General features: G+C 45.9%; 8 protein-coding genes across 10 annotated transcripts in view; 2 read left to right on the top strand and 6 right to left on the bottom strand.

Annotated features, from left to right (window-relative positions):
- Positions 1-7,925, bottom strand: part of LOC128731185 (uncharacterized) — an 8,319-nt gene extending 394 nt beyond the window's left edge. Inside the window, exons 1-6 of one of the 3 annotated variants that reach the window (XM_053824288.1) lie at positions 7,876-7,925; positions 6,201-6,363; positions 1,558-1,757; positions 1,210-1,487; positions 521-699; positions 1-440 (exon numbers count right to left, since the gene is read on the bottom strand). The exon at positions 1-440 is cut by the window's left edge and continues 394 nt beyond it. In XM_053824288.1, the coding sequence (XP_053680263.1) occupies positions 349-440; positions 521-699; positions 1,210-1,487; positions 1,558-1,757; positions 6,201-6,258 (807 nt within the window). In that variant the 5' untranslated portion in view covers positions 6,259-6,363; positions 7,876-7,925 and the 3' untranslated portion in view covers positions 1-348. Of the gene's footprint in view, positions 441-520; positions 700-1,209; positions 1,488-1,557; positions 1,758-6,200; positions 6,364-6,555; positions 6,688-7,295; positions 7,331-7,875 lie in introns of those variants that run through there. The other 2 variants (XM_053824290.1, XM_053824289.1) reach the window with 2 other exon arrangements.
- A 5,336-nt stretch (positions 7,926-13,261) lies between these two features.
- Positions 13,262-16,373, top strand: LOC128730567 (cytochrome P450 6g1-like). The gene is made up of 6 exons (XM_053823636.1): positions 13,262-13,602; positions 13,689-13,836; positions 15,004-15,424; positions 15,501-15,607; positions 15,726-16,001; positions 16,086-16,373. The coding sequence occupies exons 1-6, from the start codon at positions 13,262-13,264 to the stop codon at positions 16,371-16,373; spliced, it is 1,581 nt and encodes a 526-aa protein (XP_053679611.1).
- A 48-nt stretch (positions 16,374-16,421) lies between these two features.
- Positions 16,422-17,962, bottom strand: LOC128730568 (probable methyltransferase-like protein 25). Its single transcript, XM_053823637.1, has 2 exons — positions 17,333-17,962; positions 16,422-17,270 (listed from the first exon to the last, which is right to left on the bottom strand). Exons 1-2 carry the CDS (start codon positions 17,960-17,962, stop codon positions 16,422-16,424), a joined length of 1,479 nt encoding a protein of 492 aa, XP_053679612.1.
- A 1,129-nt stretch (positions 17,963-19,091) lies between these two features.
- LOC128731223 (protein preli-like) lies at positions 19,092-21,228 on the top strand. Its single transcript, XM_053824329.1, has 3 exons — positions 19,092-19,415; positions 19,903-20,116; positions 20,180-21,228. Exons 1-3 carry the CDS (start codon positions 19,324-19,326, stop codon positions 20,525-20,527), a joined length of 654 nt encoding a protein of 217 aa, XP_053680304.1. The 5' UTR covers positions 19,092-19,323; the 3' UTR covers positions 20,528-21,228.
- A 1,037-nt stretch (positions 21,229-22,265) lies between these two features.
- On the bottom strand, positions 22,266-23,622 carry LOC128721723 (uncharacterized). The gene is made up of 3 exons (XM_053815501.1): positions 23,368-23,622; positions 22,840-23,277; positions 22,266-22,690 (listed from the first exon to the last, which is right to left on the bottom strand). The coding sequence occupies exons 1-3, from the start codon at positions 23,620-23,622 to the stop codon at positions 22,415-22,417; spliced, it is 969 nt and encodes a 322-aa protein (XP_053671476.1). The 3' UTR covers positions 22,266-22,414.
- A 107-nt stretch (positions 23,623-23,729) lies between these two features.
- Positions 23,730-26,048, bottom strand: LOC128725758 (uncharacterized). Its single transcript, XM_053819530.1, has 2 exons — positions 25,349-26,048; positions 23,730-23,833 (listed from the first exon to the last, which is right to left on the bottom strand). Exons 1-2 carry the CDS (start codon positions 26,046-26,048, stop codon positions 23,730-23,732), a joined length of 804 nt encoding a protein of 267 aa, XP_053675505.1.
- Positions 26,049-27,885: 1,837 nt separating this feature from the next.
- LOC128720830 (helicase POLQ-like) lies at positions 27,886-31,739 on the bottom strand. Its single transcript, XM_053814527.1, has 4 exons — positions 31,340-31,739; positions 28,241-31,236; positions 28,034-28,168; positions 27,886-27,957 (listed from the first exon to the last, which is right to left on the bottom strand). Exons 1-4 carry the CDS (start codon positions 31,737-31,739, stop codon positions 27,886-27,888), a joined length of 3,603 nt encoding a protein of 1,200 aa, XP_053670502.1.
- A 4,506-nt stretch (positions 31,740-36,245) lies between these two features.
- Positions 36,246-67,089, bottom strand: LOC128730422 (G1/S-specific cyclin-D2). Its single transcript, XM_053823469.1, has 4 exons — positions 66,173-67,089; positions 65,049-65,264; positions 53,170-53,326; positions 36,246-37,078 (listed from the first exon to the last, which is right to left on the bottom strand). The coding sequence occupies exons 1-4, from the start codon at positions 66,521-66,523 to the stop codon at positions 36,702-36,704; spliced, it is 1,101 nt and encodes a 366-aa protein (XP_053679444.1). The 5' UTR covers positions 66,524-67,089; the 3' UTR covers positions 36,246-36,701.
- Between the last annotated feature and the right edge of the window lie 1,906 nt (positions 67,090-68,995).

Raw genomic sequence — 68,995 nt, 5'->3', positions numbered from 1 at the left:
TTACAACATGTCCCATTCCTTAACGTTAACTGAATGAGACGATAGATAAAAAAAATCAATTGCACATGATTCACGTTATGTACGGTAAACAGATAAATAAAACGATGATAGACTCGCTCACGTGGGAAACAAACATTTTCTGATTTTGGATGAAATGTACCTGAGCAATGAATATTCAATCATCGTACAATTCATTGTCACTCAGTAGAAAACCTTAGGAAGACCATAATTCAATAGCGGTATGTTGAGAAGAATTCTAGTGCCAAGGAAACGAATACACGCCATTCGTTCGAGTTTTAAGGCATTTGCTTAGCTATGTCTATAACTGCGTCCGTATAGCCTCAAATTTTAGAATATGGTCAACATTTTTGCAAAAGTTGCAGTTACAATAGTACACATAAACACTTGCAAAGCAACTGGATTCATACGGAATGCCGCACCTATAAGAATACAAAATGAAAAAAAAAATAATTATAAAGCATATTCTTTCAGGCTGAACTCCATTTATAACTAAACTTACCGACGTAGGACATGCTGGTTTGTAATTTAAAATCGGTCGCTGGTATCGTCACTTCACAATCAATCTTCATGTCCTTGTTCTGATCAGGAAGGATGTATTGTGCAGTAACATTATAGTATCCTGTGTATTCCTGTGTTTGATCGGTAACAACGACATCTGACACCCTTTGATCGTCGATCCTGCAAAATATAAAGGGATTATTAATGATTTTATTTTTACAAAACAGATTGGCGTTTAGCCAATCGAACAATTGCGACATTTTTTATCAATGCAGCATATATCACAAAACCCGTCATCTACAGTTAAACAAACTACTTTCAGGAGCTTCTGAACAGATAATCTGAATTATAAACAACAAGAATGCATGTACAAAAATAAAGTCTTTGAGTAGAGTTTTGTTACGAAAAAATTAATTTGCTAATGCTAACGCTGAAATTTAAATTACAGTGCAGCAGTTAGTAATAAGCTACATTACATTTGTTGAAATTCATAAAAATGTTCATTATTATTTTAGTACCATTACCATTTTGTTACGTTAATTTGATCTCTTGCACTGTTAAAAATTTGTTACAATTGAGAAGCTTCAACGGTAAGTAAACGATAAAATTAAAATTCCAATAATAATTCCCTCTGTCTTATAAAACATAGCACAAAAAATAAATCATCTCTTGATATGACAATGTACTCACAATATGGACACCTCGGGTAACGGATAGATCTCACCAACTGTGCAAAACACTACCGTGCTGCCGTTAGTTTCACGTTGATAACCGAGCGAAAAGTCAGTTTCAGGAACAATGATCTGCATGTGAGCCGATTTCGACAACGTGTTGTGATACGTTTGGACCTGGCAGGTGTAGTTTCCGGTGTAATTTGCCATGGGATTGATAAACTTTAAGGCACTGTGTTTGTGCAAACGATCGTCCGACTCAGAGTAGCTGGCATCGATATGTCCCTTAAAAGTGCTCTGCAAAAAACAAGCAGATTATTATTAATTGATTCCAATGAGGTAATACTATTACGGATAGATCACGTACAAAAACAACTGGATTTTTTGAAGGGATCCACTGGTAGATCTGAAGACCATTGTGTTTCCATTTCAGCACAAATCCTTTTGAATCATTCTCCTCCACCTCGTAGTCGCATCCTAAAACGAGAGGACTCTGTTTGTCTTCCTCACGTGATATACTGTAGGACGATGGCACCCGAATTTCGTTGATTTTGAGACAGATAGCGACTGAAAATTAGAAAATAATTACTATCAATAATTTGATTACTGGTATGACCATAAATATAATTATAAATTATTCAACGTTCAGTGTCAAAATGCGTCTACGAGTCCGTTATGGCTTGTGATTTGTGTGCTTATTTATTTGCGTTTGTTTACTTTAAATCATGTTTGTTATGCGTTATTTTGTTAAGCCTAGTTTGCTTGTTCTGTCTTGTAGGCCACTCGAGCCAGAAGACTCAATAGTAATAAATGAATAGATTTAAAGAATACTTATTTGCTTATAAAATTATATGTCTTATTTGGAAACCATGTTATGAAATTTTCACAACACCTTGGGTCAAGTGTACTTGATATCACCGAATTTCTAATTGATTTTATATCTTTCCACAATGGAGGGCTCTCATATAAACCTTCTCTAACCTTGTAAACACTTAATATTTTTCAAAGCTGACTTGTATGTTACACTATAAATTGAGCCTAAGAAATTCAGCGTCTTCATGCGTATGAGATTGGTCTATCGATGGGTTAACATAGTTTCTATAGGTTGGTGGAATGCAATTTTTTTCCAAAAGCTTAAGCCAACGTCATTCGTTCCAATGGACTTTGAAACGTGATGTTCTTTATTCTCATCAAAAAGTAAATCGATTGAAGTCCCGGAATTCGAAATAGGAATAGGAGTTTGATAAATGATAAATTTGTTGGTTCAATGAACGATGAAGAACAATATATAGGAAAAATTATATTGGGAATAGGAGACTCTTGGAAAGCGAAGAGGCGTACTGATTGGGTGGATAGTAAATAAAGTGTACGGAGACATTTTCATTAGTAGAGAGTAAGAAAATAGAGAAGTTATACGTGGAAAACCGATTGAAGCGAGTATCTTTAGGAATGATAGCTGATAGGATAAAGAAATTGATAGATAGTAGGTTGTAAGTTATAGTTGGCGAGAAGGAATAAAAAGCAAATAGCATAGCATAGGTTGTAAGTTATAGGTAGTAAAGAGGTAGAACATAATCGTTAAAGACACGTTTAACGAAAGCGGGGAAGAGTATTCAGGCGAATGGTAGATAAGAATTTTAAAATTTTATCAACACGAAGTTTAAACTAAGAAATTATGATAAGACAACATATATGAGGCAGCTACGAGAACTAGGTGGATAATTAATGGTGTGGTGTATAATTAAAACAATTGTTTGTAAACAAAACAATTTGTATTTCATAAAGGACAATAAAATCATAAATAAAATATAACCTACGACAACGTAGTTATTCTTAACCGATCTTGTCACGATGAGCTCATTGGTCTATTGTTAATAGAGTAGTCAAATGGACATATACTGGATGACATGATCAGTATCAGTATAATTTTCATGCGAACACTACTATCTGAGCTTACGAAAACCACTCCTTTCGCTTCTGGTCGCCAAAAGACCTAACAATCCGATAGAAAGCGTTGACCGGTCCAACAACATCCGGTTCGGGTCCGCTAATGGATGGGTAAATAACTCACAGAACGAAATGAGCAAGACATAAATCAAACGTCATAAGCCTTCGTACAAAGCAGTAAGCCAAACGTACAAGCAGCGTCGGAAAATGTGAGTGTAGGGGTAGAATCATAAAACACTGAAATAAATAATACATTTTTACGAGCTCATACCGATCTAGGCCAACACAAATTCTAAATTTTTGAAATAATCGAAATTTATTTTCGGTTGAAAAAAAAATTGTTCGATATAACGCATAACTTCATTTCATAAGTGACCATTGCAGAATTTATTTTACAGTTTGCTTACCAAATTACAAAACATGTCTTTCTCTTATATGCTTGTACTAATTCAACTGCTTCCAACTACTAGAACAAGCGTTTCCAACTATTCATTTTTCGAGCAGTTTTTCAAGCACCCGAAAATAACGGGCATTCGTTTGTGCCTAGGTGAACAACCAGGCTGCTCCATCAGTCAACGATATCTGCTGAAATTGCAAGACAACATGTAAAACAACATCACTTTCTTCCAAATGTATCATCTTATCTGCAATTTCTATTAATCGATCAACTCTATGACATTGTTCTTGAAACAACTCTGCTTTGCTATTTCTTACTTATTCACATACCTCCACATAATCAGCTTTTATATCGTCGGTACACGAACCTTGGTACTTCGAAGGAATTACTGTACCACACGCACAGATGCACCAGTCGACAAAAATATCGGCCAACACCCACAAAACGCCACTGAAAGGTTGCTTCCGTACCCCGGAAGCAATTCTCCCGCGGAAAACCAGAACAACCCTAAGGGCAGGCAGTAAATTAAGGCCACGCAAACGCGCCTCAAGCACACCCTGTTTTACTTCCGTTTCCCTATTCCTCCACCTAACTCGATTGCCAATGGCCATCCCCTTTAAAATGTGCATTTCAAACCAGCTGGTCGAGAAGAGCTATAAATCTAATTCTAACAAAAAAAACGTGATTGACGCAGTAGGCGTTGTCTATGATGAGCGCTCGCAATTTGCCAATGGTTTAAACGTGAAATATTGAACGTCATAGAGCGCCTTAAAGGTTCTCTTCATAGACCTTCCTAAGTAATTCGCTCTCTGTCGCTGCCTGGTGTCTAATGGTGCTTTATCATTGCCATTTTTTCACCCTCATTGGTTCCAGGGTCTTTTACGAAAGGAACTGTTGCTCCCGGGCAAAAATTAACCTGCTTAGACATGAGGATCCAGTAACGCCAAGTTGATGATATATTTTTTATTGCCAAGCCCAGGGCGTCATGGTACGCCCCCAAGCGAACGACCTACTGTACTTTTCAACTAACTGGGAACGGCTCGTTAGGATCATGCAACCATAACGAAACGCTGACAACAGTGTTATTGCATCGTTTCGATGTATTTACGGTGCGATTACGTTCTACTCAAGTACATCGGCTGCATATTGCGATGCAACTAAAATAGGTTTGAATTTAGATCAAAATACGAAGGCGGGAGTAGCGTAACCAGATCAGGAGCAACGATGAACAATAATATCGAATGCAAATGCGAAATAGAGCAACGCATTCACAGAGTATTAATATTCGAAAAGCGTCTTGCTTTAGATATTATAATAGATAATGATCAAACAGTAGCAGTTCGAAATTATTCTAACGGCCAACGTGACCGTGCACCAGGGCCAGCGAGTAGATCGAACCGAGGGATGTATGCAATGTAGGCAGTTCTAAAAATACGTCGCTTAAAACACGGTGGACTGCTCCAAAGCATGTTCCGGCCAAAGACACTTGAACACAACCTCTTCGAAAGGGGCCGGTTCGGCTTGTTGTAACAAAAAAAATCTGTGCCAAAATTCGGGTCCTGCTTTCCAGATCACATTCCCCTTGGTTCCGTTGGACGGCGCGAATTCGCTCGCGGGCGACGTTCGCGTTTATTTTACTAGCGGGCAATTTACGCTTGACGGTGGAAATAAAGCGGCTCGGAACGGACTTTTAAAAATAGTGTACCGCATACATTCAACATGGTGTATTTTCAATGGTGTTCATCGTGTGCACGAAAACTGTATTATTTAAGACCTGCGAAAAATGTATGAACTAATATTGGCAATATCTTCTGTTTTACATCACATTAATGACATCATTTCCAGTGCAATTCTAAACGGAATTTCAATTGTTCTTCCTTCTAAGATGCCTAACGCTTACCCCCGTATGTATTGCAGAATAATTTACAATCGTATTTAACACGTGTATGTTTATCGCCACACCTTTGCAATGCCATTTCATTTATTGCTTGGCTAATCTTTTAAATCACATGTTATAGGATTTTTTCGAAGTTTTGTTTCATATTCTAGCCTTAAACAAATATTGCATAAATTGACTCATGTTCTATTTATCATTATACTTTCTATCATATGTGTAGTTTATTTCTGTTTCTTGTTTTAATATCGACATTACCTCAAATAATATTGTAAATGAGCAGTTTGACCAATATTTTGAAATATATTGGATATATTTGTTTTTTTTTTCTTCAGAAGATATTTTTCTTAAAAGAAGAATCGAGAATTTCTTTTGTTTTAAAAGTGCAACCTTTCCAAAAATACTTCCATACTACTGCACTGTCACATGGTTCTGTTTAGCTTGTAAAAATGCATGAGTATTAGTTAGATGAAAATTGTTCTGTACGATTCAGCGAGAGCGACACATGCTTAACCTTGCAATGAACCTTAAGCTCACCCCCTTCAACCGATGGGCGAAAAAAATGTCCTTACTCCATCCAAAATCGAATTAGTATATCTAACCTTCAAGCAGATCAATGAACTTGAAAAAAGTGAACCTGTTCCGAGGGCCACATTGAATTCACCCTTCGAATCTATTCTCGTACCACGTTTTAAGGGAGTACCGTTTTAAGGGCAACCAAGATCCGTTTTTACATGAAAATACCCCCCAGCTTACGGGCAAGTTGAATTACCTTGTATAAGTATAAGTATTAATCCAGTTTTAAAAATAAGTCCACACTGCTTATCCATTCTTGTGACGGTCCGGTTTACACTGCGTCTGGCAAACGATACGTCGGATTAACCGCTTCCGTACGGTTGGACCTAACCCAAAAGATTATACGCCGGGTCCTGCAGCTGTCGTGGGTGGTAGAAACAAAAAAAACACACATACACTAACTCATACACAGGCACACGGTCTAATGGATGCAGCACACACACGCAGCACGTCCGTTAATCTGTACAAAATGTCAAATTTCCTTCTTGCCCTGCAAGCAGGAGCACAGTAAGGAGCGCGATTTTCACTGTTTTTATATGTTTTTTGTTTACCTTAACCACAAACCAACGTTCATTAGCGTCACAAGGCCACACTGTGTACACACTCGCGCTCGGTGTGCTGGCGTTTGATGGGTTTATTGTTTTACCCGGTTTTTGTTTTCGTCCCCGAGATATATGTTTTTCTTTTCCTAAACGTTTCGTTGTACTTTTCCCACTTCCACTTGTCACCACCGACTTGCGTATGTGCGACGAGGGCAAAAGAATGTATGCGAATGTACCCTGCCCCGAACCGGCCACGTGCTTCAAGGCGAACGGTTTTTCCGATGCTGGCAGTAGATGATGCCACGCCAGATCGGTCGTTTATTGAATTCGCGTCCGGTTCGGTCCCGTGCCCGAAATAAACCATCAATAAAACATCATGCCTGGCATTATGATCCGTCCTGCTACGTGTCCTGCTACGGCATGTAACGTGAGTCGGTTATTTACTATACGTTCAATCTTCGTCCTGGGTTATTTTTTTCTCTCTACTGGAGTAATGTACGGTTCACCGACTAGTCGCTTGAGCAAACACTATCAAGGCCACGAAGGTATGGGTGGACAGTTTAAGGTTTCAGGAACGGTGCAGAAGAGTCCCTTCGGCTCCAGGAAACTGAAACTCAAACAATTTCACATTGCTTGCGATGGCACTCCCCACAATTCGCTTTCGAGCTCGAGCAGTTAGCGTAAGTAATAGAAGGTAGTTCAAAATCTCTTGGCGAAACTACCCAAAGTGCCGACGACGGTTGATTTACTTCACAATCTTTACACCAAAATGCTCTGGCTGGCTGCTGGTGTAAAGAGGAAGCAAGGACAAACCCATAATCACAATATTTAAGAACAAAAAAAAAAGCACAATTTTAAAATCACCGGATGATAACGGAGGTCCCGAGTGCAACGTTCAACAGTCAAGCAAAGATCGCGAGCACGCTCGCTGATCTTTGTTATTTTTAGTACAAATCCCCAACACTGCCCACTGCGTCCCGCATTTGGCGTTCATCTCGCGATAGGAATGTAACGCACAAACACACACACACACACGCTACCAGCTCGCGAGGACGGTACCACTGCTTTGCGTTAGCATCACAACAGTTGCTGAGCTGCAAAATTGCAAAATTTGCACCTTCTTCACTCCACAGCACACCCACGACGTCGATGCAACGCGGGAATATATAGCAAGATCGAGTGATCGCGGCTGCGGCACGGCCTGTGGGTTATCGGTGTTCAGTAGTGCGTGTGTGTGTGTGCGGGGGTGACGAATAAGCTGAATAAGCCACACAAAATAAGGGAAAACAAATAAATCCTGTGTTAAAATAAGCCAGAAAACGCACGGACCTAAATCGCTACGCGCGCGCTCGTTAACGGCTGATGCGATCTGTTTGAACTCCGCCAAGAAACTGGCTGGCGCAGGAGCCTGCCACCGAAACGGCCGCCCAAGCCATCTCGCTCGCTCTCACACATCGGCGTCTCACTCGCACCGGGTGAAGTATGGGATTTTCGCTCGGTTCTGGCCACGGCCGGTGCGGAAATCAACCGTCTCCACCAGCTCCACCAACACTGGCGTCGCATGAGCTCATCCGTGAAGGCAGCGTCAGACAACGCCTCCCCTCATCCCAACAGGCCGGGGTCGGGAGGAGGCGCTCGTACACTTGAATTTTCCGACCTTACCTTCTTCTTTCCCATCGCTTCCTTCCGGGCGGGTGGCCTGCGCTTCCGTCCGCTCCCGGTTACGGTGGTTGCCGACGGAACTAATCATACGCGGGGTTCGACTTTTTCGCTATTTTCTACTCATCATAAAACGTGCGGTGACGCGAAGGGGGGGAAAATGGGGTAGAGTGGGAGGTCGGAAAATTTACCACCACCACTAGCCGGCTAGCGGCTGGTGGCTGGCTCGGTGCCGCCTCGTAGAGGAACGGGAAAATCATAGAAAATCAGCAAATTAAAGATGACACACATCCGCGAAGGGCGACTCGGGCAGGTGTATTTTTCGCGAAAGAGAAAGGAACCATATTGATTGGGAAAACTCGAGAGGAGTAAAGTGCACAAAAACACACACACACACACACACCTACAATGAAAGAAATGGTTTTTTTTTTCTTGCAATACATTGCTTGTAATGTTTATAGTCGTGTGTGGCTGTTTTTGTCCCACTCGTTCTTGTTTTTTTTTTGTAGATGGAAAACCTCTCTATCCTTTTTATACTTACCTGTGCAAGACGTCATCGACTTAGCTCGTTGTGTGTATTTTTTAACCGTAGGCTGTTTGCTTAAGCTAATGTGAATAATGCAACAAAAATACTATCGAGTGCACTTTGTTTGCAACCGGATGGTTTTATCATGCACAGTACGTTGATGTGATATGACGAGTGACTCCAATCCCAGTACAAAAACGGCCTTAGGATAAACGGCCTCTTGTGACGCGCGAACGACGCCGTCCGTTGCGCTCTGATAAACGTACGCACGTACGGCTTTCTTCTAACGGCAAAGGAACATCCACCACCACTTGTTGCTAGATGAAATGCATCCAACCCAGCCGCACAGTGCGTTTGCTTTCCCCGTACAAGCACGTGCCACCGGTTGGGAATGTTGCTGCTGTTTTGAGAGAATTAATGCTGCCAAGTTGGTGGAGTGTTGTATGGTTCGTAAGTCGGGAAAACTAAAAAAAAGGGGTGAAGAAACGTAAAAACACTCACACAAACACATTGGCTCGGGCAACCTTCTGCAATGAAGACGCGAATATGGGTACCAACGCGAATTTTCCACCGAAGCATGACGAGATCGGTATCCCCACACCGCGCGATGTCCAACAGCCTTTATACCACGTTACAGGCTCATATTTCACGACGAACAGCAGCATACGTACACAGTGAAATGTGAAACAGAGGTCAGATTTTAAAAGAAAAACTTAAATCAACATTCGCTACCGTGCGGCTATTTTATTTCTCCTTCAATTGCGTGCACTTTCCCGGTTGGGGACGGATGCAAACGCGATCATTTTATGCTTTTCAACACCGTAAAGCACGCAGTCGTCGTGAAAAGTGATCAAGAAAAGGCGGAGTGCGTGGATAAGCGAGGGTCGAACCACCCGAAAAGGGATGATTCGAACTACACGGGAAAGAGTCGTTTCGAAATCAACGGTGCATTCAATCCGAAAGCCGGAAAGCGTAACCCGTAAAGTAAAACAACGATACGCGCCGCCGCTTCGGCTGGTCACTCCTAGGCCCGTCTTGGCCAACGATGATCGTCATGATTGTTTGAAAAGCTGAACCTTCAAGCAGGGCTGTCGTAGGAGAACGCAAATATAAACGCGATACCAACCGGGCTCGGGCGCTGCTAACATCGGACACCGCAATTGAAAAACAAACACTCCAATACGGGTCATTCTAGACGGTGGCAGCATTGGGACAGCATGATGTCACGATTGTTTGCGTTTTCCGGCGGGTGCCAAAAAATACCGTGTGTGACTTAACCGCCTCCAATCGTGAGCATTTCGAGTGCGCATAGCTCCATGGGAACTTATCTCTTCATTTGCATGCCGAAAAAGCAGACGGCAGTTATCGGTACAGGTGCCCGTTTACCTTCGCACCTGTCATCTGTTTCATTATTGATTCATGTACGAACCATGAACAGAAATGCCGAAAATGGCAACGGCACGGATGTAATGCACGGGTGAGACAATTTTGCACACGTACCCCATGTGGTTAAGAATTTTACCACCGGCGGCAAAGCGTAAGTTTGACCACACATACGTACGGACACAAATACAAATCAAACAGAAAGCTAAACTATTTTAACGCTAATCAAAATTGACCATTGGTGTGCCGCAGTGTGGTTTTAAAATGTTATGCGCTCATCGATGAAAAACGTATGCCATCGACGGTCGGTTCGCTTTTCAGACTTCATAAAAAAAATAATTCTACGAAAAATTAGATTTGCATAAATTATGATACGAACATCAAATATAACGAAACAGGTATATGGTTTATGGCTTTGTATGTAAAGGAGATTCACAATGAAAGAGCCTCTTTTAGAATGACGCAGTACAATGATCATAATGCTGTGTAGTTTTACCGTTTCTTTTGGGTGATGGACGCCAAAAAAATCTACTAGTTGATCAACCAATCCAAATCCTTTTACATCTTATGGCTGTTCTGATGGTTGACATCTTATGAGCTAAGTAAATATAATACACTCAAACTTTCAGGGATATTTTGCGTTAAAAAAGATCAATTCAAGTCCAAAACATGTCTGTTACATTAAGTCCCCACTGCTATGCCAATATCTCAGTAGAATTAAAACCAACTGAGCGAAAGCAACTACAAGAACGAAAAGTACCGTTTGCAAAGCGAAAAATTAAAATGCACATGACACAAGGCTAAAAGATGGGTAAAATATAATGGCCATTTTCCATCTACAACTGCTTTCTAATACTCTTTTGCCGCTTTTGTGTCCCTTACTTTTTTTTCATTTTCTCAATGCTCACATTTTTTCTCGAAAACTCTTTCCCAGTCAGCCCCGTTTGGGTGCCAAAACCCTCACTGCTCATTCCACATTAAAAGGGTATGGAACGTCATACTGCGATTTCGGCCTTGTCTCAAAATAAAAACTCATTCAACGAAACACCGAAGGCAGCCGCCTGTGCGACATCGCCTTTACCACGGGTTTGCCCAGGGGAGTGTACATATTCCTGCTCCCAATGTCAAAGTCAATGGCGCCTAATCATTGGTGAACATGCATTCGTCGCCTGTGGGAAACCTTTTATCAAGTGATCTGTGAAAACGTCTAACTCAAAACAGCGGTTTCGGTGGTGCATGAGCATTCGGTTTTTGAACGCTTTCGGCACAACCCAACCGTGGGCCGCGTATTTCTGTCTGGGCAACGTTCATGGAGCATTCAGTGCGATGAAGGGATATCTGCAACATGCCAAGTTCGTGGACAGAGTGGAAACATTTTTAGAAATTCTAGCGATGATCGAGCGTGGCCTGGCTTGGTCACAGCTGCGCCGATGACGTGATCGATAAAAGTGAACCACGAATGCTGAAACAGGCGAAAATCAGACCTTGAATCTGGCTTAGTATTCTGTAGCCCTGGTGTTGCGGGAAGGCGGAAAAATAATATGCCGTCTGTTTCCCTTTCCTGCGTCACTATCGAATCCCTTTGCCATCTGTCTGTCACACATGGGCCTTCTTTTTGTTGACCCTCACATCACGGCTGCTGAATGTTTGTAAATGGATTTCTTAACATCAGCATAATTGGCAGATCACTGACGAGCACAAAAATCACGCCTTGCTTTGCGCTTCAAATCATTCATCGTATGAAGCGATTTGTAGAGGAAATGGGATGGTAAAACGTGACCATTCAAAAGCAAATTTTAGATTCTATAATTGACATAACATTGTTGGACTCTGCAAATCCTCTTTATGACTTATTTAAACTAGCGCACGAAATATAATGCTTAGGGCAAGATGTATGCATTAAATCTGTAAATCAAGTACATATACATTTTTGCTTTCATATTGATTTTTTCTAGGTTACTTTTTTAGTCCTTTATATCTTCATCCGTCATTACATCTTTAAATATAGCTAGTAATTCCCAATGTAAAATGCAATGAAGAGGGTAATTTAAGAAAAATAATTATGGAAAAATAGTCACAATATCATACATGATTCAAAAAAAGTTGAGATCTCGTATTATGAGCTAGAATCAAGATTGTAAAATTTAGAGCATTGAAAAATGTCGAATTTAAAGTTGGAGACGGCTCATCATATGCAGTTTGAAATAATTACAATCGTTGTTGGCTGCTCGATATGCTCTGACGGCTGATCGTCAACACGTGGTCGATTGAATTGGAAGTGGCTCCATTTCATGACAGACAAGTAGTTTTGTGATTGCTTCATTGCAGCAACGCAGGATATACTTCGGACTATCTTTAGACGTGTTGTTAATACTAGTTATGTATCTTAACAAAAATAATAATAAATAAAAATATCCTTAGAGAAAGTACACACACAATTTATTATTTATTCTATAATTTTAACCACTAGCTTGATAACCACTGAAATGACCTAATTGTCAATTCAATTTAGTTTATTTTCTCTCAAGCTTATTACATGGGATACAGCAGCACGTCACAGTAGAGAAGAATCCATCATCTTAAAGAATTGAGGTCTCACTGATCTACGACAATTGAGTTGTTGCGAATGCGTTAAGGTTTTGCTACACATCAGCAGCCACTGCGCGCAATTCATTCATGCCTGTTCGGTCTAGACACTGATACATATAAATGCTCATATGCCATAGCTGATATTTAATCTGCTTACATGCGTTCTAGCGACGAAGCCTTTCAAGCACGTACACCATAGAGCATGTAACATAAAAACGTGAAAAAAAAATGTTCCTCCGAAAGATCGTAAAGCCACCAACTAAGACTGTAGTGCGTTTTGCTTGTGAATGTAGACATTATCAATACATTTGCTTCGATGCACACTATTCGCAGGGAGCATACAGAAAAAAAAAACAGCTTTATGATTCCGTCGGCTAGAATGTAAACTAACTATGGAACTGGTTTTGCAGTAACGTTTCAGTAGCCCCACGACAGCAGCGAACGATTGTCGTTTTCTAGTTGTGTCCGTTTTTTTCTCGATAACGCTACGGTTACGGTTGTGTTTGTTCTAGTCGCAGCCTTTTAAAACAACGCGCCGGTTCTTATCCTTCGCTAAACATGATCTTCCTCAGTACCGACGTGTTCCAGGGTTATCTTTGGCTGGTGCTTATATGTGTCGTAGTGTACCTGTTGTGGTTCCTATCTACGACCGGCACGCGATACTGGCAGTGCGTTCGCGTGCCATACATTGAGGGTCGGCCCGTGGTGGGAAACTTCCTCGAGGCCGTGCTATTGCGTAAATCCATGTTCGATTTGATGGACGAGCTATACGTCAACGATCGTGTCCGCGAGAGTCATTTGTTTGGCATAAGCAAATTATGGACCCCGACGCTAGTGCTCAAAGATCCCGAGCTCATCAAACAAGTCCTAATTAAAGATGCAGCGTTCTTTTGCAACCGGTACAGTGCATCGATCGCGAGCGGACTCTGGGCATATGAGCATAGAACTGATTGTTCAATTGACCGTTTCACCGTATACATTGCAGCTCGATGTGCACCGATCCACATGGCGATCCGATCGGGTACTACAATTTGCTGATGATTAGAAACCCAGCTTGGAAACAGCTACGGTCTTATTTGACGCCTTCGTTGAGCATAAGCAAAATCAAGCAAATGTACCGGCTGGTCGATCAGGTAATTGTATCGCGATTTATTGCTCAAACTCATGTATAATTTTGTATTGTAAGCATTTTTGCTATGATACGGATTAACAAGGCGAATTAATCGAATCAATAAGTAATATATTCAATGACAGCTTGAAAGTCTTTTCTCTATTGCACATTTTCAAACATATATCTATTAAATTCAGACCTTAACTTTTGTCTGCCCAATTTCTTTAGGGTGAATATTTTTATCACAAATGACGCTTACATTGTTAATATGGTATTTGAATCGATTTTTTACATTGATGCAACTAGTTTGCCGTAGTGTTAAATGAAATCAGTCTAAGCAGTAGAATAAGCAACTGTCTCAGTTAAACATCGCAGACGTGTGAATAAATACACAAATGATGCAAGTGAAACTGGTTGTTGATTGACCAAAAGCAGGCGATAACAGTTGCCTCTAAATGCATGTTTCAAACTGTATTAGCACCAGACAATGGATAGCCTAGATTTAAAAGCACGAGCTGAACGTTATCTATTGAATAATAAAGCGATTCGGCATACATGCATATCTCCAGTACTTTATCAGAGATTTGTCCATCGACTTTCGTTCACGGCTTTGTTGAAGAGCTCAATTCAGTACCGCGATAATCATGTACTTGGAAGTGGTTGACATCTTGTACGCGGTGGTCGTACTGCTTGTAGCTTACCTCGGATGGCGGAAGCAAAATTACTGGAATCGATCCGGCGTTGCGTATATTCCGGAGATTCCAATCGTAGGCAATTTTAGCACAATTTTTTTGCAACGTCACTCGGCTTTTCAATATATTGAACATATTTATCACCATGCGAGAACGCGTACCAGTGATTTTTTCGGTGTAAACATTTTTACTCGTCCGGCGCTTGTTATAAGAAATCCGGAACTCATCAAACGAATAATGTGCACCGATGCTGCACGCTTTCTTAATCGTCAGATGTGTTCTGATAGGTATCACGATCCAATCGGGTACTATAATCTGATCATGATCCGAGACCCGCTCTGGAAGGAGCTTCGTAGTTTACTGTCCCCTTCGGTTACTAGTGCCAAGTTGAAAAAAATGCAGCCACTTATAGAGAAGGTTTTTTGTACAATGCACTAGCGTATATTTTATATGAACGTAATCACAAGAATCGACCCTTGAACCTTTTTTTTTTCTAGATCGGAAAGGATATGATCGCATCTATCGATGCATTACCGAAGCTACGGTCGAACGTGCGAGAAACGGAATTCAAAGAACTCAGCGCTCGGTTCACAACAGATGTGATCGCAAGTACGTTTTTCGGAATTCAATCCAACTGTCTAAAGGATGAGACCTCTGAATTCCGCTACTACGGTCGAAAGATATTTGACTACGGTGCAGTTCGGGGCATGACGATGGCAGCCTTTTTCTTCATGCCAGAGTTTGTACCCTACTTGCGGTTAAAGCTTTTCCCGCGAGACACAGAAGCTTTTCTTAAGAGCATCATCGAACAGGAGATCGCTCGGCGTGAGCAATCTGAAGAGAGCAGAGGAGACTTTATCGACTCCATGATTGCGCTTAAAAACAATAACGCTACCCTTGGTGTGACAGAAAAAATACGTAAGTTGCTTATATTTATATGTCAGCTGCCCAACTAAACTGTTCTATTTGTTCTGTGTTCTTTTCGTTGTAACAGCCCTCAACGGTGACATACTAGTAGCACAGGCTGCTACGTTTTACATGGCTAGTTTTGAGACGACTTCATCTGTTCTCTCTTTTGCATTGTATGAGCTGACCCAAAACGTAAGTAGATTTGAGAGATCAAAAATATTTTATATTAAAAAAAGCGTTTATTTCATAATTCGTACATTTTGTCAATACCTAAGATGGATATAATATTACCTATTTCTACTACCTACAGCCGAATGTGCAACAGTGCTTACGTGAAGAAATACGTCTCACCATCGATCAACATGGTCAGGATATTCCCTACGACACACTAGCCAATCAAATGCCTTACTTAGGAATGGTCATATCCGAAACAGCGCGGCTTTATCCAGTGTTACCATTCATCGAGCGGCAGTGCACGCTGCCGGAAGGTGCGACTGGCTATAAACTGGAACCCTTTCATGAATACGTCGTTCCGAACCATATGCCAATTCTGATCCCTATCTACGCTATCCACCGAGATGCGAAAGTATGTACAAAGCTTCCAGTAATACTACACGCATCCTTACACGCGTAACATTTTTGCACATACCATGTTTTGAATTCGTTTTAGCATTTTCCAAACCCTCATAAATTTGACCCGGAGCGATTCGCGAAGAAAAATTTGGATAAAATAAAACCATGCACCTACATGCCGTTCGGTGTCGGTCCACGTACGTGTCTGGGATCTCACTTTGGAACGTTGCAAATCAAAATTGCGCTCGTAAAACTGCTCTCCAAATATCGCATTGTGCAATCGATACTCACCCCGCAGAAATTAACGTACAAAAAGAATGCTTTTACTCTGAACACCAACGAAGGGCTTTATGCTGAGCTTGTCGAAGATCCGCTGTGGAAATAAAATAAAACCGCAAGCTCAGCATACGGTAGGTAAAGCGACATTTGTATTCTATTTTAGCGCTATCAATGCATAGCAGCGAGGAGAAACAACTGGTTCGAACAATTTCACAAGAAAACTATGTTTGTATCCACATTCTAACAGATACAGCAAACGATCAAGTAAGATCAGTGTTTCAATTACGGGAGCAAATTGCTGACGTATCAAATAAAACACCTTCAGCTGTTCTAGTTCCCCTGTAAATTGCTTTTCTAGTTCGTGCAGATACTCGTCTGTTATCGTAATTTTGTCACTAAGTTTCAACCGAGTGATGGATTTGCGTACATAATCTAAAAACCCACAACTCTTTATCCGTCCGACAGGATGAGATTTCTTTTCACCATACTCCTGAAATACAACCTGCAACAATGCACGGTAGCCTAGCTTGTCGCTAGGATTCTCACGATTTATACACGCTCGTTCAATCGATTCAGCAGCCAAGTTACGAGCGTTGCGCCCAAGTGCAAAGCGTCGTTCGCGCAGATAAGAGCTCATTGGAAAGCCATAACCAGGGTTTTCGGCAAATTTTTCGGAATTGTAAAATTCGTCAACGATAAACTCTTCCAACATCAAATGGTAGCAGCAGCCAATATTGCAAATACCCTTAATGGTTGGATTTTGGTCGAAGAGCCGCAGACAATTCGGGGCTAAGTTACCGCAAGTATGTAAACCGCACAAACAGAATGTGTTGTGTTTGCCCTGAGGAAAAAATTCCCCAGCCAGCTCAATTAAGTCGGTTTGGAAGTCGATAAGCTTGGTGGTAGTTTTATAAAGTTGGTCTAAGGCACCATCCTTAACTACCGCTGAAAAATATTCGTCCTTCTCGAGATTGGATTTTTGCACAGCTTTCGGAATTTTGTTCTGCAAGATATAAAAAGATATTAAATTCCTTTCAACTTTTAACGTAACGAACACACAATTACCTTCAAACGCTCTCGACGTATTTCCGCATTTTTTGTATTGGCTTCATTACAATCCACACCCAGTACTTTCACTCCATGCTCCAAGGCAATTCTCGACGAGAGGTATCCCTTGCCATCTCCTGCATCAATAACTACAATATCTTGCAGCTTAACGTCCGGTGTCATAGAGGCCATGGCAGTGCAGAGCGAGGCTACAACGGCGGCTGCTACCTCGACCTCGTGGCATTTTTTTGCATTCATCAGCTCATGCATCTTAAGGCGTGTTTCTTTAAAGTTCGATAAAGCATCTTTAAACTCATGTAGGGAAAAAGCCGTACCAATAACTTCACTTCCTCCAAGCCTATATCGACGAGCATCCTCGATGAATTCTTTAACTGCTGGAAAACGGGTATGCTTATCAAAAGAAGTGTCAAATTGGCTCCAAAACACTTCTTTTGTTTGCGTTAAGTCGTCAATTGTTGTTAGCTCCGATTGTATTGCTTTAGGAACGTAAGACCTCCAGTGTTGTTCGGTGAGATAATCCACCATGTGGCAATTGATGAATGAGATGTTTGGCTCGAGAAAACGTATTATCGCGTCTATTTGCTTTCTGACAAGATCCATCGTAGCCGGTTTAGAACGAAAGATCATTGGTATGTTCGTACTTTAATGGAAGCTTCAACACTGCGCAAAGCCGGCGAAATTTATTCCGAATTTGTTGCAATTTGTGCAACAAGTCCACTGCCGGGTCGTTATCACGAGGATAACTTTCAATAGCTGATAATATATCCTTGAGGACCACTTCTGTTTTCTCGTTGGAAGTCGGCACTGGTTCGGAAGCAATTGTACTTACAATAGTATAGTAGAATCCAATTTCCTTTCCAATTTCGGCCCCTTTTTTGAAACCATAATCTTGTGCCTCTTTAACAGATTCTTCTTGATGGCCGTCGTTAAAGCCGTGGTGGAAACTTTCATGTGTTATTTGCTCTTCTGTTAGAAAAATGTCTTCGAACACTTCATTTATATCAGTTGAGACATCGTGTTTACTAACGATATCAGACCCTAATTCGGAGCCAGACATTATTTTCTTTGACATTATTTGAAATAAAAAACAAAATGCACAACATGCTTCATTAATAAAAATACATCAAAATAAACACATGGATGTCAACATTAGACTATGACAAGAAACAGCTGACGCCTGAAGCTCAAAGAAATAAGTAATAGATCTTATTATATAAAGCCACATTTTTTTAAATTGTTAAGCAACTATTTATGGATAACTATTTTATATTTTTTCCCACTCCAGAAACTTTAGTTTTCTTATCATTAAATCAATGAATAAAATAACAGAAAATCTGCTATAGTAACTTATCAATTCAAAACAGCATAAACTATGAGTTTCTTAAATCTGTCAAATTACGACTGTTTACCATGTGTCTGTCAAAATGTAATTTGCTTAGCGCTTGAACAGAGTTGAGTGAAAAGTGTCGAAACTTTATAAACTTAAAAAAATACCTAGTATAGGAAAGGGTTTCAGTTTTAACAATATGCAGTAGGCAGATTATCATGCAAACCATGAAATAACGTATTCCCTTGTTATTGATGGATTAACTTTGTACAGAAAAAGGAAAACAAAAAATTCACATGAAATAATCGATCGGATCGAATAGTTTTTGTGTGTCAAAAATATTTCGATTTTACATGGAAGAAAATCTCATGTACTTTTTACGTGCGGTGTGCATGCATAACCAATCAAGTTTGTCTTGGAACCGAGCATTTCGTACTCGTTGCAAAATTTAATCAGCCTCAAATTTGCTATCGAAGTTGATAAGAAAGTCTGTTGGTGCGCTATCAGTTGCCGGTGGGTGATGGAGCTAGTACATTGATCTGATACAGCTAAAAACCAATGTGATCAATTCAATCCATCATATTGAAATCGAAAGCAAATTAAAGACGGTCAGCTCTAACATTGAATGCAGTGAAAATTGTAATTGCAATTGGTGGAAAAAATGGCAAAATATTACGAAAGTTCCACCGTCTATAATTATTCTTGGGAGCAAGTTACACAAGGCTTTTGGAATCGCTACCCAAATCCGTTCAGGTATGGCAGAAATTATTCTCTTTCCACAGAACAAAATTCAAGCTTCAGTGATTCAAAGTGCATCTGATCTTTTGTACTATCGGAAGATATTCCCATGACATCACAGAATAGTCTGTTCGTTTAAAATAGGTGGAATGTAGGCTGTGATGCTCTTTATCGTGTCACGGTAACAAGTGTGACCGCGCGGCATCGTTTCTACCGCACTACTACTGCCGCATTATTATGTAATGCAAACTAGCGCTGAGAGCACGGAGCGCGGCTGTTACTCATGTGTCCGAGCATGTGTACTTCTGCTTCTCACAATTAATTTTTTTTTATTTCATTCTATTTCTGTGTCTCACACATTTATATACTTTCCCTTGATCGCAACAATGCGCTCGATGCATCTGATAATTGTCTGAACGGATTGCCGGGACGCTGATTCCGATGCTCGTCAAACACTTGCGCAAACCTACGTCACGCTTGTATTCCGGCGGTTACGCTGCAGCTCGCACGTGCTCTCGGAGGACACCGTCTGTCGGGAAATACGAAATGGAAAATTACATAGCAAACGTCTTTTGACCAAGACGAACCATGTGCCGAAATGGGGTGAACGTTTCTTCAAGGCAAAGTCGGTTAACATCGTAGAGGAATCGGTGGTGGATCCATGCGAAAGGACTCTCGTGACGTACACTCGGAACATTGGATTTAATAAAATAATGGTACGTTACCTAGTGCATTAACCGCTTCTAGATAGCTGCTAATTTGATTCTTGTTTGTTTCAGAGCGTTGTAGAAAAAGTTGTGTACAAATCGTTGCCGGAATCTCCGGGGAAAACGATTGCCATACGATCGGCGTGGATAGACTCATCCGTTTATGGGTTCGGTACGGCCATTCGAGCGTTCGGTCTGGATCGGTTCAAGAAAAATTGTGCCAAGACGGTGAATGGATTCAACTACGTTTTGCAGCACATGTTTCCCAACAACCCTGTAGCGCTGGCCGCGGCAGCCGCTGCTAGCAAAGATCAGCATGGTTCAAAGGCACAAAAATTGCGCGATGCCGCCAAACACGCCTCCGATCACATGAAGGCTCAAGCCGAGCACTTGGTACAAAATCTCTCCGTTAAAGGTTAAGAAAAAAATGCGAGAAATGGGTGTTACAAGAACTGTTTCGGTATTGGACCGATTTTATTGGAGCGTCTGCCGGGCGGATAATTCCGGCATTAGCTTTCTCTGATCCATATAATGTTACCGATAGGAAGCTTTGATAATGTCTTGATCGCTTCGGAAAGATTGTTTAAGAGCTGTGTTAATGCGTAGAAGGCTGTAGCTATTCGTAAACGGCCGAAAGCGGTATTTTGATGATGTATTCGTCATATTAATCTTCATCACACTTAACGCAAGTATCTCCTTTCACTACTGTTCCTTCCGGTCAAGCTCTTATACTCATATGGAACAAATTTTTTTAAAAAATTATCAATGATCTGTATCATATGAACCCTTCCGATTGGATTTCTCGATTGTTCAGAATGATATTACTCCGACAACCCGAGAATACCCGCTGATCATTCCACGTGATTATTAGTGTTTTGAGGCATTCGTAAATGCAGGCAGTTCGCTTACAAAACCGTTAAAAATGAACAAAGAAAAAGATACCTATGATGCGCTAAATGATTGATGAACACTAGCATAACATACAAAGATGAAATAACGATAGACTAGTGTACACGAGGAGGAAGAAGATACGAATAAAACTCTTCTGTAACTGGGGAAAAAGGTAGAAAATAGAATTAAATAAACTAGAACATTCAATTGTATGCTACACTAAAATAATAAAGCGATAGATCGAAAACCAAACTTTCATTGAAGGCGTAATTCTTATTTCTAGCACGCTGTTAAAGTTGATGCTTTAGTATACTAATCGTTACGCTTACATTACTATTCGTTACGGGCCAAAAGAAGTTTTATAGTAGTTTATAACTTTTTGTCGAAATATGAACCGGAATCTGGTTAGCTTCATAATCAACAATCAGATCAACAAGCTCGAACTAGAGGCTCTACTAGCAGCTGATATCAGGCTACTGAAACCTAACGTTGATGAACCCCGGAAAACCATCCGTCGTTTGAAGCATAACAAGCCACCAACAGCACTAGAACAAGAAATTTATTGAATTGTTACTGAGATATGGAGTAGCGAATTGGTTGGAATCCATGCCATGCCATGCGGGAAGATAAGCTACTGTGCAGCAACTACAGGTGTTGAAAACTATCTGTAAGATTTTCTCCCTGTTTCTTAAAGAATGCTTTTTCCCATTCGTAGAACAGATAGTTGTAATCAGAGAGGATTCCGAAATGGAAATTTATCCCCTGATCAGATTTTCACCTTTGCAGATCTTGCAGAAGATTGCGAGGCAACGGTTCCGTTTAATTCATCTATCCACTTCAATGCCGCATACGATACCATAGCATCGAGGACCATCTGCTACAAGTCAATCAAGATCCTGACATACGATGAAGAGATAAACATTATTGGTATTTTCTTCGTAGAATAGTCATAAAAATTGAGGAGGTGGAAGAGAACAAAAATCTGCCGAAACTTCATCTACCCAAATGTTATTGCCGACAACAATACGAAAGTTGAATTACGCGCTATGGGTCTGCCAACCGGCTTGAAGCTGTAGCAATACAGAACATGTATAGTTCCCGTACTCAGATACGATTCTAAGGCATGGATCTGGACCACAGCTGCTGAAATTCTCTTAGCTACCTTAGAGAATACTCAGAAGGATATTTGGCCTCGTATGCTTGGAAGGATAGTGGAGAAGAACAACAACAAAAAGCTCAAAGACGTCGAACAGTAACTTTATTTTAGTGCATAGTAATCTGTTTATTTGCGAAAATGTTTTTAGCAGCGCAAGTAAATACTTAGCATTTACTTTACTAGTCCTTGAGTTACAGAAGTGTACATGGTAAATCTATATTTCGCCATAAAAACATAGTTTCATGGAAAATGCTATTGTTCTATTGTTTTTTGAAGCTCTTAAGAATTGGATAAATGTTTTCAAATGCATCATAAATCTCCTGTCGCACCTTGGCACCTGTTAGGACAACTTTGCCAGAAACGAATATAAGAAGTACGATGCGTGGCTTCACCATACGGTAGATGAGACCAGGAAAAAGTTCGGGTTCATACGAACTGAAACGACCGTGCGTCAATACTAGCCCTTCCAATCGAATCGGAAATCGCACGTCACAGCTACCAACCATGTTTTGTACTTTGAAGTCGAGAAATTTGGCCTGTGAAAATAAAAAGATGATAATTTTAATTGACCAATAAATCAAACAAGGGCATGCTCAGTCTTTTAAGGGAAGTTTAGGTGCCCGAAGATATAAAGAAGAGCATTGAGAAACTGACAGCCCCTGATTGTAACCTTCAAAACACTTACGGTGAATCCCAGCTTTTGTATAATGCGCGCGTATTTGCGCGCAGCCAATCTTGAGTCGTCTTCACTTTTGGCGCCAGTACACACCATCTTTCCGGACGAGAAAATAAGAGCGGTCGTGCGTGGTTCCCGAATTCGCATAATCACAGCGGCAAAACGCTTTGGATTATATTCAGCATTACGCGCGTGCAGGGCTATTTTCTTGAGATCTAGCTTACAGCTAAGATTCACCGTTGAGACAATATTTTGTAGCTGGGGAAGGATTGCCGGTTCACTTGGCGTCATTGGCGTCATGGGGGTAGCGGGCCCCATCGTTTGGTGAATGTTTACGCTGCCAATATTTTCCGGATCTCGAATACTGCCACCGCTGCCTTGAGTTTGGCTTGGTGTTGCTGAAGCTTTTGATTCCGTCATTGGTACCATCGGAGACATTAGGCTTTGCTAAAATACAATAATGATAAAATAACCCATCGCAATTCATTGATACATGGCAAAAACGAAACTAAATATATACGATGTTTTGTTACATACAGGGGTCTGTGGTTGAATCATGTTCTGGGGCGTGGAAAAGCTTGGGGCATATGTATGCATACTCTTTCCTGAGGACGATCCAATTGGTGGTATGCTGTAATTGCTCGAACTAAGGCCGCCCATTGGTGTCATGTGTGGCATGGATTGTTGCTGCTGGTAAGCATGTGGCAAAATTTGTTGATCTTCTTCCGGTTGGTGTAACGGAGTACCGATACTTGGGATTGAAAACCCCGGACTGGGTAGCATTTGCTCCATGGCTAAGGATTCCTAAATTCCTCAAGTTTGTTAACACAGTATTTTACTGCTTTATGCTAGAAAGCTGTGTTCTAGATTTTCAATTCAAAAGATGCACTATATACGATTTATACGCTCAAAAAGCGATACACATAGTATTGATGGTCTTTGGCAATTATAATCCTTGCGTAAGGAGCAATATCAAACGGCGTCTTCTCACTCGTCAGCAGACCTGTTAAAGACAAATTATATTGGGATGTGGTGTTCAAAACTATATTTTAAAGTAGTTTAGTTGAATAAAATGAGTAAACTTTTATAAACAAAAACCTTTAGCAGTATCTGCGGCGTACAGTAGACATTTTCGTAAACAGGTATGTTATGACAGCCGTTGGTGTGTGTGTTTATATTGCATAGCTCAGTAGTTAAAGGCTGAAGGATATTCAAACGGAACGGAAAAAGTACTAAATTTCCATTGAGATTTACAACAGCTCTACGGAATAAAATAGATTACAATAATCCACGCTTTATCAATCGGCAATGATATCATTGTCTTGTTTGTCTTATAATCGATTTTCCAGCAATTAATTTGATTCTTTTTCTTCATTGCTTATGCTATTGGTCGGCTTTGAGCCTTGAGAATAATTCTATATTTGGCTTATCGCTTTCCGCTTGATGACTTAAATTTCACTATTTATTCTAATGTTGTTTAATTGAGCTTAGGTATGTCGAAATATGCTCACTTGTTTAAGTTTATTTTAAGACTGACTAACTATTAGCTTTTCTCAAGTTTTTTTTACTATGTATTCATAGATTGGGACATATTCTAGTCAGATTTCTTGGTATACATATCAATAATGCTCCCTGACTCAAATGAACCTAATTCAATCCACCATAAATGGAGCAGAAAAAGTTAAATTTAAAAACCCATAAAGTCAGGAAACAAATGGTGAAACATAATTAAAATAATACCATGTTGAAATTGTGCTAAAAAGTCGTACAGCGAATCAAAATACAACAACTCTCGTTCTATTTAATTAGCTTTTTATTTATTTTGAACAATATGTAAAATATGAAAAGATGATATTTAGAAATCAATCGTTATTTCGATTCGTTCGTTATTTTATCGTAGAAACGTATTAAACCAAACAAGTCTTTCATTAATTGTGTTCACAATAATAGTTTTGTAGCTACTAGTTTTTCTAATTCAAAAATGTTCTTCTGTAGTAATTTCCACGAACTTTTGAAAGCCAAATTATGTTTAGAAGTCAATTATTAGTACTTTATTTGCATAACCACGCTAGATACTCGCCATACATTGATGTAACAATCGTCAACGAACTCTAGGGAAAATCAGCGTCTGCGAAAATATATTCAGAATCCTGTTGATCAACATCAATAAAAAGTTATGATGACAGAATTACATTTGTAGTAAAGAGCGGATTTATTTAAACAGAGGCAAGATACAGCTTGTATGGCGTGCCCAGTTCTAGAAGCCAACCCACATCCTAATATACGTTGATGCCATAAACATACGTTCCTAGCATATTTTGGTGACATTATTGGTTTGCGGTTTTTTCAGCGACCAAATGCGTACGATAGGATTGAAAACTAATTTCCGACTGACGAAGGGCTCGCTCCATTGAATATGTAAGCCAAAGGTACGATTATTTTGTGTTGAGTTTCACCAAACTTCCTGAAAGTCGTTGCGGCCCCTTCTTGTGAACGATTCGTGAAGGTTTATAATTACGTACGCATCGCTTTACCGTTCGGAATAACTCCTCCTTGAGGTTGTCAAGCTCCTTCGCGCAATTCACCATTTCCTGAACACTCGGTGGTGGATCCTGGCGTAACTGCGCGCGCAATCGCTGGTTTTCCTGCTCGAGAGACATAACCTCACTGTCAGTGAGAGCAATTTTCGCGCGAACATCATCAAGCTGGACGTTCAACCGTTCGACGTCACGGCACGCCCGGGCATGACGCTGAGTCGTGTCGTACAGGGAGTGCTTATCCAGCAACATCGAACGCTTCACCTCCGCATCAAGATACCGCAGTTCGTAGTAGACGCGGTGCGCTTCGTGCAGTTCACGCCCTGCGACCAGCTGTTCGAGACCGAAGCTTTCCACGTGTAGACGCAGGGTGTCGTTGCCAACGTACTGACGCTTTTGATTGATCAGGTCCCGCCGGATCTCAATCTGGCGCTCGAGTGATTGCGTCTCGAAGCGGACCTTTTCCGTAGCGGTCGTGCACTTTGACACCCAGCCGAGGCAGTAAGCTTGGAACTGGGCAAACGATAGCGGTGTCCTTGTGCCTTTCTGGCGGGCAAGGAATACACGAGCTTCCAGTGCTGACAACGCCATGTCGGATTCCGCGATCGTCAGCTGGGTGTTCTGGACTTTGGCGAGCTGCTCCGAGAGGGCTTCAAACTCGGCCGACGAGCTTTCTTCCATACCTGGGGGTTGGGGGTTTCGTTACGCAATGTTCTGTGTTTTTCTAGCCCGATCAGACCTAGTTTTCCGAGTTTGGAGGTTCTTTAGGCTCCTGATGCGATTATTCATAGCCACGTTCTAAAAGCCTACTATGACTCTTGCTCACTCGTAGGGCTTCAATTGACCTATTTAGCGTGATTCAGCATATAGTTTAATTTGAAAAAGTAGTACAAATTATGTAGATAAGTTGACCTCATAAGGATTATAACGAAAAAGAACGTTGCTGGAAGAAGTTGCAGTAGTCTCCAAACATGAATATGTTCTGTTTATACAGCTTGTAGCGTCCGAGGTGAAAGCCGCAGAAAATATTACATTGGCGGATAACATGCAGATATAGCGGATAACATGAAGGCGTGAATGGTGAGCGACGTAATTGGACTAATCGATAATAATGGCTTATTAGCCGTATTAATTTGAAGCTTTAAATTAATTTGGTTTTGTAAAACAAAAACCCCCAAATTATGGAAAGCATTGATTGAAGTCTTCTTTATATCAGGAATGTGCGTTAAGCAATACTACAAAATAAATTTAAGCACGATCATAATCTAGTTTCTTTTGCCCATCAAGAACCCACAGTGCACCTAAATACGTCGATGGTGATCGCGGCGGATAATCACGCCCCCGAAAGTGCGGCGATATTCGCTAATTGATAACGCTAGAGAGCGCAAGCACCCAGTATTGGTAAGCGTGTGGAAACATGAGAGAAATGTAAACTATCCCTAGGGTGACAAGTAAGATCAATTACGGATGGGATACCAGCTGCAAGTAGCCTCCTCGAGTCATGCTCTCCTGTTATTATAGACGGTTAGTCGATTGCAAAATTTGACGCCGTAAAATGCTCCCGCACAGCAAGGACGCGGCGTGAGGTCTTTCTTTTCTGGTGACGGTAAAAATGGGATTTCGTCTGTCGTGAATGTAAAGTACTTGGCGGACGCGAGCTATTTGGGTGGCTAAGAAATGCTGGAGAGTTTTGATAAGGTTTTTGATATTCAGTGGCGAAATTTGAACAATAAAGGAAGGCATCCAGGACCAGCATCTCAAAGGGTGGTAAAAATATACACGAAAGTATTCTTTTTTGATCAATAGATTTCAAAAAGATTGTTTATTTTCTCATTACATTTTGCTTGCATTTTCTTGCGTCATCGGTTGTTTCACGACCAACCAAATGGGTTCCACATCGTGCCTTTCTGCCTTACACGATTCCTTGCAAGCAGCCAACCGGGAGGTACAGGATCAGCTTTACGATATATTCAGCTATCTAACCCCAAGCAGAACCGATTTGGAGACTTTACAGACCTTGCAACTCTCACAGAACTGGAGACGATTAGAGGCACTTATCTGCCGTTCGGAATAGGCTTGTGGAACTGTATTAGCGGCCATCATTTACTAAATATTAAGAGCATTATTTACAAGGGTATTTAGGTAATACTTTGTTTTATTTCATGTAACAAATATTAAAAAATGTCGAGTGAAAACCCTATTAATTCATGGCAAAATGATTTCACGTAACAAAGTATGAAAAAAATTCAACAATAATTCAATAACGATAATAAGATAAAGAAAAAGGGAGATCTCATAAATATGATACACGCATCCATCCTTCCGAGGGCAACAAATCTGGTGTAACAAACGCCCGGTAGCGTACAAAACTAACTTTTGCTAGAATTCGTCAATGTAACTATCTAAGTTCGATATTAATTCTTAGGCTTATAGCCAACTCAGTCTTTTAGCTAAGGCATACGCGCTAAAGTAAACATTAGAAAATATGAGTGATGCTGGAAAACACGACCAATCCATCCTAGCGTTTGAGCTGAGAAAGGTACTCCTCCGCCTGGTCACGTAGAGCATCCACTTCGTCCATTAGTTTAGCCTGCGTGAAGTGTAATACGGTTCGGTTAGCATACGGCAAGAGTTTTGCTCAGCGGACCAGACCTATCCAGACTCACCTTCGCACACAGTATTAGCTGGCGCGCCGTCCGGTAGTTCAGGTGCTCGATGGACTCGACCAGTTCCTTCGACGTGGCACGCGCAATCGATGCTAGTGTGGTGTAACCGGCACGAAACAGTTGTCGAGCTCGTCCCTGCGGTGTAGAAAATGGGTTATACATTAATCGGATTTGAGAGCGAATCCCAGCGTAGATCACCTCACTTACCAACTTCACTAATGGCAGTTCTAACAACGGTTGCAGCTCAAGCTTGCTGTATTGTGAGAGTCGTTCCGTCATGCCCGTCAGGAGATGCTTAAAGGCCCACATCTCCGGGAGTTCTTCGCTCATGCGTAACAAACTATACGCCGTCCCGGCAGTGTTAGTCATAAGGGACTGCAACGCGCCAGCCTTCGCGTGGTACTGTTGCGCCACCTCATGTACGGGCGTCTGACGCCATAGCTCGTGAACTATCAACACGCGGACGAACCGGTTCACCTTCGCCATCGGTACATCGGCTATAAAGCGACGGGAGAAGATCTTGCTAATCGTCCCGTTGTCGATGCCGAACCGCTCGGCGATCAGCAACTTTTCGCTCGACAGGCGATGCACCACGTCGATGATCATGTCCATGTTATGTCGGACTTCGTTGCCCTCTTCGAGCACGATCAGGTGCAGCAGATCGTACTCGTCCAGCACGCACAACCGTTCGCCGAGGGTTTTCATCTCGTCGTAGTACCGCACGGCTCGCTCCATGTCGAACCCGGCTCGAATCGCTGCTTTACCGAGCCGGTTCACCTCCAGCAGGCTCGTACGCTCGATGGTTTTGACCACCTTCCCCGGATGGGACGGTGATTTGTGGACGCGAATGAAGGCACGCGTGGCTGAAGGATCAGCAGAGGACTGATGAGGTGTGGTGGAAGTCTTCTGCGGGGAACTCGAATCGGGACCGATCTGCACCAGCATGTTGGGCGGATTGCGCAGACAGCTATCAATCCGTGCCTTGATCGCGTTGCCTTGGTACAAATCCACGATCGTTTGGTCTGTGATGGATTCTAGATCGAACGATCGACGTTGCGCCTGTTGCGCAAGCAGCGTACTCTGGACGAGTGCTTGTAGTGCGTTCCGTGTCGTGCACACCTCCAACCCAATCGCACTCAGCAACAGCGACTTAAACTGCGTCCGATCATCCGCGATCAGTGCCGATTCGGCGATGTCCATCGGTGAGCAAAGCATCTCACACACCCGAGAAATGTCACGCTGAGGACAGATCAGGATCGAATCACCGGTTTCCCCGAAACCGGCCCGACCTGCCCGCCCAACCATCTGCTTGTAGCGGCTGAGCGTGAGAAAATTTCCACCCATATACGGCGAACGGATGATGACACGGCGAGCCGGCAAATTGACTCCTGCAGCCAACGTCGAGGTGCAAGCGATCACCGAGATGACACCTGAACGGTACGCGTCCTCGATACTGCGCCGCTCGTCGTGCGTCAACCCGGCGTGGTGATAGGCGGCTCCGACGCGTATCCCTTTCTGCAGGATAGGCGCGACCGATCCTTCTAACTGCATCATGTGCACGAGCTGCTCGCGCTCCTCGGCACGGTGTTCCGCGAACCGGGCGGGCAGATATTGCGCCAACAACGCGCACAAACCCTCGCACATGCTCTTCGTGCCGCAAAACACCAAACAGGAGCTCTCCGGTATGACCTGCATCACGAGCCGCACCACGTGGTCGGAATCGATCCGCCGCAGCTCGTCCGAACAGTCGTCCGTAAACTCTACCGGACGCTTCGCACCGAACACGTCCGCCGAGCGCTCCACGTGGTTCTGATCGCGCACCTCGTACATGTCCTTCTCGCACTTGACGTACTCCTTCAGCTCGACGGGCCGGAAGTTGCGGCAGTACACATCCGCCATCATGAATCGGGCAACCTCGTTCAGGTTGCCGATCGTGGCGCTCATGCCCACGATCTGGATGCCGGCGCGCAACACCTGCACTTTGGTAATCAGCATCTCCAGATTGGCACCACGGCGTGGTTCACCTATCATGTGCAGTTCGTCGATCACGACCAGCCCGATCTCGTTTGCTCGTCCTTCCTGCACCAGGGAATCCAACAGCAGCAGTGATTTCTCGATTGTGCACACGAATATCGCGTTCTTCTTGCGACGCCGGCGCGGTGGACACTGCCCCTTTCCACCGCTGTACTCCTCCAGCAGGAACTGCAGCTCGAGCGCGAACGGGCTGAGTGCGATCATCTTCTCCTGTGCCAGGGAAACGTACGGCACGACAAAAATAACGTTTCTCAACCGGCACAGCACTTCGCGCAGCATCAGAACCTCGGCCACGAGCGTTTTGCCACCACTGGTGGGAAGTGCGTAGATGAGATTGCGCCGCTCCTGGATGGCGGGAAGAAGGAGGCACTCACGCTGCCAATCGTACAGGTCCTTGATGCCACGGAAGTCTCGCAAAATACGCTGAGCAGTAGCGGGCAATCCGAAAAACGGCCCCTTATCGAGGAAGAGCGACGTGACACGAGGCGGAACCGCCGCGGGAACAGGCTCTGGCAACGGGACCTCCTCGTCCCAGTTAATAGCTGCCAAGCTCGATTGCATCCGAACCGGTGATGATTCATCGGCAAATAAGTTCGTCATGTCGAACAGCGTTTGTTCGCAATTCGCAAATACGCGCTCCAGTTCACTCACTGGGTCCTGGTGCGCCTGTGGTAGGTTCTCCTTACCGTCGGACTGGGAGCGCACACATTGCCAAATACGCCCTTCCGGGTCGCTCTCCAGCTGGGAGGCTCGGATCTGATCGATCTTCTCCGAATTCGCCTCCATCACGGTCTGGTCGAGCCGCATGTACTGGGTGCAGATGGTGCGGTTCGTGTACACCTCGAATCCTGCGTCGTCTTTCACCTGGCCCTGTAACTGCGAACCAACCCGGAGAGTTTCGATCTTACGCAGCTTATCCCGGATCAGCTGCTCGGTGCTCGTGGGCTGACCGCACGGGAGCATCTCCGACATCAGGTGCTCGTCTTCGTCGAATCTCGGCGCAAACATATGGTCCGAACAGCCGCTGTCTTTCATGGTTTGGCTCGGTGGATTCTCGTAGTGCTTTTCTTCTGGCGGTTGGTCCGGCATAGTCATCTGAAGGACGTACATTGGCGTCCCACCGGATTTCCGTCGCTTCAGAGTGCTGGACGCAACATTTGGGCTGGATTCTGGCGGGAAAAAATGAATTCATTAGATGGCATCATTTCGCGTTTGACAGCTTGTTTCAGCCAGCTTAGTAGGCTGAGCGATTCTCGCACCGAAGCAACGTACCTCCTAGTGAATGTCCCCTTTTCGGGCCCAAGGGTGTCTTCGCCTGGCTACGGTTGATGCGGGAAGCCATAATCGACGGAGATCCTTGTTTGGGGTTTGCGGTGGAAAGGCGAACGGACGGAGGGGATTCGATCTGCTTTTGGATGCTATCCAAATCGACATCGTTGAAAAGGGTGTTGTCCAGATCCATGAGGGCGGCTGAGGACGATTCATCCTTGCGTTTGCTCGACCGAACAGCAACAGGTGCTCGATACGACGAGGTACTTGGTTTCGCCGATGTTGTTGCTATCGGCTGGGGTCGATGATCGAGCGGCATCAAGCCTCTTCGGGCTTTTGGTGGAAGCCGCACAGGCGGCATTGCAAAGTTGCGTGAGTTGAGGTTGGTTGTATTTTTCGACATGATTTATACTGTACACTTTTGTCAGAACGGGTCCAAGAACAGATAACACATTACTTCGCTATTTTAATCTGTATATTCAGGCGGGCGTTATGCGGATCGCCTCGCCGGTTATGTTTGTTGATTAAAAAAAATGGACAAGCCGTATTCCTATCAGCTAGTGAGGTTTTGTCAAATTGACAGCTCCCTGCAGCTAATAAATTTCATATGACGCAAAATTCCGTGAAACTAGCGATTCACTAAAAAGTACACTCTAATGTATGACTTCATAATATCTTTTGCAACTACTGGGATGTTGAAACAAATCCATGAATTAATCACAATAGAAAAACAAATATTTAGTCAACATTGGTTGCACATTTTGTGTATTGAAATACTGAATAATGCTACTTGAAATATTTCACACGAAATAATTCATTTGTGGCTGCGTGCTGCACATTAGAAGAATTGCGCCAAAATTGTTCACGATTCCGCGAGGACCAGTTGATTTCTGTATATTCACCACTTTCGGATCACGCCACAGAGAAATTCAAAAGCTATTTGCAAATTTATTTTCCAGTACGGTTTATTTGTATCAGTTTTATTTTCATTGAACATAATAAGACAAAACGACTCACGATAAATAATTACATGCCATGGGAATACACCTCGAACCACGCACGCATTGTTTTTCGGCAGCACTCTAGAGGTTCGAGTTTCGATACTCTCTAAACCATAGCAGCGCAATCCTGAATGTTCCTTATCCTGCAACCGGTGTATCTGCAGAACCAATAACATACGATCTGACCTAAGGACTGTACGCATGCGCTTAATGGAATAACTTAGCCGCTATTTCATCGCCTTTTATCGGCACTCTAACGATACATACTTTACATAACTGCTGACGAGAGTTGTTTGTAGGAATTCGTTTTTATTATTTCGTTGCTCTGTTTAATAGTAGCTTATTACTTCTCAAAAAAAACAAAAGCACGCCGTTAATACATCAATATATGACATGTATGACATAATGTTATAAAGCACACAAACACGACGTAGTGCAAATTTTGTGTTTGATCAAATATATGCACCTTTCTCAGTAGCACCCTTAATACAATTCTATTCTGACATGAAAAAAGATGAATAATGTACTAATAATGCAAGAAACTAAATTTTCATGTTCTCTGGCAAACAATGCTGGGCGATAAGCATGTTTGCTTTCCATCTGTGATTTGTTTTCGGCTCGTTCATCAAATCTTTCATTTTATCTCCTTTCCTTGCATTTCTGTTGCTGACAATTTTGGTTTTGGTTTGTATGATCGTATAAATTAATATAAATTCTCTTAATTAAGACTAGATTAACAAAAAAAATAGATGGAATTTACCAAAGAAACAAAACTGGAACTAATGGATCAAATACCAAAATAGAAAAAAAAATGGTTATTTAAACCTTTTCCCTAGAAAAAAACTTAGTTTCCGTCTTTTAAGTAGGTAAGATGTGCGCTCCAATCTCGGCAGCAAGATGATTCAAATCCGTTCTAGATACAGCGTTTGAACGCCTTATACCATAATTTACAAGTCCTAGTCCTTGTTTAAGCCTATTTTATGTTTGCGGTATCGCCCATTATGTACATCCATGCTATTGTGGAGACCGGACATTTCCCTAAACTCATCTGCAACTGTTATTTATATCACTCTTAGAATCTATTTTACATTTTATTTCCTACTCCCTAGTAGTGTAATGTTTTGACTTAAATCCTATCTAGTTATGAGATCGGTGAGCACTAAAATATAAGTCTCGCGCTCCGTATGCTCGCAGCTATCGCGAATAAAAAAGTCGAGCTACAAAGACCCTGCAGTGTGTGAGATAATGGTATTGATATCCCTAGCGGTGCACTGGTATTAGAACCCATACAGCAAAAGCCGCTACATATGATCATCCTCTGCTATAAACAGCAGTAACCGTATTGCATAAGATTCGGTTACGATTCCTATTCTAGCTTGTGCTGAAACGTCTTGCACCGTAGTGCTTCGGACTGATTAGTATACAGGCTTAATAACAGCTTGAGCTCTAGTTAAAGTTTGTAAGAATGTGCGTTGTAATGGCATCGCTCGAACATTGGTTTTTCTTTATGTAAAAAAAACTGTGCCTTTTAGAAGGTAGTAGCCACTGGCTACTTTTGCTAACTGATTTTCCTCCCTGAAGCATCAACCAACTAACAGGACACGGTTTTGAAAACGCGCTAACTCTTCCATCTCTGCTATCTTCTTTTTAGCATATCTTTGCATTCCCCAGTGGTTCTTATTGGCTACTGCTTCCCATAAATCTACTCCCCTGCACTCTTGCAGCCTATGCTAGCTTAAATTAGACTCATACAAATTCTTTGGTAAAAATTATAAACTACTCATTTAGTATATGTGTTTAAATGCTAATGCTTATCTCCGATCTCTCAACATTATCTTTTTCCCTAACTTGAACTGAATTTCATCCTGCCCACACTATTGAATTTGTTTCTATAATAGATTTTTTTCTTCTTAACTCATCTAATATTTATTTACTCGAGCAAATTAATTTCTATCAGATATTCAACTTTCTTTGCTAGTGCTTTGCTAGATCCAACCATAACATACCCACGTTTTACCATTTTCCTCTCTGTTTGTGCGGATCTCCAGATGTCATTTCAATAAATAAATTAACAAACATCTATTCGCTTTCCATCCTCTCGTTTTGCTATCTATTTTTGTTGCTTTGCTCTCCTTTAAGAGGATCAAGAGAAAAAAAACCATTAAAACATTTCTCAGAACTATAAACATGTGTGGCGGTAAATGCAACGGATGTCAATAGATCAAACAAAGCCATTTAACATACCCAACAGGTTGATATGTCATGTAGGGAGTTGTAGTGGACACCTTGGACTGATAATGCATCAATCAAAAGCCAAAGAATGGTGAGAACTTTCATCTATACCTTCAGAATACGCTGTTCCATACGACGCTTATCGCTAGGAGCGCAAGGGGAGCAAAATAACTAGAGCAAGCGCAACTACTGGCACTGCATTCGATGCACCTTCCTCTGCCGTTCGTTATTTCCTTGCGCTTTTGTACTTCGTACGGATCGTGCAACACATGGTGTGCGAAGAGTGAGATGGAATAGGTAAAACCAGGCCGTCACGTAGGGTCTCTACAAATTTACTACATGTTGTTACCGTTCTCTTTTCTTACCACACTCCTCCCGACCGCGACCCAGACGAGAGGAGCATGCCAAAACCTTCCCTGCCAACTGCTACTACTATGCAGAATTTAAAGCGCATATTGATGCTCCATTTTACTACTTATCATCAAAAGCGTATGTGGTTTCCGTTTGTATTTGTTTGTATGTTCCTTTTCTTTATCGTACTTAGTGTTTTTGCACATTTTTTTACTTTTGCGCGAATAAATCTAACAACTAGCGAATATTTTTTGTCGTTTGCCAACATCAAACTCTTATAGTTTGTGGTAAGGTTAGAGCACATATTAAAGTGGAGTGTCTAAAGAAAATCGATGGAAACAAGTAACATTATACGTAGAATGGTGAAACATAACAGATCGAGATTAAGATAAGAATATATAATCGATACTGATCAAAACAGAAGAAAACTAACGAGAAAAAGGCCCATTTGTGCATGACGATGTTCTAGGCTAGCTTATTGGCGCACGACGTTACTCTCTTTCGACATCTCTTGCCACAGATGGGTTTATTTACAGACGGCAAGCGAGACACCGAATAGAGGACACGAATGGAGGAGAGCTATCGGGTAGAATCGATTGGGTCGTGCCGCTTGTCACGAATATCCGCAACACCTTCTGTTGATGGAAAAGTAACAAAAAAAATGGTCCAAAGAAGCGGAGATAAGGAAAAATAGTGCCAACTTCTTATCGCGACCAATTCCGACTACCAAAAGGAGTCCGAAAGGGCACGGCGGTTCTTATCATGAATGGCGTTTTCTTGCCCTGGTGGTAATGGTTTTCCCTAAAAACTGGAACAGAGCAAGGGTGGTTGGAAGGAGACGATGGGGTGATAAATGCGTACTTCATTCAGTCGGGCGTCCCTTTAAATGCTATCTGCTTTGCTATGTGCGCCTGTGTATTTACTTTCTCGCGTTTTTTTTACCACCGCGCCTTACGTGCTGTCTCTTTTCTCTCTCTCAAACAAATATATCTTTTGTACATTGTCGCGCGCGTTATCGCGATATCACGAGCAGTCGCGCGCGCGCAAGCTCGTGAATGCTCAACGCGCAGAGTAGTTATATATGTATTTAAAAAAACGACCATGAAGCGTGAACTTCACACAAAGTAACAAAACTTGAATAGAAATTTCAATGTTGTAAGCGTTTTCCTTTTTCTTTTCTTTTTCCTCAAAGTTTTCAACAGCTTCGTAGAATTGAACACAAAACGCAAAAAGAATTCCTGTTACTTATATCAATAAGAAAAACTAAGTAAAGATAGAAAGGCGAAACAATGGGAAGTGATAACGGAGGTGAAAATGAAGGGAAATTCCTAACTGAGTAATATATACATAGAAAAGCGACCTCCGCCAGGTGGGTTAGGGTATTACACCCTCATAAGGACCGCCAGGATGTGGCTAAGGATGAATTAAACTTGGGATAAAGCTTATCGACTACAATCAGCTTGGAACTAACTGCGCAACCATGACAAGTAAGTAGCGGGTGTTCTCTCATGAGCTGAACGCTATTTTTTTGATATTTTTGTTTTTTTTTTATATAATCCTTTGATATTTTTGGTTATTATTTGTCGTGCGTAGCCTTTTCCTCTCTCTCTCTCTCTCTCCTTCTTTCTTTATCTCATTCCTTCTATATAGAAGTTCCCTTACATGTTAGTTCCATTCTTAGAGATAATGTGCAACGCGATTGAAACAACTTGGCACTGAGGTGAGAAGAGAAAGGCATGGTTGTTTCCCCACCCGCGCGACGAACATCCCGGACTTTCTTACTAGAAATAGATAAACTGTACATCGGTTGGCGTTTCCGGTTGCTGCTGCTGGGGCGGAACCGTACTACTGCTGGCGTTGGCCGAGGAAAGCTTTTGGGGAGCCTGTTGATACTGCTCCTTGCAACTGCTACCGGCTGCCGCAAGCTGGGCCTGCTGGTGGGCGGCCTGCTGCTGCTGGCACTGTTTGTCGGCGATTTCGCGAGTCACAATGTCTTCGATGATTTTGACGATGACGTCGATCTTGCCCAGATCGTGCATCGTTAGCCGGCACAGATCGTAGCCGACGGCGAGTTTGGTCGAAACGTTCAGCCCCCGGGTGGCCGACGCAATACAGGATACGGCCAGCAGCGAGGGTTCCATCTGCATGAAGATAGCTTCTGTAAAGGGGCAAGAAGAGAAAAAGTTTTGTTAGCGCACTGGTGTTTTTGGAGGCGTCAAGCGAATGTGTCGATGTTTGTGAAAACGCAGACGTAGAAAATGCAACAGAGAACCGTTTCGCATAAGACGCAGGTAAGGAGAGCCACACAGGAAGTTGAGGATACATTCGTTTGAAGATGCTGCGAATTCGCCGGCGCGGCTATGCTACAATAAAATTTTTCTTGCTTGTCTTCTTGCCGTACTGTGCACACACATATTAAGGTATGCTCGAACGAAGGACGATGCAGTATATGTAGTGAAAGCTAAAATAAAACGATAAATCGTGCCAACCAAGCCGTCTTTCTTCACTACTTCTGATGAACCGTAAAGCGCGCATAATATCCTTCTTTCTCTGTGTATGCGTGTAATTGTTACACCGTGACCAATACCAGAGAGGAGGAGGTGGGATGCGGTGGGCTGCAACAAGAAGATGATGTTTTTCTTCCATTCTATTTCAGCCTGGTCCTTCTTGCAGGATGTTGTTTATCTTATGCTCAAATTTCTGTGCAAGCTTTTGCAAGCGCTTTTGCTTTCCTTGCAGCACGAAAAAGGAAAAAAAAGAACCCAATACACATACAACCGCCGAAGGATCTTCCCGAAAGGACAATAAATATTCGGGCTGTTTTGTACTGTTCTCTGCTTACTTGCCTGCGGACCATAATCACAAACAACTCAACATCGGGGACCGGATGTAGCGAGTGGTTGTCATGAGTTCACAGGACCAAAAGGAAGAGGCGATCGCGGTCGGTCATGGAGATGCATTTATTTGAACTACTCTCATCACATCCCTCTTAACGAAGGAAGTAAAAAAAAATACACAACAGAAAATCGGAGTTCGAAAACGAGCGCAAAAGCAATATTCCCTGGTTGGTCTTTTTTGCGGAGAAAATCAGCCCAAATATCTATCGGAAAGAAATAAACACCCAACCGAAAATGAGCTCAAATGATCGTCGCCAATCAAATATGGATGGCCTGCCTCGTAAATCATACACAATTGTACCATAATTTGATGGGTAAATAAATAATCCCTTCGGCCGGGGATTTTTCCGAGAGCGCAAGGATTCCGCACATTTGGTATGGTTTGGTGATGGCATTTTCAGCCCGTCGTTTGGTGCACGATCATAAACACAACTACCGACCGATTGCTTTTAATGCCCAGTAGTCCATAAACATCCCGGAGGTAGATTCATGCCCGGTTTGGAATCGGCGGTGCTTTTTCATCCTAACGATTGTTTTCCAAGTAAAAAAGAGGAAGAAATTAAGCGTCTTAGCACTGTTCTCACCGAAAAAAGGGGCACGCGATTCTAGCATACATTCGAGCTCCGAGAGCTTCATCATAAACAAAAATCCCACCGCTGGAAGGGCTCAAAACATTTACAACCTCACCCAACCGATTGCATTCGAAGCAATCCGGTCGGTCATGCACTTTTCGAATGCGGAATCGGTTCCTCTGGGCGCCCTTTTTTTCTTCCTTTAATGTTGTTTATTTTGCGCAGGATAACCGACCGGCCCCTCTACGTGCCCATCCATAAAGTGCTGGCAATAAGTCGGCAAAATTGGATGCATTGCCTAACGGAATGCACCGCCGGGAAATCGTCCAACCTCACGGGCCGTTGAAGGAGAGCGCGTTTCGTTTTACATTCGGTACGAAAAACAATAAAAAAATACTCAAACGGAACGAAAAAAGGAATCCATCCCTTCAGCACGACGCGCACGAAAGAATGTGACTTATTCCATGTGCTGGTCAGCAGTCGCACTCTGCATGTGCCCTCGGCGTGCTTACTCAAGGAGTTGAGGCGAAAAGGTTCTCCACCAAACCGACCTGCCACTCCAGCCCTGCTCCCCGAGACCGTAGCGGAAGTGTATCGGATTACGTAGGCGGCGCACAGCACATTAGCACCAGCCCGTCCGAACAGGGTGTAGCATATAAAAAAACAGCGAACGGAACGTTATAAAACTGAGTCTAATTACGCCATCGTCGCGTCCAGCAGTGGCACTGTTTGGTGCGATGCACCCCCACACACCATGGGGTGGTAAAAAGGGAATACATCGAGCAACAGAGTGAGGGCTGAGTTGACGGTTCAGTTCTGCACATACAGGCGCACAACCGAACACTGTTCGCTGTTCCTTCGAATTCAACTGAGAATGCTCCAACATCGGGCTACGCGCATTCTCCGCTATCTTATCCGCCCGTTCAGGAATGCACTCGCGCAGGGCTTTTGCTGATAATGTTGCAAACACGCAGAACCGGTGGTCGTCGTGTGTGTGTGTGTTTGTTGCAGTGAACGCCCAGCTCCACGCGGGGCATTTAAATGATATCCGGTCGATGTTCGCGACGCACCAGATGACGCGGTTGGAAACCCACGAAAAGAAGAACAAATTTGCCCCCTGCCAGCTGGCTGGCGTGTGGTGAGGTGGTTTGTTGCGAATAATACTTTTAAAAAGGTGCAAAATTAGTGAACGTCATCATTCAACTCGTGTGGGGTGGAGGGAGGCAGACTTTTTACGCGTGCGTGCAGCTTTCCGCGGGCGCCAGGTGCAACCGTACATCGGTTGTTTAAATGTCCTTCTGCCTCCTCACACACACGCATACCACATGCCGATACGGGTTCGGGGGGTTCGCTGAAATTGGGGTTGAAAAGAGAAAACTTCCAACATTTCAGCTGGAGCCACGTTTTGACTGCTTCGGCATGGTTTTGTTTACAAACAAAGGCTCCCCCAGAGCAGGCTTGCAGGAGGATAACTGCAACGTTCGATCCGCACACACACACACACATCCTGCTCTCGAATTGCAACCCGGATCAACCTTCGATCGACGCCGTTCGATGGGCGAACCAAAAGCTGCACCTTGCAACAAGCAGTCCAGACGCGTTCCATCGGACATTAAAAAAATGCGATCAAGGATTTCTCTCTCCGTTTCGATCCGCCGGGTGTGCTGGGATGATGGGCGCCCCATAATCAGACGCTCGAAGAGGAAACATATTTCTGTTTTGTCTACCAGATCGCGCGCGCGGACCTTATGTTTTTCCCCCGATTGGTCCACCAACATCACTCACGCGCAAGGCACCTGTCGTTCGTCGTCATCGCGTCCATTTCCACACACGCTAGTTCGCTCACTCTTCTCTATCCTCCCTCTTTCCAGTGGTAATTTAGAGCTTTCGGTTTGTTGTGTGTGTATTTTTTTTGGGTGGCGACTTGCACATCCCTTCAGGGGCCACCATTCACCCTGAGAGGGCACCTTGCACTGGCACTGTGATGCGTTTCCACTGCTGCATCGATCCGGATATCTTCGCGTATCCTTTAACACGAAGCGCGCAGACGTAGGATAGTGAAAAAAAGACCGATCATCTCGCTCACCTGCCGCTGCTCTCTTGTTTTTTTTTTGGTTCTTCTGTTTGTACTCTGGTGCCAATGCAACAGCGACCACCTGCCCTCATTTATGGATATATTTTCGTTTCCTCTGTTTTGCTCGATTAGTTTAGCTCGTTTGCGTGCACCTTGGGCTAAAAGCGGAAGAAAGCCGGCGGATGCATCGGGTGAACCAAGGGCTATTATCTTAAATGCGGCTTCGATGCCTCCAATAGCGTGGCATCACACGTGCTTAAATTTCGGAGGCGCTTTTCGGTTAGTAGCTTGAGCACAATTTCGCTTTGGTGGACGTCATTTCATTACCGAATGTTCCCTTCAAGGCTGCGTTAGGTTATTTTACCCAAGTACAATGACCGTCCCTATCGGTGTCATTTGAAATTGTTCTCCATAATATTTGCGAGTCATCAAATGACGCCAGTTACAATGGGCTTATATCGCTGTTTGGAGACTTTGAAACAAATATATCAACTTCTCATGCAAAGGAAAGACACCATCCGGATAGCCTACACACTAGAACCCTTGAAGACGTCTTACATTATAGGAACAAACCCTATCTTGAACCTAGTGAAACTAATTAATAATCTGTCTCCCCCATTACGTAGGGTCATGGATCGTGGATAAATGATGAAAAAAAATCCACCCCTCTAGCGGCTACTGTGACAAAATGCATTTCGACCCAAACAATTACCATCATTTGTTCCATGCAGAACGAGTGCAGGGTGGCGTTACTTCCGTGTCTCTTCCGTAAGGATCGTAAGAGGTTGTCATTACCTTCACCGGAAGAAAGCCACAACTCCCCACCAACACCGCGGAACAAAGCCTTCAGAAAAATGCATCTTTCTGCTTCCTGTGAGCACCTTTTCCACGATGAAAAAATGGTTCACCAGCCATCCATTTCCACCCTGCGACCAATGAAGGAACTGCCACATAACGGAAGTACAATTACGGGCGAATCGCATGCGGAGAGGGCCTACATACGCAACAACAAAAAAAGGAAGCAAGGAATCGTCGAGCGGTTATCTAACCGATTGATCAAGAAGCGAATGATCGCCCCAGATGGCGGGAGCAGCCACATTGTGACACATACACACGCGCGTGTGGTGAATTTCGAATGGCATCAACGAAAAAAAAGTGATACAGAAAGAAATAGCCCCTTCAGTTCTCCTTACAGGACACAAATGACGACAAATGTCGCATCGGGGCTTTTTTTCCCCAGCTAGCTCGCGTCTTTATATATCTTTTTTTCCACTTCGATAGCTTCCGTGGGGCGTTGTGGGTCGTCTTGTTACACGTAGCTGCTGTTGCTGCTGCAATGTAACGTCTTCAACACCTGGTGTGTGCGCGTCCTACGTCCCCCGGTTGCGTGGTACGTATAATCAACGATCGCTACAATTTCAATCGCAGGACGGCTTTCCGAAGGCGACAGGAAAAGGTGCTCAAGGAAATGCAACCCCTACCAAGACGAGCGAAAAGGTTCAGGGGTGGTGATGCCTCCTCCACCTCTCGTCCTTTACACGTCGAAGGTTTCTATTTGTCACATCCACGAAATACGACGAATCCTGATGCGCTGTGTGAGAGGTAGAGAGAGAGAGAGAGCCAAGGAACGCTTGCGATTGTTTAATTTTGAAAATTATCCAAAAGGGTCCCTGATCCTCCTCCTCATCCTTCCAGATCACGAAGGGTAGAAGCGAGCAGTACGTTGCAGCACGAGTCCTTATCAGACATTGTACAATTGTTGTAGGAAGGCGCAGTCAAGGTGTTCGAAACGAAACACGTTCACCATACTGGGATAGTTTTCCTTACTTACATACGAAGGAGCTCTGCTTCAGCTAGAATCCTAACGCTTCCCTTGCTGCCCCGTGCGATAGCATTTGATTATGATTATTATTTATTTCGTTCGTCGCATTCGTCGCAGGACGCCACCGAGAGCCGTTAAGTTTTCTGTTTTCATTTCCTTCGCGATCAAAACCAACATCTGCTGGATATGTCGTGTTTCTCCTCTTTCTCGCTTTTCTTGCGCAGAAGCAAATAAAAGCGAACCCCAACGTGGAACGGATCGCCCGATTTGTTGTCCTTCGGAATTTTGCGCCGCCGGCAGCGTTTACGTTTGCGCGCGCTAGCACGTGAGGAAGGAAATGCGATTTCTAAAAGCAAAAGCTGCGGCGACCAGCCAGCACACAATGGTAATAATACACTCATGCCAAGCCGCTCACAGTCAGGCTTTGCTGCTGCAGGGCGCACACTAATTTTGCGGTGCATTTGAAAATGCAAAGCGGCATCATTTCGTGAATAATGGAACCGCATTGCGTTTACTCGAGAGCAGGCTTTCCCTCGAAACGGAGGTCCTTTCTTGTGCCCACTTCTTTTCAGCAACACCGCCGCAGTCCTCGGTGTGTGATCGTTATCGGAAAAAATAAATTATCACGATGTGCGATACACACCGCTTCGATCGTTCCAGCCGATCGCGCGGGGCATCATCATCATCATGATCTTCATCATTCCCAAAAAATCCCTTTTGCTGAGATTATCGCCGTTGCCGATTCCGATACAAAACCGAAGAAAGATGGCAATAAGTTTGCGCTGAAAGAATCGAATTTATCAGAACGGCATCAAACGGATACGGTGCGCAAAAGCCCCGGGAGCTTGGGATTCAAACGGGAACCGTTTCGAATCGCACGGATTCGATCCGTACGATGTGCCATCCTTCTCTCGTCCTGTTTGCCCTCGTCAAGATCTCGCTCTCTCTCTCTCTCACACACACACACACACCGCAACAGGCGAAGAAAAGCCTACAGCCAAACCACGAGCGAGAAAGCGCCATTTGGAAGAAAAACGGCAGCAGGAAGCGTACAACCGCCGGCGCCTTGGGTTTGCTGAAATTTCAAGTTTTCAAAGTTTCTGCCTTCTCTCGCTGTAGGAACGCGCTTCGGGGTTTTAAAAAGACAACCCCGCGCTCGCGCACAACGATCCTTTTTGCGGTACACGAGAGCGAGAAAATGCAGGATCGCAGCAACAGGCAAGAAATCTCGGCTAAAGATTGCTGGGAATGAGGACCATAAACGAGAAATGACCAAGAAACAAAAAAAGGATCCGCGCGGCGCGTAGGGTCTCTCACTTTCTGCGCTTTAACGAGCCCAAGACACAAGGCCTTGGTCTCCGAAGGGCTCACACAGGGGGCTTTTCTAACCGACCGATTTGCAGAAGACGAGCACTTCGGGACATCGTTTGGTGTGTCCGCCGCCTTTGGGGGGGTTAACACAGCGAAAACAGGAGAAATAAAAATCAGAAGGTTTGCGCGCATACATAATTTGCATCACCAGCAACGCCACGAGAGCGAGCAGGACCCGCGATTGTGGAACACTTATTTCGCACGCATGCACGGTTGCCTTCGGTGATACCTTCAAAAGGTAGGCTTTGCAAAGAAGAAAGGTTCTGCTTGGTTCAGTTTAACATGCCGGCGCGGTTGCTTTATATTTTCGACACACGAGACCCCGGAGAGGGTCCCAGCACCATTAGCCATCCTTGGAAGACGTGTGAGGACATGAATGAGAGAGCGAGAGACAGGGCTCCCATAAATCTATTTTAACCCCTTTTTTGCACACCGAAAAATCCAGACAGACCTCGAGGGTGAGCGAGTGAGCGAGTAGTGGCGATTAAAGCCCAAGGTTACTGCTACACGTCTGGGCACGTCTCTTCCTCGAAGGCTAACGTGTCTGCACGGATCTCGATCACCGGTGGTCCAGAGAGGCGCACTCTAATGAAGCATATTAGAGGAGGTTCTCCGTTCGCTCGAATGGCTTATTAGAGGACCGAGAGCCATGGGTTCGCGCGATTGATCTATCCGCTTCGCACAGGTAGCTAGAGATACTGGCTTGAGGCAAATAATTTACCCCCATTTACCCGAAAATGGGTTTCCCAAGGAGGCGCCATTCCACTCGACACACAGCGTCGTGTCCCTTTTCCTCGCTCTTCATTACCCTATCGATTTCGATTAGGATCGGCAAAATTATAATATTTGTAAATATTGGCGTCCGGGTCGATTCGACACGTTTCCACGGTTCGGGTGAAGGGAGCGCGCGTCGAGGATTCGATGATTGGGTAGGTTGTAAAAAAAAGGGTTAATCGCGCTTAGGAGCCGGAACCCCGTGTTGAGTAGGGGATGACAGTTTTAAACCCCCGCGGGAGTGAACCTTGTGTTGAACTCGGGACCCCACGCCCGCAGTGTCAGGATATATGTGCGTATTGATTAGTGCCGCCTATCGAAAATGGCAATAAGCAACGCTCATTAGCATATTAAGGGGTTTCGAGCACAGACCGAACAGAGGACCGAATTTTCTGTTCCCCCAAAAAGGGTTTAACAAGAAAGAAAACAATCGTTTGCGCGATGCGTTTAAAGGCGCTCATGTGCGATTTGCGCAAGCTTCTAGCAAATCGACAAACCATGGGAAACGCCGATCGCCAAACACGAATCAGCAGGCCTCCGGCTTTTGGTTGCATCTCTCGCAAACGCGCATTCCAAACGGACGAAATCTCGTTTTGTGAGAAGCGCACCGAGCGTGGCCATCCTTTTCCTTCCAGGAATCCGAAGGAAAGCGTGAACGCGCGCAACAACCGGACCGCGCACAAGGGATAAAGAAGCAGAAGGATGATGTAGCCGGGGGTCCTGGGGTTGAGCACAGAGGTCTTTCACTGCTTTTTGGTGGAGTTTTTTTTTATGTTCTGTCCACTTCACAGCCTTGCGCCGTTTGCCCAGGCTTGTTGCTTATTATTTCAAGGCTTCTCTTGCTCATTCCCGAAAGAAAGAAAAAAACGCAAACGGGAATGATGGTCGAAGCAAGCGCCCACCGCTTTACCTGCGGCCGGCCATATGTTTGGCTGGGAGATGGAAAAGGACGAATTTTACCCATCCCAGCGTCGGGTGTTGCAATTGTGCACCAAAAGCTAGTGTTCTATGCTCTTTCTCCCGAGAAAAAAAGCTTCACATCCTTCACCGTTTGCTTCTTCTCATGTTTATTTGGTTTGAAAAATCATACTTCGAAATCGCTCGCCCTTCGGCCAAATCGTAAGGACCGAGACGATTGGGAACGCCGTTAACGAGGACCAAACGGGATCTGGCTGAGAGCAAGAGGCAAGCATTGAATGAACGAAAGCCAGCGACACCGCCAATGTCATATCGCTTTTCATTGCACTCTGTTCGAAGGGCGGTGGGTTAAAAAAAGAGCCCGAAAGGAAAAACCGGAGGATCCGGGACGACTAAAGCGAAATGATGATGGTCAACAGCATTGCGGGACCTGTTGCTGCTGCTGCTGCTGCTCGAAAAGGGAATTTTCCTATGCTGCTTGCTTTGGCCGCTTCAGAGGACCAGCATTTAAAAATAAAAAAAATACAACAAAACCCTCTCTCGCATAGCTCCTATGTCGTTTGCTGGTTTTAATTATTTATGTGCATATATCAACCGAAATTGAAAACTAGTGGAACGGCGAAACCAACAGCGGAACCTGCACGTGGAACAGACGTGATGTCCACCAAATGGTTGAGTTTGGCTTTGGCGTAAGAAAAATGCGTACCAGCAGCGAACCCTTTTAAACACGATCTTCTCCCTCTTTGTTTCTTTTCATGCGCGATCGTCGATCGATCGTAGCGAGTGTTGCTTAATGTCCGTTTGAGGCACGTGCTCTGGTGTTTTATGTTATTTCAAGGCGGACGAGCCCGACTATCGGGGTCCGTTTTTCTTGCAGCATTTCTCAGACCCACCCTGTGGCCCATTTCGAATCCGAATCGGTGGTACTTAGTGATCGATTCATCGCCAGCGACCACGTAGACGCAGCGTGTGCATTTAACTAGGAATCGATCCGCAATAAAAGGCCGCGAATGCCAAAGGAAGGAAAAACCGTTTAAAGGGACAGTGTATAATTGTAATTGTTCTGATGGTCCGGTAGTCATTTAAAGCAAAACACGTTGACCGGTGTACAGTGGGGAGAAAAAGTTGAAAATGACCTTCTCAGTTGTGGCCCCGCGTCCAGACGCCAATCCGTCAGAGTTTGGGCACCGACCGTATCGCAGAAAAAAAAAACCTTCGGATCATATATAGATGTCGGTTGTTTATACTGGAGGCGCGAGCGTAAGCTGCACGAAATTAGCACATTGTGCAACCGACCTCGTCATTCGATCCTTGGAAGCCCAGGCCAATGAAAAAAAAAAACTCACACACGCCATCGAGCAGAAGAGAAAAAGCACGCACGCGTGACGCGAGAAATCGTCAAGGAGCTCCAGACCGGCGGGACGTGATTTTAAATCGGAAATAATTAAGAAGGATATGCTGAGAACCGAAGGGGAACGCGTCACGTCTCGGTGGAAGGCTCCGGGGGGGACCAGGTGTGATTTATAAAAAATAAAACATCCCTTCTCAATCACGTCACCGAAAACCACGCTTTTGTACCAATGCAGAAAAAACTGCATTTTTCTCGCGATCTATGCGACAAAGAAAAACTCCTCACAAGAGTGATTTAAACTTCTGCTTTATTTTTTGTACTCCATATTTTTTTTAATCGAAAAGGTAAAGGATCCGCTTACTAAAGAAAGAACATAAAAAAAACACCACAAAACAACACTGCGCCGACTTTTTCTTGTGTTTATAAGCTATATATGTATTCCTGTCATGCGCTCTCTCCCTTTTCGAAAAAAAAACCCCAATAGAAAAGAAAGGAAACCCAAAATAACGGCCGCACAATACAACCAGCGAAGTCAATGACGTCGGGGAAATGGAGCGCGAGTGTACCTATACGAGAGACGCAACCAGCGTAAATTTGGTAGCAATTGATTTTGATTTGGATTATCATTATCATTTTGCCATTTGGAGAAAATCGGATTTTCTTTCTAACATTTTTTTCAGCGGGTAATGGATAAAAGAAAAGGGAGATTCCCCCAGTCGGCTCGATTTCGAATAGAAAGGTCTCGTAGACTTTTTTATGTTGCCAATTCTTCCCTATTCTAACGGCAGTGAATGAAATCGGAGAAAAGAAATTGTTACATCGTTCATCGAGACACCCAGAGTGAAAGAAAATACCATTAACGTAACATGAGAATACGTTTTTCGTATCAAAATATGATCACACCGGGCGTTAGCAGAAAAAAAGGTGACAAATCTGCTCGCAAAAGTGAGTGAGAAGATGAGAAAAAGTAGCACATATTTTTGCGATCACAGCGTGTGACAAAAATCAAAATCGAACCCCGGGGAACCTGAAGAAATGATTGAGTGGTTTTCGCCATCCCCGAGTGCCGTCCTTTAATTAATTTTCTAACTCTCCAACTCCAGGAGCATTATTCTTACGATGTCGTTCGAGAGGAGTTCTTTGTCGTCTTTTTTTATTGAATCCTTACCCCAGTGTGCGTGTGCGTCTAACCAGGAAGAATAAAAACCCCATCTTTGATTTATCGCCAACCTCGAGCCGGGATTTATTAATTGACGAAAACCCTACTCAATTCGCTTCTTCGTCGAAAAAATTCCGATACTCGGATCCTCGGAGCGCCGGCCGATGTAAAAGGGTAAGTGGTAAGGAATTTTATTACCCAAAACAAGGCTTGCCCGTTATGTTGTAACGGCGCGCAATGGAAGGAGTAATTAATTTATTGATCATGCGGTGTCCCACCCCAGGAAACATCTCATCCTTCAGAAGGGAATAAGAATCTGAAAGAAAAAAAACCCGAGACAAGTGGAACGAATAGTAGCAAAAAGGGTGATAAATTTCTCCCGGTTAACTCCTTAGCCCTGAGACGAAAATTTCCCAGCCCTACGTGTGTGTCTGCTTGCGCGGAAAGCCAAGCATCCGTTTTAACCGTTGCCACAGACAGGAGAAAACACGTTGTTGCGGCTTTGTAAAGCCCCGTTCTGTTTCGGGGAAGAAAGCGGTCCTGGGACCGGCCGGTTTAGTGATACCGAGAGCAGGAGGTGGAACGAGTTTTTCCTTCCGCAAACAGTCACAGTCACTAGGGCACACAAGCGGGTCCTATCAACCAACCGACGGGACACAGGACATTCAGGAACCCCTTCCTGGGATGAGACAAAATCTCACCACCGGTGGGAACAGGGACAAGAAACTGGATCCTTGCGCCGATATGTCGCTGGAACGCTCGAGTCACGAACCTCTGGAAACCTTTACGAAACGGTTATGATCAAAATCCCACCGCTACAATGTTGCTGGGACACTCTGGGCGGTAATCGACGTGCATCGTCAAACTGGCCATCGATCTCACCGTGCGTTCGATCATTAGTTAGGACATAATGTCAGCAAAATTGAGGTACCGGATTCCTTAACAGTTCCAGGTCGTCACACGCGCTTATGGACCATACCGGGCCGTGGCCGTAGACGTCTCACACGGTGGGAGAAACACACTCTACCAGGAAAGAGACAACTTCCCCGATCACCGATGTTGGTTCCCTGTTCCACACCAGGGTAGTTCAAGTTTGGACTCGACACTTACGTTCCAGAAAACGATCCCCTCGTTCTTGCGTCCCAGGGCAGCAGCAAGCAATTGCGTGAATTGCAAAAATGGATAAATTTAGCCAAACGAGACCACACCGAGAACCGGTTGATGATGGAGTCCGCGCGAGTAAGGCGAGATATCCTCCCAAGGGGGATATCTGTGTGATGGCGAACAGACTCGCCCCGGTCGGCTCACATTCCCACGCGGGGCGAACAACGCGCAAGGACGGAGCAGCTGGTACCGCGAACAAGCCGAAGTCCTTACTTCAGTTGTACAATTATTTTGACACGGTCTTCCTCATCGGTTCCGCCGGTTTCAGGCTCCGGAATGCATACCAAACATGTCGTCATTTCGGGGGTTGATGAATGTTGATCGTCGCTTCCTGCGAGAGGCGGTTAAAATCACAGCAGGTCTCGCATATAACACACACGCTCTTGTTTGCGAGCTTTTTGAGGAAGCGCGCGTAAACCCTTTTACACCCTCTCCCTCTCTCACCCACAAACACGCACCCTACCCTCTCTTTCGAGAGTCTTTATCGAGCAGGGCAGATGCTTTAAATAAACCAAGTTGACGGAGTCCGGCAAAATGATATCGCGCGCAACCGTGCAAACACAGAGGGCCACAGCCGGTCGCCGTCCCTCTCTTCGGTTCGGTCGAGGTGAACCTCTGTTTAACTTCCTCGAATCGATAAGATCTGAAAAACCGTTTGCGAAGGTGGCGCGATTCGTCGAACGTTGAACTTCGAGGGTTCCAATTATAATTCGTTCCCGGACGGTGTTGGGTTGGGTTTGTGATAATGTTGCCTCTGCGTGCTCCCTTTCTTTCCGTGAACCAAAGGGAAGTTGTTCAAGGAGGCGCACAAGCACGGGGTTTTGTCTGCCAAGCGAGGTCCCATGTGAAACAAGGATCGATCCAGGATCCCTGGGCAGAATGGAACGCCACTGACCTCCAACGGCCAGGACCAGCGGTTTCGCGTCTGCCCATAAACACGTTGATGAACTCGGGAAGTGAAGCGGGCTCTCCGCTCCCAAACCGTTCCCATAGGAAGTAACGATTATTTATTAACCGGCCCCGCGAGATGTGAGCAATGCGAGGCAGACAAGAAAAAAAAAACGGGGCAGCTAAAAAGTGGACATTTAAAACCCAAGCACTCAACAGGGAAAAACTGGCACTTCCTAACGTGGAAAATGACCCTCGGGGGCGAAAAGCCGCCACCCCGTTTATGGTGGTGGCATGTGGCATGGGGGTTGGTTTGTCGCAGACTTTCGAAAGCGTCTCGAATAAAAAAAAAGCCTACAACGGCTATTAAAACGCTAAAACAAAAGTGCCCCTGAACGCAAAGTCGCCATTGGGCTTCAGGAGATACCCTTTTCACTGCTTCCTGCACTATACCACGTTGGGTTTGGATTTTCCCTACCAGGACATGTCGACGTCCGGGTTTGACAGTTCGACGATTACGCAGGCACCCGGAGACACACACACACACACACACACATACACGCACGTGCGCTCACAGGAACAACTCATTAGAAGGCGAACCGGAAATTAACATAAATTTCTCCCTCTGCAACCTGCTGCTGCTGCTGCGCGATCGAGGTGTCGCGATAGGGACAAATAACCGACCCGGTCAATTAAGGACACGTCCGGCTGGGCGCGCACACACCTGCACCTACACGGGAGGGTCAAAAGGGGGCCGAGAAAATAGGGAAATGTGGGCTCACAACACGAGCGCAGGTTCTTTTCGCTGCGCAACCTGTTGATCGGTTAAACCAACTACACCAAATTCTAGGGGTACAGGGTTGTGTTGCTTTTTATCGAAATCGTTAGGCAGGAGAGATTCCGATGCACACACACTCACGCGGCCGGATGTAGCGCAGGATCGAAGTTCGATGCACGCGCAAGCAATGGGCCCTCCGGTTCGTCGTCATCGTTGGGTGAACTCTCTTCGGGGTGTTAAAGAAAGAAAAAAGCAAAAAACAACAACCGTCGGATGGCAGCTGTTTGATATCGAACGTGAAAAAAGGGCCACTTTGGGTCGCGTTCGAATGGAGTTCAGCGTCCAGGCAAAAGGACCCACCAATGTATCGGAATGATGGCAAGCGGGTGCGATGGAATAAAGGATACCACCTCAAAGGAAGCAGACACATACACATTGGCCAGACAAAGGACGAAACCGGGCGAGAAGTGGCAAATGAACAATAACGACAGCAGATGGCGCGCGCTTTATTATCCTTGTGGCTCCTCTGGGCAGGAAGGCAATTGTTCACAATTCGTTCTCCCCCCGAGTTACGAATCGAACGACTTAAGACACTGGTTCCTGCTCCTTCTGTTGTTCGGTTCATTTCCCTGCGCAAGGATGTTCACGAGTTTTGCATTCCACCTCGTATAGGGGGAAAAAACTCTCGACAAAGTCCCCGTTTGGCCCTCGAGACTCCGTCAGGAAGGTCCTTAGCAAAGGGGAAAAAAACACACACGCACACACAATTTGCACAAGCGCGCCTTTTAAAAACCTCTCCCGCGAAGGGGATTCCGGTTTTATTTTCGCTTTATATGCTGCTGTCATCAACCCTTTGCCCGTATTCGCGAAACGTTACAGTTTGCCAGCTTTCGTGCTCGTTTCTTCGGCCTTCAACTTAAGCCACGTCAGAACGAGATAGAGAGTGGCGACAAAAATGCCCGTAACCGTGAAGGGACTCGCGGCGACCTCTCTCCCGATCGGGAAGATAAATGCGCAGGAATCTGGCCCGTTTCCTGCCATCGCGAACACCTCACGCGGGAGAGCGCGATATCTGTGGTACCCACCACGCGAGCCCACCACGCGTTTCAATATGCCCTTTTCTCCATTAAAGAAGCACGAGACACTACCAAAAGAAAAAAAATAATACACGCAAAACAACCCGCCGCGCGATTCAAACCCTGTAGTCGCGGTTGTCGAGCTTCTGCTCCGACTGAACCCCTTCTTCTCCGGCAGGGTTCACGCGCTCGTCTCGCGGATAACCTTGAATTTAAATATCCCCGAAAATGAATGTACCATTTCAGTTCAGAGAAAGAAAAGGGATGGGGAGGAGCGATAACACCCGAACGACGGAAGGAGGGCGCGCGCGCGCGCCAGCAGCAGCCGTAAGGAGACAAAAAAAATGCCAATAAAAACCAGGAGAGAGATTCCGCCGTCGTGAGGCGAGATTCGATCAGGAGAACGCACACACACACACACACACATATTTGCCACCCCCCGCGTGCCACTTCCTGATCGACAGCGGGGCGCCTTAGAGAATGTAACAGAGAAAAAGCCAATGCCACCGGCCTCGCGGCGAGTTGGCATTGAAATCGAAGAATAATTGTCCTCGCCATCGTCAGGGTCGTCATCCCCCTTAGAAAAGAGTGCTCAGGATCGCGACGAGAGCCTACCCTGCCGGGAATGCAATAAAACCAAACATTCAACGGCCTCCTTTGCGAGAGCCTGCGAGAAACCAACCGAACCGTTTGGTTGGCGAAAAATTAAAAGAAGCACAAAAACCTCACCAGGCAAAGATTTCATCACGATCAAGGGGGTTTCCATCGCGCGCGTGGATTCGAGAGCAATAAACGAACCCAAGGCGGTGTTGTAAGCGGAGGAATTTTATGAAAATGACCTCGAATTAGAGACCTCTAGAGGAAACCAAACGCTGAACAACCACTCCCATGCGTAATCTTAATGGCAAACGGAGAGCAACAGCTCTTCATCGGGTTCTCGGATTGGGTTTGACAAATCAATCCCGAAGGCAGAAAATGCGACCGTGTCCCTTTTTTGGGGGAACGATGGAACGATCGCATTCCGACACATCGATCCGTGGGTAACCGCGGGAAAGAGGGCGATTTTATGGCGATCATTAATAACAAGGGAGTGTGATGAGTTGAAAGGGACACCATTGGCCAGGCGAAGGGATATTCGGCTGAGTATGCGGACAATTAACGATCGCACGGCGCGTCCGAAATTGCTTAATTGCATTTAGCGTCGTGCGCGACGTTACAGGACGCGTCCGCAGCAAGGACACTCCGCGTGTGCGAGTGAAGAAAAACGGTGAAAAATGAATCGTCCTGCTGGCGGTAAAGAGATCGCAAGGCACGCAAAAGGACGTCGATTGGTGGGGGAAATAATAATGAAAAAAGGAAGGAAAAAGTGCAGATCGCATTTGCACAATGCAATGTGGTCGCTTACCTGTGTTGCAGACGTGGATGAGTGTGTGCGCGTGTTCACGCAGTCGAGCGTCAGCCGAGCCCCATTTGGCGCGCTCCAGAATGTGATCGACGTAGTCGTACGCCGTCACTGCGTTGATGTTCCACTCGAGCTTGTTGATCAACAGCAGCTCCCAGGACTGAAAAGGAAAGGAAAAGAAAAGCAAAAAAACGGATCAATTAACAAAAAACGTTCGTTACGAGTTGCTGCCGGGGGAGGTTAAGGATAAAATATCGGTGACATAAAAAACATAAATGCGCGTCCTTACGATAAGCCCGAAAGGCACGTACCGTGCGTCATATGGAGAGAAAACAGCGATAACATTACGCAGCACCACTTACGCATGTATAGATGTTGAGTGATTAAATTAATTCCAGAACGTGGCTTCTTTAATGCAGCCGTTTCCGTGGAACGTGTGCCACAACTCCACGAAAAAGGACCCTCTTTAACGCCTGCCTTCTACTTGCTCCCCACGGCAGGACACAACTGTGAAGGGCACACGAGCCGGAATTGAAAAACAGCCACAAGCAAGTCTTCGATGTTGCATAAATTTCGTGCACAGTCGATCGTGAAATGATGGGCATGTGCCAACGGGCGCGTGCCTTTCTGAAGAAACTTTCCAAAACCTGCCCTGAAAGGATACAACTCGGCGAAAGGGACGATTGAAGGACGCGCACCACTTTCTTAGTCGAGTTTTGCTGCGGCAGTTGGGGTCGTAAATCGTCAAAAAGACACGGCGGCTCATTATTGGCGGGAACATGCCAACGGACGGTGGAAGAAAAACCGTTAAATTAAAACGCCTAGACAGTCGCCGTTGCCCTCGGGACTTGCATTTTATGCCCACAAACCCGTGTTCAAGCGATGGGACTATTGTCCTTACACGGGCCGGCCATTGCGCGCGAAACACCGGCTGGTGGCTGGCAAACAGCTTTTACAACTATTGCCTTTTGTTTTCTCATCTCCACAAAACCGCACACACAAGCACTCTGCTCGATCTCGAAACCCGGACCGAGGGGTTATGCAAATAAAAACCGTAAGAACCCAGCCCCGGGGAATGGATGTCCCCGAGCTGACCGCAGCATTATGCACCCCGGGGACGGAGTGATAATAAATCGCAGCCGGCGCGCATCATCCTCTTCCAAGGAGCTGTGTGTCCCTTTTTTTTGCGTGCTACCATCGGTGGTAAGATTGATTGATTAATATCTGCCCGAACCCCCGAGGGGGACACAAGCCGTTTCCAACAATTTACTCGGCCCATTCCGGGTGGGTCCTGAGATCAAAGTTCCCTCTTTCTTGTTTCCTTCTTGTGCTAACTCCTTAATCTACCACCAACGAGGACGAAGACCAAACAGGCAACGGCACACGGGCAGCATCACTCTCGCGCGTTCAACGGTCAAATATCTTTCGATTTTATTTTTGCCCCATCTCAAAAGGGTGACACATTCCTGCTTGTGCTGGGTGCTGTTTGCTTGTGTTGTCCTATCTGTGTGGCCAGGACCACAACAGCGGTAGCAAAAAAAAAATAAGGAAAAGAAATCCCTCACTCGGTGGTGCCGCGATTATGGTTGATGAATGGAATGCCGTGGAACCGTTTGCACGCCTCATTGCGCATTCACATGCCGCTGGTTGGTCTCGCGAGATCCTTCTCGTGTTTTTTTTTCTCGCTCACGAGCAATCGCAGGACGCCCAATTCGCGAGCCCCCGGGGGCCCAGCAAAAGCAAAAGCACAACGAAGGCAACGGGCTAAAAATCAGTACCATAAAAAGGAAATCTCATAATCGGCTATCCAATGCCCTGTTCTTCTGCCTCCTTCCCCCGTCCAAACACCCGTCGCCTTTGTCGGGTCGAAGAGGGCTTCATCAGCGATCAAATCTTTGCTTAAATCTCCGCGACGTCGCCGCTGTGGGGCTCGCCGTTTCCTGTGCGATTATCGAGCAGAATAATAGGTGGTCAGCAACAAAATGGTGGTGGTGGTGGTGGTGTGTCTACCTGTGTCCCAGCGAACTCTCGAAGGAGTGTGCCCTCCCCAAGCGCCTCGAAGGGAGGATCCTTTTACTCCTGCTTATGAAGCCGTAAGGGTGCGCGTGTTCGGTGCGGGAGTCGCGGGGAAAACCAAATTTAACCAAATCATCATCGCGATAAAAAAAAACAACACACACACACAACACAGTGTGGTCTGCTCTCGCACGTGCGGGAAGAATGAGACCGATGGTTTTTAAAAATAAAGCAACCACGGGGTGGGATTGGGGTTGCTATTTTAGCCCCTACCTGCTGGCGAACCTGCACACACACACGATGTGAACACCGTCGTGGTCCTTTAGAGCACCACAGACACCGACGCCGGCACCGATCGTGCTAGTCCCACCGAGATCGAGTGTTTCCCGTGCGTGATTCTCAAGATCGTGGCGTTGTAGGATGGATGTTTTTTTTCCCATCTTGCTGTTGCTTGGTTCCTCTACCATTGGTGGCGTTATTATTTTCTTATCCTTCAAGGAAGGCGCTAAAAAAGGAATGCCGATCCGGCAGCGGCCCCGTTTGGGTGATCTCCATTCTAAGCCGTCAGGTCGAAGGTGAGTAAAAAAATCGCTTCGATCAGGCTGCCGAAACAAACGGCAGGGAGTCAAACGATGAAAAAAAAATTGGTAGCACCTTCCAAAACATCAAGGGAACACACGTCGGGCGCGAGATGTTCGCCCTTCTTCGATACGGTCAGGAAAAAAAAATGCGATTCTCAGCCACCATTAACCACCGGACAGCAAAAGGCTCGGGCGCCGCTCGACACCACCATCCGAAAAGGAGGTAGCTTGGCAGCGCATAAAAAAGGCAAAAAAAGGGCCACTCCAGAGAGGACGGGCCCAAAAATGTTAAATATAAAATCGTTCGTTCGCGGTGCGCTCTTGCTTCGATTTGATTGATGATGCGGGAGATAACAGGGCACACAACACCATGCCGCCGACCAACGAAGGCTCACACACACACACACATCGTTTTGGGAAGGCTCCGCAGTACCTCCTCCCCCACCATCACTCCCCCACTGCGGAGGATCGCACCATTTGCAAGGATTGCAGCTGAGCGGTGGAAAAAAAGGCGCGCGATCGCGAGGAAGAAACCAGCTTGGAGTCTTTTGAGCTGCTTTTCCAGGCTCTTGTAAAGGAGCACGACCCCAGGAGGGTGAGGTGGATCGCCAAATATCAAAAGCTCACCAACCCAAACCCAACAGGACCCTCTAACTCGCTCGCTCTCTTGCGTTCTCAACCGATCCTTGCCCTCTACTTCTCCTCCCCCACGAAGAAAAAATCTCCCACAGGAGCCGGGCCAAGCCGGCACAGGGACGACGAGGTTCCAAAATAACGCCAGATGAAGGAAGAAAACAAAAAAAAGCCGCCAAAAAAGTGAGAACGACATTCCAACGGTGGTGGAGTGGCGGGGGCGAGCACGCGAGAAGGTGGACATGGTGGGTTTGCGTGTGTGTGCCGTGATCGCCAAGTAGAAGCTTGTTAGAGCAGGCTCTTTGCTGCAGCGCGAAAGACGATCCCGGAATGAAGCCACGAAAAAGGAGTCCAATGAAGGCGATGGGCATGGCGAAAAGATCGATCGCCCGCACACCGAAAAACCCGCCCGACAAGACAGAGAGAGAGAGAGTGAAAGAGAATCAGAGAGATCTCTAAAAACCAAAAGAATCGCAGCCGCCGCCGTCGTCGGGCGCCAAAAAATCCCCAGCTGTAGACTTCGTGGAAATCGTTAAAAAAAACAGATTCCCATCACCGCTTGAGCTCCCTTACGATCGCTCCCTTCGCATTGCGAGCGCGGGTTTTGAAGGGTGGCAAAAATCGTATCACAAAAAAAACCCTGTGGGCGAGAGAAATGAACTGGCCTGGGTTGCCCTTCCAGAAGGATGGGGTTGTAAACCGGGCCGGCGGCTCCCGTCTGTTTCATTGAATGGAGCCACCCAGAGGGAGAAGATACTGAAAGAATGAGAGAGAGAGAGAGAGCATCACTCTCCCGCAGTGGTTGCTCGTCCTTTGCCTTTTTCAATCGGTCGTGCTTCATTCAACATTCCACGGGAGGCTTTCTTCCTCTTTTCGCGACGATCCTCTTTCTCCTCGTGGTTTCTCTTTCGCCACTTGTCTCGTGTGTGTGTGTGTTTGCACTTTCGTCCCGATTTTTTTTTGCTCTCCCGCCACCATGAATCTGTTCTCAGGAAGAACCGCACCAGAGATCCTCGAACGAGATCCTCGCGATCGGTGGGCGTTGGGGGAGGAGGATCGCAAGTACGCAGGGGGGGAGTCTGCGAGAAGGAGGAGAAAAAATCCCATCCATAAACACACACATGCAGACGCATCGAGGACAGAAAAAAGGCAGTCAAAGCCACACGGGTCCATTTAAAAAGGAGAACTTCTAACTGAAAAGAGTGCGATCAAACCCCAACCATACGCCGGGGGGACCAGTGGGTTTTCTCGCCTTCTTCGGCATACCAGGCAAAATACCGACGACTCCGAAAGACCCAGCCAGCCACAAGTCCGATAACGAGGCATAAGGCGACGCGAAAAAAAAAAACGGGAACCACAACGGGACGGAACGGTGTGTGCGCGAAGAATGGAGTGCTCCTCCAGTTCACGACGCGACACAACACCGACGGCGAACCTTAAAGGCTAAAAAGGCGAGGCCCAAAATGGCCGAAAAAAAAATAAGACACGCAAATAGAAGCAAGACGGTGAAGGATAAGGAGCGCAGGAGCGACCAAACACATAAAAAAAACAGAGCCTCCAAATTGACGTGCACAAAGCGCAAAGATAGCCACAGATCAAGAGACCGAGAGAGAGAAAGAGAGAGGGATGCCCGCGGAAACGAAGAGAAGCCACCACCGACAGTCAGTAGAAGCAGGAAAGGAAAAGTACAACAACAAAAAACAACAAACGGCTCGCAGGCTCGTTCGCGGACTCTCTCAGTCGTTCTCACGCCCCAAAACCCAAGAAGAGCCAGCTCGAAGGTGGATGCGAAAAGTGAACGAAAAAAAAAACCGCCAAGAAAACACACGCATCATGAGAGGCGGCTGGATTTTTTAAAGGCCAAAACCCGACCCGCGCGCCGGGACGGATTCCGCACTCCGGTTCCTGGGCTGGGAGGTTAGATAGGTGGGTGAAGGACAAGTGCGGGCAAATAATAATAATAAAAAAAACAACAAAACCACACACATAATGAAAAAGGAATAGAAGGAGAGAACGAGAAAGAGAAAGAGTGCGTGAAAAGTAAGATAACAGAAAGCAAAACGAAGGAAACGAACTCTGCAAGGAAACACACGGCACACACCGATTGAATAACGTGTGAAAATGTTGTAAACTCATTTTTCAGGATCTTCCCGGGGAGACGAGGAGACGACCGCATTGCTGGGTCGGTCGCGGACGCCGCAAGGTTGAATCCCTCCCGCTAGAGGGAGCCACCGAGGGCCGAGAGTTAGGCGCGCGCGCGCGCGCTTTTTTGCCTTTTTTTGATGCTTCGAGAGAGAGCCTTTTTAGTTCTTTGGCGGGCCACACCATCACTATTCATTCTGGCGCTTTTCTTCGTGGTTTTCATCTTTTTCCCGTGTCTCCCAGGAGTTGTTCCTGTTTTTTGTGTTTTTTTTCTTTTCTCTGTTCTCTTCTGGGAAACAGACGAAAGGAATTTCTCGTGGCTCGACCAGAACAGGAGACGGCGATGGTGTTCCTGAGATGATCGTGCGTTCTCTCTCTCTCACACACACACACACACACACACATCGCGACATGATTCGCGATCCGTACGAGACGATCGCGACACAAGTTGCCCGCGCAAAGTGGGCTTCCCTTTTTTTTTTTGGTTCTTTCTCCTGCTCCAAAAGGCGCTCGCGAGCAGGCCACTTTCGCATATGTTTCGGCTTCGGCGAGACCTGGTTTGATTCTGCTCGTATCCCTGTCCTCTAACGCCCCATCTTGGGGCCATTTCACGCTCGTTCTCTCTCGCTCTTTCCTCGCGCGTTCCACCCAGGGAGCAATGTGCGTATTTGGCCGCACATATTTTTGGTCGAGGTTTTTTTTTTTTATTTAAAGGCTGCTCCACAACAGAACGAACTCCTCCCAAGTACCGTAACGCTCGGGGTTGTGTGTGATGTTCCTATCGGGGTTGGAATCCAGTCCCACCTTGCCCACCACACCAGGACACACACACACACACACTCGGTGGTCCTCCTCGCGGGTCCCTTTTCGCGGGCGTTTGCGCATGTGTGTTTTCACCAGGGATCGGGTTTTATGATCGAGATTCCTTCTCTTCCAGCTCACACCGACGACATTGCATCGTCAGCGGTGTGTCTGCGCGCCGCCGGTGGTTGCCCATTTTGCGAGAGGATGCGTCCCTTTGGTCCCAAGGGTGGTGGTGGTTTTTGGGGAGGCACAGTTTGTGAGGGGAGGAAAAAAATACCACCACCAAATGCGCGCGCGAAAGCCCTGCGGGGCCCTGGCTTGGGCAAAACCCGGCAAAATACCGACGATGGGGTTTCGCGACATGAAAAAGAAGAAGCAGGAGAAAACCACCACTGGGGAAAAGGAACCAGAAGGTGTGAGGAGGAAAAGGGCTCGCGCAAATTATGCGCCGGTGGTCCTTTTGTGAGTACCACGGACCCCTGGAGAAGACAGGCGAATGGAAACTGGCCCTTGAATGCATGTGTGTGTGTGTGTGGATGGCGCGATTTAGGGCTTGGTTTGTGTTAGAGAATTCCACCACCAGAGGGCTGGCTACCGGGAGAAATGTCGTTTGGAGTGGGTTTGCAAGAAAGGAAAAGGAAAAAAGTTGACTGAACTCTTGCTCAATAAGACATCCTTGCACAAGCCTCATAAAGGAGATCCTCGCGTGTGAGGAAGTTCAGCTGCAATTCGCAACGCCAGCTTTTTGGGCATCCCCTCTTCGGCTTCTTGTCTGCAACACCTTTAAAGATCTTCTCTATCTGAACATCAGTAGAGGCTCACAGAAGGAACACGACGTACAATTCCCGCTTCTTTTTCATCAAACTACACAAACAAGCTAGAAGATCACGGATCTAGATTAGAGAGACGTCGACCACGTCAAGCCCATGAAGGAATAACATCAAAACTCCTCACAGGTATGCTCTTCTACCTTCCAACTTCTGCTTGTTAGTCGTCGATGCCACCGACCCCCAATAGCGAGGAGGACTCGAGGCACGTTTTAAATCAAGTTCTGAAGGGAGGGGGAGTTCTATCGACCCCGTGGTGGTGTTTCAACGAGTGTCGGTGTTCGTTCCACACACACACACATAAACTAGATAAAGCACGATCATCTCCCATCGCTAACTCTCCCAATTAGTAGCTTAGCACAATATTAGGCTCCAGACGAGGCGCTCCAAACGTCCCGAGGGACTCAGTGCCACGAGAGAAGGGTTTTCGCCCATAAAAAAGGCAAAAAAAACGCCAAGCCACAAAAGATCCCGCGCTCAAAGAGGAAGCCGTGTGTGTTTGTGTGTGTATGTATCTGTACGTGAGCGCGTTCGCGCATTCACGCAACTGCCTGTTGAAGAGCGCGCCAGATTTTTTTACGCATTCCTCTTTTCGTTTCCTTTTCTCGAGGGTAAAGAACGGAAGGGGGGGCGTTTTTGGGGGTAGCCACCATCCCCCTGTGGATCTCTTGGGCTTTTCATTGAGAAAAAAGCCGACCGAGACACACAGGCACACGCACAACGGTACACACACGCAAGCAGTCTCGTGTTATCGCCTTCAGCCTGCGCCCCGGGAAGAGAACGCGACGGTTTCGCAAAGCGGGAATACTAAAGAATAAAAAAAAAGGCTCTCTACCGCCACATCGCAAAGGGCTAACCAACTTACACGCCACATAATAAATGTAAATCATTTTTTTTTTGCGCTCTCTGCTCCTTCTGCACGAACATCTCCTCCCCGATCGCTTCTCTTACGGCTTCGCTCCAGTAAGCACACAATCCCGTGTGTGTGTGTTGGCGCTTCCATCCTGCTGTATTTCTCTGCTGGATGGATGAGGGTTTAAGGTTCCCCATTCCCACCCTTAAACTCGCCCCCAACACGGCCACGAGATGAAGATGGATATGGCGAGGTTCCCTCGGTGTGTCACGTCCTGTGGGCATCTTCGCGCGGAAACACCGTCATCGTCGTCATCCGAAGTGCCAGTGCCATTTCCTTCCTTTCCAGCGTGGGACGACGTCCTGGAACAGCCTCCCCGAGGCCTCCGGAGGTCGGATCGCGCGCTTTTGACAATACGGGTGGCGTGCGTGTGTGGGGGAGGACCTAGACTCTCCCTCTCTCTCTCTCTCTCTCTCTCTCTCTCTTTCTCTTTCATCCACAAAAGGCCCATTGTGGGCTGAGTGTGTCCAGAGTGAAGAAAATTTTGCGCTTAATTGGGTTTGATTGATATCGTATTACGGGTGCCGCGCGGTCGCGTCAGCAAACGGCAACAGGATCTGCGCACCCCTTGGTAGAGGGAGGTTTGTTTGTGGCCACCGACCCTCTCTCTCTCTCTCTTTCTCTCTTGCTCTCTCCCACCCACATACCAGGCGGCGCATATACGCGGCAAATGTTCACTTATTTTTGGGACTAAATCGGGACACACGACGCGCCGCAAATTGGGCACAACCCGCCGCCGGCATTCGCGCGACAACCAAACACACACACACACACACACACACACAGGACACCCAAAGTGAAGGCCACAAAAAAAAAAACAACCAATCCCGACGACCTCACAAGACAACGTCTGCTTGCGCGCGTGTGATGGATTAGCATCGGTGCAGCCAAACATCCGGAGTGAGATGCGGATATGCGATTGAGAGCCCTTTGCGTGTGGGTTTTTGTCGTCTCAATGATGTCTCCTTTTTTGTTCTTTTTTTCCCCCTTTTGGATGTGCCGAAATTTGCCATTTACAGCTTGCGCGCGCTCGCTCGAACCAGCGGATGTGCGCACAGGATTTGCCTTAATTAAGGCCCATTTTCTGGTGGATGTCCTCGCGCAGGCCCTGGATGCGTCACACACCGCTTTCTAACACATTTTGCCTGCATTTTGGCATCATAAAGCACACACACACACACACACGATGCCCGCGCGCCGGAAGCGTGGGAAAAGTGGCGAATGGAAATGATGTCCGTTTTGTTTTTTTTTTCAGCTTCTTTTTTTCCCTTTAACTCTCCATTCGCCGCCAATTTTCGCCAAAGATCAGCGCACACTTTGGCTCTTCGAGAGGAGGAAAGGCCTTCCCACCGGGTTTTTGTCGATTCCCAGCAGCTTGCCCTGTTGCAAAATGGGGTAGCGCTGCTTCTCATCTGCGCGAATTCGATGCGCGCCTGATGTTGGCAAAATTTTAATGCACGCTTGCGTCAATCGCACAGAAAACACACGTGTGTGTGTGTGTGTGTTTGGTGCCCATGGTTTTCGTTCTCGACCGGAGAAAACGACCCCACCACCAGCCAACCGAGCTGTTATTATTATTTATGTCTAGAGACTGCCCTCTCCATCGTGGGTTTTCCACACCGAAAGGAGGTGTGGAGGGTGGGTTCAATTTTCAGCCTGCTGTGGCGACTGGCCTTTAAATGGCGCTTCTTCTTGAGAGCGCGCCGGAAGGCGATTTTTAAATGGCCACCACAGCGCCACACATCATGCGCGAATTGAATAATCCACACACGGGTTGTGGAAGTGAAAATGTGGCAGCCCGAGGAGAGGGCGCTTTAATTCCGGTCAAGCACCAGGATGGGGGTGGTGATAATTATTCCCGGTCCGCCGGAAGAGACGTGGAATATAAACCGGGCGTGATGTGTGGAAAAGAAGCAGCCCCTTTAAAAATAAAAGCTGTGCAAGTTCGCTGGTTTCCGCAAAATGCTCGCGTGTGGCACTTTCGCGTGGGGTAAGTCCAGTGAACCGGAGTCGTAGGGTGGGCTTTGGGGGTGGGTATGGATGGGTTTCCTTCTTCGTCCTCCGCTCCATAAACACGGAACACCTACAACAGGGTGAGCCCCCACAATTCATCTTATGATACGGCTCATTTTTTTTCTCTCCTTCCTTCATCGTTCACGGTTCGCCGGCATTGTGTGGTTCTTCTTGAACGAGCGTTGAAGACGATCACTTCCTACTACTGGTGCTGTTGCTGCTGCTGCTCGGTCAGGTGTGTTGCGGAGACGACATATGTGCGTGCGAAGGAGGACGCTCTAAACCGTAACAAGTCCGTTTGGTCGACCACAATGTTTTGACCACAAATTTCTGCGACGAATTACGAAGCGAAACTGCGCGGTTTTGGAATGCCGATGACGATCTCACCCCTCACGGTAGGTTTCTGTGTCTTAAGAGACGTGATCGCAAAAACGGAAAGCTTCCCTCCTCCGCACACATATGAGAGAGAGGAGACGTACTTCCTTTTTTGGGACAGGGGCAGAGGATATGTCTGCCACTTGAGCAGGTCTTTTTAATTCCACAATTTTCCTCGCACCGCTTAATGGATTGTTGCCGTTTTTTGCGTGCGAGCGTGTGTGTGTGTGTGTGGATCCTTCGCTTTCGTGCGGTGGGCTCTCCGGAAAAGGTGCAGGCGTATCATCTCCACCCGAGCAGAAGAAGCTGGATTGGAAGGTTGAATTATCACGCAATATAATTCGCATGAGCTCTTTCGAGCGCACGCCCGTCCAGGCGAAAACCACAAAACCCCTTTTGCTGGAAGCGAAGGAAACCACCGAGCGGTTTGTTGCGAAAACATGTAATGCCCGAAAAAGCGTACCATAGCCCGGGGAGTTGTGGTTTTGATCGATTTTCGATTCGCTAATTTTGCGCACCCACTGTGGGAAATGATGGTACGCGGGTTTGGGTAATTTGTAGCTTCCCAGCCGCCGGGAATTGTGGCTAAAACACAATAACGCCGAAAGGGCAAGAGCAAACAAAAAATAGAAAATTCCTCCCCCCCCCCCACCATCCTTTCTATTTCACGCGTTTAAGGCTATTTCCAAATCGAATCTGTGTTTTTTTTTGCGTTCCTTCTCGTCTGCGCGTTTGATTGTTGCTTTTGCGTGCGGCGTCGTGTGTGCGCGCGGATGGTTCTATTTTAGCAATTTTTTGGCAATTTTTTCGCGAGTTCCTGTCTCACACACACACACACCCACCCGCGCGCTAGGGGTGCGTATGCCACCCCCTTCTATTGCGCCACCCGAAGGGGGATGAATGACGAACGGAAGGAGGAAAAAAAAAGTTGAATTTAAAGAGGCCTAACCTTAAGAGGTTTTCAAACACATGAACCGGACACACGTACAGCGCGTATGTGTGCATGGTACATAAGTGCGGAACAGCACAACATTGTAGGACCCTCGATCCATCCCTAGGGGGAGCGACTGGAGGGGCGGGGGCGGGGAGGGAGGGGTTGATGACGACGACATGTGCGTGCGTCCGTGCGTGCGTGCGGGGCTGAGAACTAAAAAATCTGGCGATGGAGCCACACCCGAGGTGGTGTAGTGGAGGCCGAGAGCAAAGACACACTTGTATGCACATGTGTGTACATAACACGCTGTCCATCGAAGCAACCCTCTGAAAAGTGTCGGGGAGGGATGGGGGGTTGTGAGAAAGAGAGGGTTGACAGGGGAGCACGCACGCACACGTACGCATACACCCGGCACGGTGGCCTTCCAACACACACGTGCGCTCGCGCGATCAGGGTTAGTTTTCCGCGAGAGATCGCGCTAGCACACACCGATAAAACCAACCCCTATTTGAGGGGGAGAGGGGGGGGGGGGAAAGAGTCAGAATGCGCATACCTCCCCCTCCGCTCCTCTCCCCCTCCCCCCCCCCCCCTCTCCAACACATACACATTCGCACGAGCGGGCGAAACGTTGTTCGGCAACTTACCCTTATCTGATCGGGCGAAACCGCATGGTCGGTGTAGGCACTCAGCACGTCGACCGTTAATGGCTGACATTGGCGAATTTTGGACGCCAGCAGTAGGGTGCAACATCCGAGCAGCTGCAGGTGGTAGCGATTGATCTTGAGGACGCACAGGCAGCGATCGAAGAAATTCACGGCCAGCGGGAACGTCTGCTCTTCGCACTTTTGCTCGTCGCAAACCTGGATATGGCGATGATTTCGATGATGTTCGGCGGCGGCGGTGGTGGTGGTGGTTGCGACGACCGGTTGGGGGTTGAGACCCGCACGAAAATGGGGGGATGGAAAAAAGCAACAACAAAAAAATAGCAAGGTTATTAGAAGAGCAGAGACGAAAGAGAACAAGAACGAGAAACGTCCCCGAGAGCGAGAGCGAGACGGCACGAGCGAGCGAGAATTGGCCAAAAATTCGCGTAAGCCTTTTTTTCGTTCCCCACCCTTCCCCGTTTGTTTCACCCTAGCTGGTTTCGCGGTTTTTGGAAGTTTGCGCGAGCGAAATTCGCTCCACCAAAAAGTCAATGCTCCCTGCTCAGATGGTAGGTCCTGCAAGGGAGAGAGATAGAGAGGGTGGGGAGGGGTGGGGGGGGGTCTGTTTAAAAGCCACCACGAACACACGGTTTCTTGGGAGGTGGGGGGAATGAGATTTTCGCCTTATTTTTGTTTTTCCTCACATTTTTGCCACGCTAATGCTAATGTTCTACGCAGCGCGCGCAGAAAACAGAAGTAATAGAAGCAATGGCACTCCAAAAAAAAACACGCGAAACACACAATGCTCCTCTTTTCTTTTTTCTCTGTCTCTCTCTCTCTCTCTCTCTCTCTCTCTCTGTTTCGCTTCGCGAATTACGTTGCGTGGCCGTTTAAAGACCCGGCCAAAAAGGAGCTTTTCTGCGAGCTACTCGACAGAGTTTGACGCAAGCGGCGCCGTGTGTTTTGTAATCGTCGGAGTTCGGTGGGGTTTTAAAATTTAAAGCCCACAATCCCCCACGCACACACACACACATAGCTGCCGATTGCAAGCGCAACTCAACTGGAAAACTCCCCACAATTTTCCCAAAGCTCGCCACACACAAGCGTGCGCGCAAAAGCCATACCTCCAGCATCCACGTGGTGACGATTTTGCGCATCGATGGTTTAATGTCGCTCTGCAGCTCGATGAAGTAGTTACAGATCGGTATGGTGCGGGTCTCGAGCTTCTTCATGTTCCGGATGATCCGATCGTCCATGATCATGTGCCGGTCCGGTTCGGCGAAGCGATTGTCCACCTCGTCGTAGATGATTTCCTCGCACGAAAGATGGCCGACACCGAGGGCGGCCGCACTGGTGGCAGCACTGGAGGAGGCGGTGACGAGGGTGGTTGCCGGAATGGCCGCGGCCATCCCCGCTGAGGCTGTGATTGCGGACGTCGTCGGGACGGCCGTTGCCGTCGCTCCTTGTGGGGCCATTTGCTTGCGGACTTTGATGCGCGATCCTTCGAAACGGCCGGTTATCGAATAGAAGAAGCTAATCGAGGCAAACACGAACTGTCACTTTTTTATTTTTTTTATTTTTCTTTTGACACCGCGCAACAACCAGCGCGACCGGCAAAAATTGCGACTCGCTGTTGCCTTGGGCTGGGGTTCGGTATATGTGTGTATACACCTTGTTTTTCTTCCTTTTCCTCGATCCGTTTCGTCCGTTCTAACTAACGCACACACACGCACACACACACACACACTAACCGGCTGTCGTCTGGTGCGTGTCTGTGTTCCGGTCGCGGGACTTTTAGTGTGATTTTTTTTTGCCCTTCTGTTCGTCTTCTTTCGCGCACCACAATCTCTTGCTCTTCTACGCGATTCTCTTGCTACTTCTCGCGACCCGGGCAGACTTTTGGTGATCCCCCGGCAGAGACACGGAAACCAGACACAACGCGAAAAAAAACCTCGCAAGCACCGGATACTCTGAATCGTCGGGTCCCTCGAAGAACTTCTGGCAAATGTCGTTTGACAGCGGTAAAGAAAACGGCCTACTACGGTGGTCGTTCGCGAAAGTGGGTACACACACACACACGTTCTTTTCGCTGTCTGCTAGACGTTGGAAAAGACACCCCCGATGTGTGGGATTTGCGACCCCAACAAGAAAAAACGAAAATGTCCTACCACCGAACGGGTCTCAATACCCAGGATGTCTCAAACCGTTAGACGATACCGAAGTCCAAAGTCCAGCACAGAACGTAGAGGATTAAGGGCTTCCAGGGAACACACCGGTTGTACTACACACCACCGTTATTGGGGCATTCAGCAACCGTGCGTACTCTCTTCCTGTACCTGTTGTGATCGTTACGTTCCAGGACACGGTTCGTCGGTGGCCGACACCGGAATGTCACAATAATAAGAGGCCCGAAAAAAAATACACAAGTCCCGTTACGTGTCTCGATTTCAATAGCCAAACTACGTTTCTACTGCGAACTCCGGCTGATGACGATGTGGAGCCAATGATGGCGAATGTTATTGCACTCAGCAGTGATGGTTCAGTGCGAGTGAGCGAGAGCGCGTTATCATCAACACTGAGCGGGATGGGCGAACCGGCTTACACTCATACGGGCACATCTTCCCATCGCGACATTGGCGCACATACACGCACACACACACGCGCACTGCGGGACCTCGGCAGTCACACACGTCACTCACGGACTTTAAAACCCGAAATTTTACGTGTTTTTTATTCGCGATTTAGCATGCGCTTGTCACAAATCGAAAAACAACACCGAATCTGGCGAGGCTCTTGATCCTTGCCTGTAATGCGCTTGCGCAAGGCCAAAGAGCGGCTTAGGTCTTATCAACACGCGGTATCACTCGAAACACGTTGCACCACCGGATGGTTCCGTTCTTCTACTGTCTGGTGTCTGGTTTGCATTCCACGCATCCGATGCACGTGAAACCAGGAAATGGATTTTCCTCTCGTTAGGACTCACTGCGAGCGAAAGAAGTCCTAAACGCGCACGTTGCGAGAAACCACTGCCACACGGTGTGCTTCTGTCAACAACCTGCTGATGAAGCTTGCTGTATGAGAGCTGTTAATGCTGCTGTTGGTGCTGGTGGTGTGTTCGGTGTTTGGGTCGAACGTGGAATGACTTAAGCTGCGCAGGCTTGCTTGTGCGCAAGTTTGGGCCACGAGCTAAGGCCCGGTTGACACACATCACCCGGCGAGAGCTGTCATGTGTCAGTGCGTGCGGTCGCGGCTGATGTGGTTCATGAATGAATGGTGGGATGAATTGCTTCATTCGACTAGTCAGTAGTGTTTTTAAGTACACAGCAAGTGACTTTTTATCAATTAGAGTCGTTTAAGAATGGATTTGAAAGGCTCCAACCGTACAAGAAGGATACAAAATTTTTCATTCTCTTGATCCTTCCGATGGAAGCTGTGTGTCATTTGTGCTTAAACACAGGAAACATGCTGGAGCAGGATAGCATCTGTTCTCATCCCGAAAGCCCGAACAGGACGACACACATGGTGGTGCGCAGGAATGAATGGGTCCGCGCAACAGCTGAGCGAGAACGAAGAAAGCAACCCGGGACACCGAAGGAATGTCCTGATGTAGCACGGTTCAAGACCATGAAATGGAAAGAGAAGGAGCCACCCGGCCGACCTACGGGATCGATTCTTGGGAAGTGCGAACCGTGGCCTCAGGTAAGGCGTCCACCGCGTCGCGACCACATCGAGTCCTTCGTAAAAGGCGCTTGAGCGAGCGAGCAAAAGGAACGATATGTTTACGTCTGGCCGAAGGGATGACAATCCGCGCGAGGGGCCACCGTGGGGACCAACCAAAAATAAAAAAAAAAAAACAGAAAGAAAAGTGCAAAAAATAAGGATCGCGAGCAAAGACGGCGCGGAGACAAAAGAAGCGAAAAATAATAATAAAAGCAATATACCGCACA

Source organism: Anopheles nili, chromosome 2, assembly GCF_943737925.1.
Source record: "Anopheles nili chromosome 2, idAnoNiliSN_F5_01, whole genome shotgun sequence".
In the NCBI taxonomy this organism is placed as follows: Eukaryota; Metazoa; Arthropoda; class Insecta; order Diptera; family Culicidae; genus Anopheles; species Anopheles nili.
This window is presented reverse-complemented; position numbering and strand designations above follow the sequence as displayed.

Coding starts and splice junctions, on each gene's coding strand:
- LOC128730567 (XM_053823636.1), top strand. CDS start 13,262: ATGATCTTCCTCAGTACCGACGTGTTCCAGGGTTATCTTTGGCTGGTG. Junction 13,603..13,688: donor GCAGCGTTCTTTTGCAACCG/GTACAGTGCATC, acceptor TATACATTGCAG/CTCGATGTGCACCGATCCAC. Junction 13,837..15,003: donor TGTACCGGCTGGTCGATCAG/GTAATTGTATCG, acceptor TTTTTTTTCTAG/ATCGGAAAGGATATGATCGC.
- LOC128730568 (XM_053823637.1), bottom strand. CDS start 17,962: ATGATCTTTCGTTCTAAACCGGCTACGATGGATCTTGTCAGAAAGCAA. Junction 17,271..17,332: donor TACGTCGAGAGCGTTTGAAG/GTAATTGTGTGT, acceptor TATATCTTGCAG/AACAAAATTCCGAAAGCTGT.
- LOC128731223 (XM_053824329.1), top strand. CDS start 19,324: ATGGCAAAATATTACGAAAGTTCCACCGTCTATAATTATTCTTGGGAG. Junction 19,416..19,902: donor CGCTACCCAAATCCGTTCAG/GTATGGCAGAAA, acceptor GTTACGCTGCAG/CTCGCACGTGCTCTCGGAGG. Junction 20,117..20,179: donor TTGGATTTAATAAAATAATG/GTACGTTACCTA, acceptor TGTTTGTTTCAG/AGCGTTGTAGAAAAAGTTGT.
- LOC128721723 (XM_053815501.1), bottom strand. CDS start 23,622: ATGGAGCAAATGCTACCCAGTCCGGGGTTTTCAATCCCAAGTATCGGT. Junction 23,278..23,367: donor TGATTCAACCACAGACCCCT/GTATGTAACAAA, acceptor ATTGTATTTTAG/CAAAGCCTAATGTCTCCGAT. Junction 22,691..22,839: donor TACAAAAGCTGGGATTCACC/GTAAGTGTTTTG, acceptor TTATTTTCACAG/GCCAAATTTCTCGACTTCAA.
- LOC128725758 (XM_053819530.1), bottom strand. CDS start 26,048: ATGGAAGAAAGCTCGTCGGCCGAGTTTGAAGCCCTCTCGGAGCAGCTC. Junction 23,834..25,348: donor AACGGTAAAGCGATGCGTAC/GTAATTATAAAC, acceptor TGTCTTTAACAG/GTCTGCTGACGAGTGAGAAG.
- LOC128720830 (XM_053814527.1), bottom strand. CDS start 31,739: ATGTCGAAAAATACAACCAACCTCAACTCACGCAACTTTGCAATGCCG. Junction 28,169..28,240: donor AACTGCCATTAGTGAAGTTG/GTAAGTGAGGTG, acceptor TCTACACCGCAG/GGACGAGCTCGACAACTGTT. Junction 27,958..28,033: donor AGCTAATACTGTGTGCGAAG/GTGAGTCTGGAT, acceptor CACTTCACGCAG/GCTAAACTAATGGACGAAGT.
- LOC128730422 (XM_053823469.1), bottom strand. CDS start 66,523: ATGGCCCCACAAGGAGCGACGGCAACGGCCGTCCCGACGACGTCCGCA. Junction 65,265..66,172: donor TCACCACGTGGATGCTGGAG/GTATGGCTTTTG, acceptor CGCCATATCCAG/GTTTGCGACGAGCAAAAGTG. Junction 53,327..65,048: donor TTTCGCCCGATCAGATAAGG/GTAAGTTGCCGA, acceptor TTTCCTTTTCAG/TCCTGGGAGCTGCTGTTGAT.